At 40.4% G+C, this 72,089-nt stretch overlaps 1 protein-coding gene across 1 annotated transcript; it reads right to left on the reverse strand.

Moving 5' to 3' along the window:
- Positions 1-1,812: 1,812 nt before the first annotated feature.
- LOC126183649 (uncharacterized) lies at positions 1,813-48,836 on the reverse strand. The gene is made up of 2 exons (XM_049925792.1): positions 48,190-48,836; positions 1,813-12,272 (listed from the first exon to the last, which is right to left on the reverse strand). The coding sequence occupies exons 1-2, from the start codon at positions 48,725-48,727 to the stop codon at positions 11,959-11,961; spliced, it is 852 nt and encodes a 283-aa protein (XP_049781749.1). The 5' UTR covers positions 48,728-48,836; the 3' UTR covers positions 1,813-11,958.
- Between the last annotated feature and the right edge of the window lie 23,253 nt (positions 48,837-72,089).

Consider the following 72,089-nt stretch of genomic DNA (forward strand, 5'->3'; position numbering starts at 1 on the left):
AATGTGCATTGACAGTTACACTAATTTACAATAAGGATTTGAGCGCATGTAGGATTTGGGCAGATGGGATCTGTTTTCCCCTCAGACTAGGGCACTATAGGGTATTACATGTCTGGAAACTTTTGGTATTTAATTGCTTTAGGTGTGGCATTCATGCCATTTCATCAGAAGTGGTGTGAAAGACAAAAACAACTGTTATCTGCATAAAATGTTCTTGTTTGCATCGCAATTTGCAGTAAATGCCAATTCTTCCTCAGAAATGTGAAAACATGAAATGTCCTAATAAAAACTTTTTCATGAGAATTTTATCCAAATTAAATATTTTATTATAGTTTAATAATATGCACAATAATGTGTCTGCAAACTAAGAATTACATGAACAAAATGATTAATTGGTTCAGTCAGTGCCCTGGTGCAGCATCTATATTGTGGGTGGGTGGTTGAATGGTCTCTATACGTCCTGTAATACACCACAGGGCTCGGCCACAGGACCTTTCATCTGAGAACAAAGAAACATGTACGTTTGTCTGCTAACGAAGGTTTAAAAATTGGTACAATCACTATGTTTACACGAGACACAACTTCCAGAACACAAAAATCGAATTTCAGAAATCATTTTTCGCTGTTATATTATTTCCATATTAAGGACTGAAGTAGTTTTGCTACACTGCATTTGGAAATCATCTGCTTCAGTTTCTCATTTAATCAGTACAATGGCTTATACTCTTTAATTAATATTAGAGGTAAACAACTGATACTTTCCTTTACTGAAAGAATTCTCCATCAACATTAGCCAAAACTTTTTAACTACAAGTTGTAACCTGATAACCTAAGAATGTTTAAAAATAATTGTACGTTTACCTGGGAGAGAAAATCTATTGCAGATGTTTAAATGCAGCAACTGGAGCCGCACTCCCAGAATGGATACTATTCGGGCCGAGCAACAGAACCTGTCTAAGTATTTTGACCAAGCCGAAAGTCTTCTAACGTGCAAACAGAATTCTTTCTGTTCTAATTCTATGCTCAGTACCTCATCAGCTCCATCTGTAGCTTTGTCAAATATGGATCAAATGGCTATGAATGGCCACAAAAAGTTCTGCCTATTTTGCAGTTACTTGTGTGGGAAGAGAAAAATAATGCCAAGAAATATCTTAAATCAGAAGCATTCTGTTCACCGGCAGGTAAATGCTGTTGATTCTCAGCATACACAATCATTTTTTGGAATCACAAACAGAGCCCAAATTAGAAAACAAGTAAAGGACATTCTGGAAATAAGGTGATGTGTTTGAAAAGCAAACATTCCAAACACTTTTTTAGTTAGTCCCAACACACTAAGCCTATATCTTCAGGCACATACTGTGGCAAACTCTGGATGTGTATGGCTAATCATTAAAATGTATTACCTGCAAATTTTGCCAAGAATAGATGCTACATTGTCAGGTCCCTACTCATTAGCAATTGAATTGGACACACACATGTATACCAAGCAACAGAGACAAACCTTTCAAACTATTACACATGTCTAATAGACATCTATATGTCTGAATATTTGCTAGACTTTGGAAAATTTTATACACTATGACATGGTACTACATCCTGACACTAAAACTGACAGAAATGGGAACATTAATTTTTCTTGGCTATGCTTTCATAAACTGCTAATATCCAATGATTCAGTGTTGCTTCATGAAATTAGTTACCAGTTTTGCAATCTCATAAAAATATCATTCACATGTTCCAGATAAACAGTTTCTCATATTCAAATTAGTACAATAAAACATCAAGACATAAGTTTTTCAGTTTTTCCATATATTTTATTTGTGCATTGTAAAAACAATCTTTCTGTACAAATATTTATGATTGTATACAAACAATATAGGTAATGAGGCTGCAGTAAAACTACACAACAGAAGAAAAAATTGAAAATACAGTGTGACTACTTGAGCAATTTCAATAGCCAGTCACATATAATACTGATGTTACAATAAATGTGTAGTTAACTATTGCAGATATCTGTTGGTAAACACTTTCCATTTGTTTTAGTGACAATTAAGTGACTAACACACAAAGAGATACTAAAAATTATACAAACAAGAAACAATTGATTTGAAAGGACTCACAGCTTCATCTTAACAATTTCATAAACCAGTTCCATTTAAGGCTGATATTCAAATTAAATGCATTAACAGCTAATGCGCCCTCATGTTTTTCCATCTATTTATAATTATAAATGAGGAGATATTTTTAGAAACAAATATATTCTGTTATATATGCACAATTACATAGACTTGTTATCAAAAGTTAATTACAGGCAGCATATTACAACTTATGTATTTGCCTTCTCTCATGAACAGCAATAAATTAAACTTAGAAATTTTTATATCATGTGCATCTCTATCTCATACATGATACCACATCCTACATGATACCAGATACTAAATATTGCTGCCTTGTAACCAGTTGCGGTTACATCTGGGACCAAGCCACTAAAAACTAATGTTTGTGAATGTTTTAGTTTTTCATAGCCACTTTTATCTAAGAAAATGTTCTGGATGGTTGCACCATGCCATTCTGATAACATACTAGCTACTAACACTGATTTACATGCCAAAACACCTACCTGCACGTCTGGCTGAGCAATGATAAATATCTGTGATATGCCCACATAAAATGGAGGATTTTCTGCAGTTTCTCATTGTCCGGGATGGTTTAGGAAGAGTTAAATTTGTGGGCTGTTTTGGGAAGGTATACTGGGGAGGGGCAAGACAATGAACCGATTATCTTGTTGACAACTCTCCTCTGATTTTGTCATAAAAGGCTGAAGAAACCATACAACAGGTTGGGGGGGGGGGGGGGGGGGTGAGGAGAAACTGTCAATGTTAAGTTGAGCTTCGGTTCTCTACCTGCTGTTGGTACACTTCATGTCAACTATCTTAGGTTTGTGACTGCTGCCAACTTACATGATCTAACAGTTGTAGCATTACAGCAGTGCGGTGAACTCTTGTTTCGTGTAAACTGAAAAATAAATAGCATAATGACCTTCTTTGAGTATGAACAACACTGTAACATGCTTTCACATAACCTTGTTACTTCAGTGTGTAATTTATACCATAGCTGATTATCTGCATGCCTAAAGTTGCATCATTTTATAGTAGACAGACAACATTCCCCCTCTTATGTCCCTCCTTAGCATGGTGACAAACTTCTCCTTCCCAATTACCCCGCACTGCACACTCCACTGTGGCTGTAGCTTAACTTGGCACAGACAATATTTATCAACTTCTGTCATTATTTACAGAGTGGAACTATTGTGTCTGCAATCACTTAAACTTGAAATAAAAGAAACATGGCTTAAACAACATTGTAATTATTAAAAACTGGAAAAGCTTTTAGTACTTTAGACTTTACAGTGTCTCAAGAGTTTCATTTGTAGTATGTAACAATGATATACCTAATAAATAAGTCTGGCCTATTTCCAGTGACGTAACAACACCCAGTGGCTGTCTCTTAGGGTCACTGACAAATTATGTTTGCACATGTATGTGTTTATATGAGAGCTAAAGATGAATGGAGCATTGGAAGTTTTGCAATGTATTTTAACACTGATGGCAAGAAGGGAGTTGCAGTACTTGGCGAGGCAGATAGTGTCATTCGCCCAGGTCACCTGAAGTTATGTTTCACATTTAGGTTTTTTTATTTATACTTTGGTGAATGTCGCATGGCACAGTGGTCTGGTGCAAGTCTTTCAATTCAACACAAATTCAGTAACTTGGGGTTCTCGGAACCAACAGCACCTGGTTTTTCCCGAACTGTGACCCATCCAAATACTAGCTGGGCCCAATGTTGCTTAATTTCCGTCATCGGGCAGGAACCGGTGTTATCAACGTGATGAGGGCATTGGCTTGGTAGAGTGATTTGTTGTTAAATAATGCTAACCTTGCACAATAGTAAATGTAGCTTTTGTATCATCCATTTAATATTAAACCCTTGACTGCTGTAGATATGGACTCTGCTTTCCGAAACAAGCGCAGCTTTGTTGTTGCTATACTGCTCGCCTAATGTTGCTACCAGTATTGAGAGACAGTGTTAAGGCTGCTATGAAATAGTTATTATCCAATTTTAAGACAGCTATTCCGTGAAAAATTTGATTTTTGCATATCTTAGTCTGATATCTTTGCTTGATAATGGACTGAATTTCTTTCATTATTTGTCATAGTTACTGTGCTGCAACATATTACGTAAAGCACTGCACAAAATGTAGAAGAGTTTGTGGAGGTAAAAATGCACTGTGTAGGTTTGCATATGGTTGATTTTAGATCATACATTGCTGGGTAGGAAAAGTACCAAAATTTTATTTAATACTGAGAGCGGAATGATAGTCTATTTTTATACCCGGCAGACAGTTGTGCACGACACTGTTGATTCCATTTATGCACACCAGGAATCATGCGGTCAAAACAATCATCATATCTCATAAATAGTTCACGATATCAAAATGATTTTTTTTTGCATGTGACAGCATGCAGAGAGGAACGGATGTTGTTTAACAAACATTATAAATTTTTTTTATTCACCGAGATATAGAAGTAACTCTTCCACTGCAGTGAAAGCGTTAAAGCTAGGGGTTACCATTTAAATAATCAATAAATAGTTTGGTTCTAGTTTTTTTAGATTGCTTTATAACAGAGTTAAAGTTGACAGAACATAAGAAAGTGCTGTCTGGATTTTCTTCACTACTCCCGATTTCAATTGGCGAAATATTCTTGAATAGCCAACAACAAGAAGAGTTCAACACCTTAATTGAATTCTACATTGAAGATATGGAATGTAGAGTAGAAGATATTCTTCCTGAATTATATTTATTGAGAAGGAAATCTGTGAAAGTTCACAGACCTCCATCTACCGCGGAAGCACGGTAACTATGCAACAAAGACATGTACCCAAATAACAACAACCTTTTGAAGAGACCTTAACTTTTCCTGGTGAATTGAATGTTCAAATAACTTATGGGTTTGCTGCCGGGTGACATCATCAACCACTGCTGATATTTCGACAGGAGCACAACCTGCCATTCTCAAGATCGCAGTTGTGCCTTGAGAATGGCAGGTTGTGCTCATGTCGAAATATTGGTGCTGGTCGACGACATCACCCGGCAGCAAACCCCAAGTTATTTGAACCTTCTGAAGATTTTGATCACATGCCTTTTTATTTCAATTTATCACTTAAGATTTTAGGTGATTAATAAAAATGTTTCCTGAATGTTGTTGCACACCTCTCAATCCAGCCCTATCACTCCTAACTTCCACCATAAAATCAAAAGTTTCAATAGATGCAATCTATGTTCCAATTCTAAATGCTGAAACTGTTTATTATACTTCAGGTACTGATATTCGGGATATTGATCTGAGTGAACATCTTGTACTTGAAGAGAACCGAAACCCTAGGGTTGACACAAGAATGCCTTTTAGGCTGCAAACTTGCACTAAGGAATGCCCTAAATCTAATCATCAGGCCAGTGTAGAATAACGACAGGCTGGGAAAATTGGAGCACATTCAGGCACCAGTACAGGAGGGAATCTTGTCATCAAATACTATAAAACCCTCAGTCTCCTCACACTCATTTTTATGACAAGACTATTCTGTCTGCATCATTGATACTGATGGAAGGTCAACTCTACTAGTTACACGATGGCCTGGTGTCTACAGCCACCGTCAGCTCGGAATCCACCGCTACGAATCCACAGTCGTCCGACTGTGGACAAAACTTCAACTCTATGCGCTGCATCCCTGTCAGTCACCACAGTGATTGACTGAAGATGAGGACCGGCCCTGTCTTCCAATCTGCTTGTCTACGAGCTGTTCAGCTTGGGAGCAGGGTGCCTATGCCAACACTCCGGGGCAGTACAAGTGCCACTTTGCTAGCCATATGCTGTGACCGCCTCTCAGGCTGTCTTTCGTGTTGCTGTTTTATCTTTCACCTACACACCATCTCAACGAAAGGGGCATGCACATTTCTTTGGCAGAGCCCAACTGTAGGTTCACTCAAGAAGAGCACTGAGGCTCCAGATGTCCACAGCCATTCCAGGCTGCCGAGACGTGCTGGCTACTGCACCCTCCTGTGCTGACGCTACAGTACTGACCCCAGAAAGTGCAAGGGGCCTCCAACAGATGCTGCACCTCTGTGCGAAGCTGTCTCAGCACAGCCGCTGCTAGGCTTCACTGGGAAGAAGACTGAGTGATTGTACACTCTTGGAAATAAATAACTGTTAATCGAGTGATGCCTCAGTAGTGCCTCAGCTCACCACATGATCCCACCACTGCACCTCCACTCTATTGTTCTACACTCTAGTACGAGGCCACATCTTATTCATCATTGAACATTTATCTGTATAGAAGAATGTATCAGCAAGTGAACATAAAATTTCCTAAGAGAAGAAATGGGCACATTAGAAAAACCCAGACAATTTCATTTCAGATTAAAACAGTGATTTAAATGAAAGGTATAACACAATGAATATTTTTCCAAAGCAAGATTTAATAACCAGGCCCTATCAGCATGAAAAATGAATGTAAAATTCCAATACAACCAACATCTATGTACAAGTAAGATATGAAAGTAAAAGTATAATAGCAAAACTAAGGTTGGTTACCTTGAAAGTGTACAATACACTGACTTGCTTGAACAGTGTCATGCTGAGCACACTTATTTTAGACAGACGATTACAATTCAACCAAATATACTTGACACACTAATGTTCAACGAACTGGCACAGCAGGTAATGTGGGCATCGACTGTGCAGTTGTTTCCTTACACCTATTCAGACAATAGTGGCAGACATACTTTCTCACCTAAAATACTCAATATGCACCAGTTTAAATACAAGAATGCAAAATCATCTATCCATCTTACGAACAGATATCATACACTACATTATTTACCCTCCCAAACTGACTGATGTAAAATTATTCCAAAATTGCAGCAGATCCAAGTTCAGTAACTGCTAAACAAACATACATAAATGAAATACGAGACAAACAGAAATGATCTACATCCGACAAGCTAAGCAGATAAGAAAAGTAATGATAATTAGTTTTAGTTTTCTTAACAAGTTAACATTTCAAAACATAATGTCTTTCAGGGTACATATAATGGAAGTGAGGCATGTGAAACAATGTTTAGTTTGTAATAATATTCAATACCCAGAAAAATCGTTGACAGAACTGAATGTGTGTAACTTCACGGAAGTATTCACTGTTTTACAAGTTAAGACATTTTTTCCAAGTACTTGTACCCTGGTGTATACACATTTTAAGAGTTATAAATGTAACTTTCTCTTCATAAGGCGATATCACATAACATTTAAATTTGAATTATCTATTTCAACAGCATAAATTATTTTGGTACTAAGAAACCTGAGTATAGTTCTTTAGGCAATTATCCAGGTGGCCATTAGACTAGTTATGACATTGCACATTGTGTGATCTATTTCAAATATGTAACGAATTCAAGTTCTCTTTTATCAATCTTATTCAGCATTAAAATACATATCAAATTAGCATTTACAGTTCAGTTTGCTCTTCAAAGGGCCAATATATGAGAGATCAGCTTCAGTATAGCAGCAACTGAATGCTTGCGAGGTAGAAAATACATAGCATTTCTGCAAAGGTAAATTTACTAAAGATAGTCCTTTCTGTCGTGAACCAGTAAAAATACTTGTGGCTAATCTGCAGGGAGATTTTCTACTTGGAAGACTGATCTTGCCAATTCATTACAATAGTACACTTATCACACTTGACAACATAGTACTTTTTACATGAATTTCATGCTGATTCTGTGCCAGTGTGGAGAGTTCAGAGCAAAAAACTGAAGAGTGTGGTTTAACACCTTGTTGGTGAAGAGATAAAGTTGGAGCATGAACTTTGGTTGTACCGGACTGGGAGAGGAAGACTGTCATATCTTTTTCAAAAAAACTATCCTGGTATTCACAATTACTCAATTTAGGGAGAAAATAGAAAGACCAAATCTGGAGGGGAATATAGGGTTTTGAACTCTGCTGCTCGCAAATGTTAGTCCGGTTTTGAACTCTGCTGCTCCAAAATGTTAGTCCAGTGCCTCAAATAGTGCACCATATCACTCCACATGAGCTTACAATCAAGCTGCAAAATCAGATACTGAATTGAATTTTTTTATTAGTCATTATTTTGATATTAGATGACATGGTGTATATTTTTGTCTGCTAAGTTGTGCTCTAGCTGCAATCAAGTATCATCTACTAACTACTTATAGGTGTTGACAACTTCCCACTTTCCTGTTCTTATTGTAATTATATATTTCTATACAGGTATACGTATAGTGTTAGTATAAACTGTAGATTGCAAATCACCTAAGCTCTCAGGAGACACGAAATTTTTTTGAGCAAATGGAACTCTGTGTCTAACAGATTTGAAGAACAACAATAACACTAAAAATGCACAGCAGCTACTACGAAATACTATCCATAGGATAGGTTTCAATTTTCTTAGGCCGATTTGTGTACTTTATCTGAGCAGCAATCATGTTTCAGTTGAACAGTTTGCCTCTCACAATATCTGTTAATGCAACCAAATGCATAATTTAGGGTAATGAATATGTACTTGCAGCCAACACAAAGTAACTGCAGTTGTAATAAAATGTTCACCGGCTGTGGTTATTTTGTAAGGAAAAAAAATTGTCTCAACTTATGTACACACTAGATGGCTGAATCTATTGAATAAGAAAGTATATAAAATTGTAATGTGAATACTTCTGTAGGTGCAAAATATGTAAGTATGGATGGTCCCATCAAATAACTATCATATGTGGATATGCTGAAACTTATACCCCTGAGGTAAAAATATGATGGGTTAATGGTTCTATTCCTCAGTTTAAATGAAAATTGCTTTACACAGCTCCATGAGTCAGAAAATACTCTCTGATATATACACCAAGAACATTTATTTTTACAGCTTCTTTCATATAATTTTTCAACTACTCCTCGCTGAAAACTCATTCCCCCAGCGTGCTGTCAGATACCTCACTGTGCTACAACATTGATCTTCTGCAATACAATTAACATTAGCTGAACAACAAAAGCATGCATTCAAGCCTATGTGAAAAAGTCACGACAACATCAACTGTACATTTTAAAAATTGGAAGACAATTATTCTATGTTATGACATGGATGATTCATCAGTAACAATTTCTTCAGCATCATGTATATAGGATACTAGTGTTACTGTTCAATCATCTACTTCGTTGGACAGCGAAACCTGCACTACAGGTACATATATGAAAACGATGACCACAATTTTTTAGGTTAAGAATACATTCAGATTTCACAGTTGGTACAATGCAAGCAGTCCAGCAACACGTGAAGTTTAGCAAATTTATGATAAATTAATTTGTAATTGATACAGTATTTACATTTTCATCACGTTGAAATTTTTAACACACAATCGATCATTATGTATAAATGAAATATTTGTCTACTAACTTAACTGTGAAATAGCAGCACAAAATTAAAAACAAAAAAGTGAGCAATAAAATAAATTTTGACAGGTTACACAGGCCTACAAATAAAAAAAATTGTATATAAAAGTTGCTTATTCTCAAGGCTTTTACTGAGCTGAATTCTAGTACAATACAAAAAAAGGCATCTCACCCATCATTTGGTTTTTACACTTAACACTCATTACTAGAACATGCATTTTATCAATTTTAATGATATATTTACTTCATATACCATTTCAATTAGAAATAACTGGAAGTTGAAATTTCAGTGGTAGTCGTTACACATGTTAATATATACTGTAACTACTACGAAAAGCTCTTTGGCTCTTCATTCATTTTTTTCTGTGAGAACCTCATGGACCCAAAAAATCTTATTTCTACCTCTATACCTTAATTTTGCGTTTAATGAAACAGTTTGTGAAAGCCATACGCAAACATTGGAAGGCACCTCTTCATCTATCCAAAGCTAAATTGGAAGAATGTGTGTTTGTTGGACCACATATTCAAAAAAAGATGTTGGAGTATCATTCAAGGAGATTTTTACTAAGAGCTTAAGCAACAAACAAGATTCACACTATCTTTCAGTCGTATCCAACAAAAAAGTTAAGCTGTTTGACAAACATCAAGATTCTCTTGTTGAACAGTCATCTATTAATTTGTGTGGTATCAGTGAGCAACAAAGGGAGCACTTTCATTAAAATTTCGAAGTTACAGAATGATGGCATTAGAAACTCAGCAATACCAGTAATGCAAGAGACTACTGATGATCACTTCATTTCACAGAGCTGTACAATGAACAATTCACCAGAGAAAATGCTGTATCAGATGCTTTAAGGAGAAGAGAGAAAGTAAATATAATCCAATGGACACAAAATTTGTATCTAATAAAGATGTGAAAGTAACATTTCCCCACTTAGGCTGTATTTATTTAGACTTCAGTCTTGGTTCATATTTAAAAATTAAGTTACTTCTCATTCCAGTTATATATGTCTTACTAATGTTCTAGTTTATAATGAAATCATATTGTGATAAACAGGAAGTGATTGGAAAAAAGATAAATAAATAAATAAATAAAAGTACTAAGGATAGGGATTAAGTGTCCAACACCCACAAAAAGTAATGAAAGTATTTTTGTTGGCCTGTATTATTGTTACATTGTTCCTCTGCATAATTCTGCTTTAAAATCTGCAAAGAAATGCTGTTTTACAGCACATTCATTAAAGCCTGAAACTTCTTAAAACTTCATAAACAAAAGGAAAAATATATCTTGTTCAAAAACTTGAACATGTAGGCGTTCCTCGATAGTCTTTTTCCTTTGTATAAGAGTTTGCACTTGAAAATTAATTGCATAAATAAATAAATAAATAAATAAATAACTTATTTACATTATTATGTAAATCTGAATCACAGTTCATAACTGTAATAAAATGCATAATAGAATTATGTACCAAAGTCTTCATCATTTGATGATAACAAGACACCTAGAGCTTCATTACATGTGAAGTGAGAACAGGGATATATATAAAAATCACATCTGCAGCACCACAAAGCTGATTCTATGCTGAAGCTCTTTATACTTACAAGTATGACTAGTACAGACAACTTATCAGAAATAAACAGTACATTTAAATAAAATTAGTTGTGACAATCTTATTAAGTAGTTTACAGTACAAGAGCAACACCAGTTTCTTGTGTACATAAGATGAATGCAACAATCCCAGTTACAGCACCATGCAAAGCAACATCTGAATTACATGTACATACACATAAAACTACTGGTTGTCACATTCTTAATGCAATGTGTATATAAAAATACAAATGAAATACCATAGAGAACTACAGTGACAATGTATCTGAGGACTTTTTAAAGATGTTTTTTTCTTTATTGGATACTATTTTTGTTATTCAGTTCCTTCAACAGATGCTCCTCTTGGCAGTTTCAGTGTTAAGCTCCTGGCTGAAACAAATAGTGCACTTCTCCCCTTATTAGTATGAACAACTGCCTCAGAAACAGAGATTTACCTCTGAAAGACAACCAAATATGAGGTGGATAGTAAATGAATGCTGTATAAATGTTTTTCAACAAAACCTGTCTCTTGAAACCCACAGGTAAAATGCTGAAAGTCACATACGCACAGTCAAATTTAATTATTTTCAAATTGCAGATGTAATGTATTTTAAACAAAATCCATGATAATCAAACAAATGTCAAACATCAAACACTCATAAGATTGATAAAATGTACATGAATACATCAGTATCAAGGTGTCCATTTATGAAAAGTACACGTGACTTACTTGATATTTGTCAACTGATAATGCATATGTTTCTTTCCTAGGAAAAACCTGAGTCCTCCACAAGACACTATTTTTTTTTTCAAACTTTGTTTAAAGTCACTCACATGGCATCACTTTTCGACATAAGAAAGTTATTCTCCATACACTTCTGAATGATCTGCTGACACAGGGCCATAGTGCCAGCCACTATATGCTTGTTTATGTCCATCTGTATGGACATGAACATGGATATCGGTTGGGTGATGAGGATACCAAGGAGGTCCCTGACTCTTAAATTTATGGAAGAAGTTTCCAAACCCAAGCAGGAGTAGAATGACACCAATTGTGAGGCCCTTAAGTGCCAGAATTATGAGGCCACCAAGCATTGTTGTCATAACTCCCATCTTGTACATCATGGGCAGTAGAGCCATCATAATCCTACGCCGTGCTCCGAACGTCCGACTTCCTACAACAACAACAAGAAACAAAAACTTATGAAAATACAAGAAGTGAAATGAACTACTTAACTTTTTGCTTAATGCTATGCTGATTTTTGCCCCTCCAGTACACAAAAGATACAGAAATACCATTGTCTACTCAATAACTCAACATGTAAACTACATATTTTCCAGCTAGCATCTTTTTTCCAAATTCTGTAAACAATGTTATTCAAGAGATTTTAACAATAAAAGACAATTTAACTGGTGAACATCACATGGCTTTCAGTGAAGTCAGTTCTTTCTACAGGAACATCCAGTGAATCTGCACAGGTACTACAGACACTATACAAGGTAAATGTAAAAATGTAGGAAAAAATGGAATTTATCACACAAACATTAACAGACATAAATTTTAAACTTAAATTCCCATGCAAAATATGTTAATCTTCTGATATGACACTGAAATCTGAGGATGGGGCATTTTCATTCATCCAACTTAGGGGAAATTATCAACACCTGCAGAAGAAAAAGAAAAGGAAACTGGGAAGGGACGTATTTTATATTTGATGATCGCTGTTTTTATTATTTCAAGTTGACCAGTTTCAGGCAGTGTTGGCAATCCTCAGATCATTTGCCATAGTTATGGAGTACCTAATTTTACTCTACAACTATCAGAAATGATCTCAAGATAGGCATGGGCGGCACTGCCCAAAACCAGTCAGTTTGAAATAATAAAAACAGTGACTAACATGTGGAAAATACATCTATCTTCTATAAAAAAAGAATTTGGGTAACTGCCTGTCCAGTTTTGACAGAAAAAACTAGACAACTACATGAAAATAAAATATATTTATGATGTTTAGCCTTCACAGACGTTTTTGCAGTTTTTCTTGAAATGCCATGCAAAGAATAGATTCCCTCTTGAAACACCATGCAAGAATAGATTCACTTTCAATCACAAAAGTAAGTAATTCTTTGTCTCCTGTGTATATAAAATCAATAATGGACCCGTCTCGGTATGAACATGACAAACAGTATGTGATAGATCTGTTTTTGGTGCAGATCTGAATTATACGTGTTTCTACCGACATCATAGCCTCCAAGTTTATGTTTTTATTTGTATTCTTCTAAGCATAGACTACAACCTTGAACTCAATACTAAGATACAACATCACACTAATCAAAGCAAAGGCGTGTATATGCACCTACAAACTTCATTACTGGAAGTAGATCAAGGGGGAAAAAAAAGGTACTGTGAAACTGTCAGCAGATAGGTAACGTAATGTAGCTCAGTTCAGGACATTTTGTACTTGGAAGTACTCACAAACTGTGATAACATACAGAATAAAATATTACAGACTGATTATTTAAGTGTTGTAATTGTTTTAACAGTTTAACATATAGTCAGGGCCTTAACGAATCTATTTATAGAAAAATGAACACTTTTTGTTTGTACCGTATGCTTTCCTTTACCATTCATCCAATGTGATAAAACTGTTGTTACTTGTTGGGCACACACCATGAAGTTTTCTTAACTAGTACATCTACATTGAAGTGCCAAAGAAACTGGTACAGACATGCGTATTCAAAAACAGAGATATGTAAACAGGCAGAATACGGCACTGCAGTCGGCAATGCCTATATAAGACAACAAGTGTCTGGTGCAGTTGTTAGATCAGTTACTGGTGCTACAAAGGCTGGTTATCAAGATTTAAGCAAGTTTGAACATGTTATAGTTGACACACAAGCGATGGGACACAGCAAATCTGAGTTAGCAATGAAGTGTGGATTTTCCCATACAACCATTTCACTAGTGTACCATGAATGTCAGGAATCCTATAAAACGTGAGATCTCTGACATCACAGTGGCCAGAAAAAGATTCTGCTACAACTGGATGAATGATGGCTGAAGACAATTATTTAACATAACAGAAGTGCAACCTTTCCGCTAACTGCTGTAGATTTCAAAGCTGGGCCATTAAAATGTGTCAGCGTGTGAACCATTTAACAAAACATCATCAATATGCGCTTTCGGAGCCAAAGGCCCACTAATGTACCCTCAATAACTGCACAACACAAAGCTTTATGCCTCAGTTAGCCCCTCAACACCGACATTGGTCTGCTGATGACTGGAAGCATTTTTGCCTGGTCAGACAAGTCTCATACCAAATTTTTATGAGCAGATGGACATGTACAGGTATGGAGGCAATCTCATGAATCCATGGACCTTGCATGTCAGCAGGGGCCTGTTCAAGTTAGTGGAGGCTCTGTAATTGTATGGGGCGTGTGCAGTTGGAGTGATATGGGACCCTTGATAAGTCTAGGTATGAATCTGACAGGTGACACATATCTAAGCATCCTGTCTGATCACCTGAATTCATTCATGTCCATAATGCATTCTGACGGACTTGGGCAATTCCAGCAGGACAATGCGACACCCCATACGTCCAGAATTGCTACAGAGTGGCTCCAAGAACACTCTTCCAAGTTTAAACACTTCCGCGGTTCACCAAACTCCCCACACATGAATATTATTGAGCATACTTGGGATGCCTTGCAACATGTTATTCAGAGGAGATCTCCACTCCCTTGTACTTTAACGGATTTATGGACAGCTCTGCAGAATTCATGGTGTCAGTTTCCCCCAGCACTACTTCAGACATTAGTCGAGTCCATGCCACGTCGTGATTTGGCACTTCCGCATGCTCACGAGGGCTCTACATGAGTAGGCAGGTGTACCCATTTCTTTGGCTCTTCAGTATATTTTGTAACAGGAGGAGCATGAGTCGTTTCAACAAATAAGTGTTTTTTATATAAGGGTGTGTCAATTAATTACATGAGCTGAAAATGGCAATGGTGGTGTCCGACAAAAATCTAATTTAAAATGGAGGAGGGGCAGGGGGGGGGGGGGGGGGGGCGGCAAGGAAAATCTCACGTCAACTTTACATTATAATAATAGATATCATATAGATATCATTATGTGTCACAGCACAAGTATCAGATGTTATTGTCTTCACCACGTCTTGTATCAAAACTTTTACAGTGCCTATCTTAAGCGGTATGCCGATGAGTCAAAACAACCATGCCAGCAAGAAGTTAATCGTTTGTGGAAGGAAGCCAAGCTGAATTCACCGACAAGAATTCCTATAAATCAAGAGACTGAAAAGCTACGTAATCATACGGTTCAAAGAAAGGTACAGAGAAAGTTGTCTTTCATCTGCAAAGTAAGTAAAGGTGCAATGACACTTAATAAAGTATATCTTATACCAATAATAGGTGATTTTTTTTTTTTTTTTTTTTTTTTAGGGATCCGTCAAAATGGTTACTAGTATTACCACGGAAGCTTTTCGTTCAGTTGTCTCAGCCAGTCCGTCTGAATACTACTCAAGATTTGGCATGTTAAAAGAAAAATGTTTTTAATCAAGTGTGAAAAACAACATTCAATACACTTTCTAAATAAAACACATGTTTATTAAAGTGCTTTAATCAATGTTTAAAACAAATAAAAAATTTTATTTTTACGTATTTTTACCCCACCATGGCAAAGCCGACAGAAGGTTTATACTATGAATTTAGGAGTCTTACGTACAAGGTGAAACAAAAAAAGGAATAATTTTTAAAAGCTATAAATTTCAAAATCTTTTACAAAACAACCTTATCCCTTCAAGATACTCTCCGTTACAAGTAATATATTTATCCCACGGGTGCTCCCATTGTTCGAATCCTTTCTTGCTGTCATCTTTAGAAATGCCTGACAGCTGCTATCTCGTTTTTTCTTGACTTCTTCGGTGATCTCAAATTGGTGTCCTTTCATGCCCCTTTTCATACGTGGAAATAAGAAAAAGCCGCACAGTGCCAAGCCAAGGGAGTAAGGTGCGTGGGACGGCAGAACCATAGCATTTTTTAGCTAAAACCGTCCTGTCTAACGGAGATGGCAAAAAAATGTCTTTTCTGACGAATGCTGTTGCGCAAACTTCTTAAAAATCCCAAATAAAAGGTTTGACTGACGGTCTGATCTGGGGAACGACATCCTTGGCATCAAAAACGCAAATCTGAATTTTTTGATGATTGATCTGACTTTATAACTTTTTTGGGTAGGTTGACGGTGACGTCTTCCATTGGCTAGACTGTTGCTTTGTTTCTGGGTCGTAACCATGGCACCATGACTCATCACCAGTAATGACATTTGACAGAAGATTTGGATCAGTTTCATGTTGTCTCAAAGCACACCATGTTTCAACTCCACGTTCCTTTTGATTGTCAGTAAAAACCCGAGGAACGAACTTTGCTGCAACGCTTTTCATTCCCAAATATTCCGTTAAAATTCGCTGAGCCGAGCTACAAGATAACCTACTAATAGCTGAAAGTTTATCTATCGTCTTGTCGACGGTCTGTGAGCACAAGCTCTCGAATGAAATGTCGATTCGGGCAGTTGATGGACGACCAGGACGAGGTTTGCCATCAAAAGACATTTCACCATTTTTAAATCGGCCAAACCACTCTTACACTTGAGTTTTTCCCATGGCGTCATCTTGGTCAGCTGTTTTCGACATTAAATCAGTTTAGCAGCATTTTTACTGAGCAGAAAACAAAATTTCACAGTTGCACATTGTTCACTTAAACCTGCCATAGTAAAAAACTAAATAAGAACAACACAGCATTAGCAACAACAATCACTGTTGATGAACAGAGCAAGTCAGGTCGACAACGCAGGCGGCACTGAACTGGCAATAAGTTCTATGTAAAAGGCCCATCTGTAGTACCACCCTTAATACACACATCAAAAAAAGTTTTGCATCACCTCGGTTCCTCGAGTTCCGAAACCTGTACAGAAAATTGGAATAGAGATCAACATAAACATCATTTCCGCCCTTTTTATTGCTCATGAAAACCACACACTGTATGTTGTACCACCATACAGCAAGACATTCAGAGGTGGTGGTCCAGTTTGCTGTACATACCAGTACCTCTAATACCCAGTAGAACATCCTGTTGCATAGATGTATGCCTGTATTCGTTGTAGCACACTATCCACAGGTTCATCAAGGCACTGTTGGTCCAGATTGCCCCACTTCTCAACGGTGATTCATCGTAGATCCCTCAGAGTGGTTGGTGGGTCACGTCGACCATAAACAGCCCTTTTCAATCTATCCGAGGCATGTTCGATACGGTTCATGTCTGGAGAACATGCTGGTCACTCTAGTCGAGTGATGTTATCCTGAAGGAAGTCGTTCACAAAATGTGCACGATGGGAGCACGAACTGTTGTCCACGAAGACGAATGCCTCGTCAATATGCTGCCGATATGGTTGCACTATCGGTCAGAGGATGGCATTCACGTATCGGACAGATGTTACGGCGCCTTCCATGACCACCAGCGGCGTACGTCGGCCCCACATACTGCCACCCCAAAACAGTAGGGAACCTCCACCTTGCTGCACTCGCTGGACAGTGTGTCTAAGGCATTCAGCCTGACCGGGTTGCCTCCAAACACGTCTCCGATGATTGTCTGGTTGACAGCATATGCTACACTCATCGGTGAAGAGAACGTGTTGCCAATTCTGAGCGGTCCATTCGGCATGTTGTTCGGTCCATCTGTACCGCGCTGCAAGGTGTCGTGGTTGCAAAGATGGATCTCGCTATGGACGTCGGGAGTGAAGTTGCGCATCATGCAGCCTACTGCGCACAGTTTGAGTCTTAACACAACGTCCTGTGGCTGCACGAAAAGCATTATTCAACATGGTGGCGTTGCTGTCAGGGTTCCTCCGAGCCATAATCCGTAGGTAGCGGTCATCCACTGCAGTAGTAGCTCTTGGGCGGCCTGAGCGAGGCATGTCATCGACAGTTCGTGTCTCTCTCTATCTCCATGTCCAAAGAACATCGCTTTTGTTCACTCGGAGACGCCTGGCCACTTCCCTTGTCGAGAGCCCTTCCTGGCACAAAGTAACAATGCGGACGAGATCGAACCGCGGTATTGATTGTCTAGGCATGGTTGAACTACGGACAAGAGCCGTGTACCTCCATCCTGGTGGACGACGAACTGATCGGTTGTCGGACCCCCTCCGTCTAATAGGCGCTGCTCATGCGTGGTTGTTTACATCGTCGGGCGGGTTTAGTGACATCTCTGAACAGTCAAAGGGACTGTGTCTGTGATACAGTATCCACAGTCAATGTCTATTTTCAGGAGTTCTGGGAACCGGGGTGACGCAAAACTCTTTTTGATGTGTCTATATTTGCAAACAAAATGAACTAAACAAGTAAGAATCAATTTACAATTTTTATTATTGTCACTAGCTGAGTACCCGATGTTGCGCGGATATCTGTTTATTCCAGTCTTCTATTAGACCATATCCTCCTCTCCCCTCTCTTTGTCCATTTCCTCCCACACTCTGTCCATCTCCTCCTCTTCCCTTTCCGTCCATTTTCCCCTCCCCTCCCACTGACCATCTTCTCCTTATCCCTCTCTATCTCTGTCTGTCTATTCCTACGTCCTACTCTCATCAGCTTATCACCCTCACCCCAATAGGAGATTGCTGATTCTTACTTCCATAGTACTTCTTTCCAGGTAGTAAGAAGTATGTGTACCAAGTTTGGCTGAAATCGATTGAAGGATTTTAGGAGCTGCTTTTTACCTGCGATTTTGCCCGCATACGCACATGTCACATACATTTTACACATATTTAACATATTTCACACGTTTTGTACACACAGTACATAGTCTCTCCCAAACTTCGCCTTGCAGTTTCGTTTTCAAGCAGCTCAGTGTTTATGACGTCATTTCTCCTGAACTGTGTGTCGCACAATGATATAATTTTGTAGGTACATTCACTCTGCGAAAATGTGTTGCGAATAGTGTTAGTATAGCAAAAATGTAGCGAGCGGTGAACTATTTTCTTTTCATCATTTTGTGGGGATTTTCAGCGAGAAAAAGTTTCATGAAGGTTTGAAATCATGTATGAATTTCGTTGTTACTAAGTGCCTCATTCTTAAATACTGGATGAATAAAATCTGGCTATTCGCGCGTCGTGGGCTATACTTCTTTATGACCCGCCACCCATCTGATACCTAGGTGGTTCTTATCCCCACGGCTAGTCTTTCCAGACAGGAAGGGATGGTGTGTGTGTGTGTGTGTGTGTGTGTGTGTGTGTGTGTGTGTGTGTGTGTGTGTGTGTGTGGTCCTTAGCGTAAGTTAGTTAAAGTTGGATTAAGTAATGTGTAACCCTAGGGACCGAGCCCTCAGTAGTTTCGTCCCATAAGACCTTACCACAAATTTTCAAAATTTCCCACTGGACTAGCAGCATCAAACAAACATGCATCATTGCTTATGCACTTGGAATACCAAGTTTATCCGCCTCATCAAGACTTCGTAATTGCTTTTCAACATAAATTAATTGCTGCCTGGAGTAGCCGAACGGTTCTAGGTGCTAGTCTGGAACCGCGCTGCTGCTACGGTCGCAGGTTCGAATCCTGCCTCGGGCATGGATGTGTGTGATGTTCTTAGGTTAGTTAGGTTTAAGTAGTTCAAAGTTCTAGGGGACTGATGACCACAGATGTTAAGTCCCATAGTGCTCAGAGCCATTTGAACCATTTCATAAATTAATTCCAAGAGTGGTCGCTAGCTGTGAAATTAAACCTACTCTGATGGGACACGCCGATGCTGTTACAGTGGGCCGACGTGCATAGCTACACGCAGAGCCAAGCACCCTTTGTTCACGGTGACATGTTGCGCTGATGATTTCAATAGGTTTTCGTCTTGAGAGGCCTTTAAAGCATCTATGAAGGGCAGTCAAGGCCAAGTAAGACCTAGTCTTATTATTTCATGCTATTCTGGGCCGTATGAAAATCCTTGCTACCATAAAGTGATCGCACACGCTCTAAACCACTTCAGAGAGAACGGCTTTGACACCATTTTCTTAGTGACCAATACCCGGGGAGAAGTGCTTTTAACATAGTAGAAATGCTCCTTTGAGCCGAGAACTAACAGGCCAGATTCTTCCTCACGACTCTTATGGATCGGATATAAATGACAGCGGCGAAACTGTGAATCTCACGTTAGAACTGGAACTTTCAGAGAGCACGGGAGATTCTGATCGAAATATTGAGCTTGGTATTAATCGAAGGGCACAAAGTTGCTGCCGAATACGTAAAGCCGCAGGAAAGCCTATCTATAGTTTCCGACTTGTCCGATGAACACTGGTAAGAAGGCCACATCAGAGAAAGTATTTGTTGCCGGTATTATAAACTGAAGCGCCAAAGGAACTGGTATAGGCATGCGTATTCAAATGCAGAGATACGTAAACATGCAGAACACGGCGCTGCGGTCGACAATGCCTATACAGGGTGTTACAAAAAGGTAAGGCCAAACTTTCAGGAAACATTCCTCACACACACAAATACAGAAAAGATGTTATGTGGACATGTGTCCGGAAACTCTTAATTTCCATGTTAGAGCTCATTTTAGTTTCGTCCACCTACACTCAATGGAGCACGTTATCATGATTTCATACGGGATACTCTACCTGTGCTGCTAGAACATGTGCCTTTACAAGTACGACACAACATGTGGTTCATGCGCGATGGAGCTCCTGCACATTTCAAAGTGTTCGTACGCTTCTCAACAACAGATTCGGTGACCGGTGGATTGGTAGAGGTGGACCAATTTCCATGGCCTCCATGCTCTCCTGACCTCAACCCTCTTGACTTTCATTTATGGGGGCATTTGAAAGCTCTTGTCTACGCAACCCTGGTATCAAATGTAGAGACTCTTCGTGCTAGTATTGCGGACGGCTGTGATACAATACCCCATTCTCCAGGGCTGCATCAGCAATTCCATGCGACGAGGGTGGATGCATGTATCCTCGCTAACGGAGGACATTTTGAACATTTCTTGTAACAAAGTGTTTGAAGTCACGCTGGTACGTTCTGTTGCTTTGTGTTTCCATTCCATGATTAATGTGATTTGAAGAGAAGTAATAAAATGAGCTCTAACATGGAAAGTAAGCGTTTCCGGATACATGCCCACATAACATATTTTCTTTCTTTGTGTGTAAGGAATGTTTCCTGAAAGTTTGACCGTACCTTTTTGCAACACCCTGTATAAGACAACAAGTGCCTGGTGCAGTTAATAGATCGGTTACTGCTGCTACAATGGCATGTTGTCAAGATTTAAGTGATTTTGAACGTGCGTGGTGTTATAGTCGGCACACGAGCGATGTGACATAGCATCTCCGAGGTAGCGATGAAGTGGGGATTTTCCCCGTAAAACCATTTTACGAGTGTACCGTGAAAATTAGGAATCCGGTAAAACTTCAAATCTCTGGCACCGCTGCGGCCGGAAAAATATCCTGAAAGAGAGGAACCATGGGATGACTGAGGAGAATCGTTCAACGTGACAAAAGTGCAACGGTTCCACAAACTGCTGCAGATTTCAATGCTGGGCCATCAACAAGTGACAGCGTGTGAACCATTCAATGAAACATCATTGATATGGGGTTTCGGGGCCGAAGATCTACTCGTGTACCCTTGATGACCGCACGACACAAAGCTTTTCGCCTCGCCTGGGCCAGTCAGCATCGACATTAGACTGTTGAGGACTGGAAACATGTTATCTTGTCGGACGAGTCGTTTCAAATAGTATCGAGCGGATGGACGTGTACATGTATGGAGACAACCTGTATGTCAGCAGGGGACTGTTCAAGCTGGTGGACGTGTGTAGGGCGTGTGCAGTTGGAGTGAATTGGGACCTCTGATACGTCTAGATACGACTCCGACAGGTGACACGTACGTAAGCATCTTGTCTGATCACCCGCATCCATTCATGTCCATTGTGCATTCTGATGGTGACACCCCACACGGCCAGATTTGCTATATAGTGGCTCCAGGAACATTCTTCTGAGTTTAAACACATCTGCTGGCCACCAAACTCCCCAGAGATGAACATTATTGAGCATATCTGGGATGCCTTGCAATGTGCTGTTCAGAAGAGACCTCCACCCCCTCGTACTCTTCCATATTTATGGGCAGCCCTGCAGGATTTATTGCGTCAGTTCCCTTCAGTACTACTCCAAACATTAGTCGAGTCCATGCCACGTCGTGTTGCGGCCCATCTTCGTGCTCGCGGGGGCTCTACATGATATTATGCAAGTATGCCAATTTCTTTGGCTCTTCAGTGTACTTTGCTTCGTGTGTGAAGCTGCAGAAACATAGGCTGGCGCTGCATGCAACCCAGCGAGCACTTGTGGTCAGGGTTCGACCAACACATCTGGTCACCAGTCAGGCTGAGGAGCCGCTGTGTGCAATGGACGATAGGGTACAGTCGCTGCACGAGACGGATGTAAATACGCCTAATGACTGTACTCCTGTACTACCAAAATGCATGAAGTCATATGTCCAATCATTACAATAGAGGAATGAATTAATGTCCATGGAGTGAGTGAATTGGGGAAGGTGGTTTCGAAGCTTATTTTGTGTTTGTTTATTTGTGAAAATTATTTGCAAAAACCACGATGTGTTAACGGTCAGTTGGCAGCTTTCAAAGCAATTAATCTAATCAAACTCGTTATAGTGCACCTCAATGAGTTATCATTTTCACCTCCAATTCACGGGGAGGGGGGGGGGGGGAGGGAATGTAGTGCATAGATGACAGGCTTTAGGTATGGTGTGAAGCAAAAACTTGGTCAGATCAAATTTAATTATTTATATTAAACATTCAAGGGGAAAACTCACGCGGGCAGAGGGAATCAACAAACTCGCGTAATTAATGGACGTCCCCTACTTTAGCGGTAATTCGTTTTGTATGCCCACATTAGACATAATTAAATTAAATCAAATAAAAGCAGCGATCTTTCACTTTGTTGTTACATACCAAGTGGTGTCGATTGTGAAACTCGAACAGCCGACCGACATTAAATACTACATGGGGCGTTCAATATGTAATGTAAAAGATTTTCTTCTGAAAGCAGGTTGCTTTTATTCAGGATCCCAATATACCATATTATTCCCCACTCTTCCGGCTGCAAAACACAATTCTTCAGCGTAATCTCCGTTCAGTGCGACGGACTTATTAGTCTATGTCGGAGCCGACGTCTTGCTCCATAAATAACCTCCCAGTCATCCACGTACTGCTTCCCGCAGAGTGCATCCCTCATTGAACCCAAACACATGGTACTCACAAGATGCGAGATCAGGACTGTAGGGTGGATGAGAAAGCAGAGGCCAATGAAGTTTTGCGAGATCCTCGCGGGTGCACACACTTGAGTGAGGCCTTGCGTTGTCACGGAGAAGTTCGTTTGCATTTTTGTGGCGAGGAACATGCTGAAGTCGTTTCTTCAATTTACCTAGGGTAGCACAATATAATTCCGAGTTCATCGTTGCACCAAGAGGGAGAACATCAAACAGAGTAACCCCTTCAGAGGCTCAGGAGACCATCGCCATGTTTTTTACTGGGTGCCGATGCGGCTTTGAATTTTTTCTTCGGAGGAGAGGTGGTGTTGCGTCACTCCACGAATTACAATTTTGTTTCCGGTTCGAACGTGATGAACCAATATTTCATCGCCTGTGACGATATTCGACAAAAAATTGTCACGGTCAGCGTTGTAATGTGCAAGAAGTTCTGCACAGATAGTCGTCCGTTGCTCTTTATAGTCTTCTGTTAGGCGGCGAGGAACCCAGCGGGCCCACACCTTTGAGTACCCCAACTGGTGGATGAGTGTGTCAGCACTGCCAGCACAGACGTCCAAGTTGTGCAGTGAGGTGTTTGTTTGTGATTTGTCAATCACCTCTAATGAGAGCGACCGCTCGTTCCAACATTGCAGGAGTCACAGCTGTGTGCGGCCGCACGGCATGCGGGAGATAGGACTGGTTTGTGCGACCCTGTTGCGATGACGACATGCACCTCGCCCAACGACTCCCCATTCTTTTGTTCATTGCCAGGTCGCCGAAGACAATCTGCAAGTGCCTATGAACGGCTGCGTTACTCTGGGGGGGGGGGGATGGGGAGAGTGACGGGGCTGGGATAAGGAAGAGGTAGGAGGACGAAATGAAGTAACAGAGGCAAAAGTTGAAGATAGTGACGCTGGATGAAGTATCTCATACTTTTGGTGAGCCTCAGCATAACACAGGCGATCTAGGGACTTGTATTCTTCAGTCTTCTTTTCTCTCTTGTAAGCCGGGCAATCTGGCGAACGAGGGGAGTGGCGGTCAGTCCAATTGGCACACAGTGGTGGAACAAAGGGGCTTCCTTCATGGAGTGGATGTCTGCAGTCACCACACAGAGGGTTCGCCATACAACGGGAAGACATATGCCCAAAACACAAGCACCAAAGGCACAGCTTAACTGGAGGGATGTATGGCTTCACGTCGCATCTGTAGCACAGAACCTTGACTTTCTGTGAGGGTACCCCTCTCTAAAGCCAGAATGAAGGCGCCAGTATCAGTATAGCTGTCCTTGCGCCCCTTCTGCACACACCAAACAAAATGAATGCCACGCCACTCCAGATTATCCCGGAGTTCCTCATCAGTTTGCAGGATGAAGTCCCTATAAAAAAATCATTCCCTGTACCATATTCAAAGATTGGTGAGGAGTAATAGATCCCAGGACATTTCCAAGAAGATCACAGGTACGAGGAGCTGTGGACTGGGTGTAAGAAGAAGCTTTGATCAAAAGGGAGCCCAACTGCATCTTACTAAAAGACTCCACTTCACGAAACATGTCCTCGATATTTTCCACGAAAAACAATGGCTTTGTGGTGGTGAATGTGTCCCCATCTGTCCTAGTACAGAAGAGGTAATGGGGAAAGATTTTCATCCCAAGATGGTGAGCCTGGCCCTCCTCCCACGGTGTAGCCAGGGAAAGGGAGGTTGTCGGGTCATACGAAGCAGCATTCAATGATCCTTCACCATTCGAAGAGACGGCCATTTGAGAACGGCCAAACTTTTGCAGCTTGATATCCTTCACGTGCCAAGCATCTGCCCTGATACCACCCACTCCGGCCAGGGGCTCTCCCCACGGGTGCCTCCCAGCCACAGCAAGGGTCAACTGGCACGGCAGCCATTGCTAGGAGTTCCGATTCTCCAAGAAGATACGCAACCACTCCTTAGCATACATGGGGAGGGACAGCTCAGGTATCAGTAGTGTGATCCCTGTATTGTCAGAAGGCTCAGCCTTATGGGTACATAACGGCTCTAACACACGGACTGGCTACATGTGCTGGTGACCTAGCAGCATGGAAGGGGGCTACAGTGGGGAAGGAAGAGGAGAAGGAAAGGGGGAGAGGAATCCACACTGTAGATGCTAGGGAGGGAGTTCTTCCCCAAATGGCTCACACTAAAAACAGGAAATATTGAAGTGGAGGTCAAACCTCAAGCAGGGACCTAAACACCAAAGAAGGATGAAAGAACAGGCAAAAGGAACAAAATTGCAACCAATACAGGAAACCAGATGGATAGCCAAGTCAACATAAATGATAATACCGAGAGAGTGGAAGGAGGGGACAACAGGGAAGGAGCGAGGACAGGAAGGGACAGCAGGATAAAGGAAATGCAGCCAGGGAAGGAAGAATTGGCTGCAATAGCTTGGGGCCCTGTGTGCACCACGCACTAATGTACAAAAGAACCGTCAGCCCCCTGGAGGGGGGGTGGAAGAAGAACCTCAGGCGGATGAGGCCATTGTGATAATTTCTTTTTGTGGCATGTTATCCGGAAAGACAGCACGAATTCTCCAGATGGACCAAATGAACTGTCTTCCACTGACCAGCTCATTCACAGCCTGCTTCATAGTTTCTAAGACAACATCAGACTACAGAAATACAGGGTCTATCACACATACCATGCTAATGTAGCTAGACATACACACGCCAGATACAGTGCACTGTTTTAAGATCTCTGCCAATAACACCAATGGCACAACAGATTGCAGCACCCTAAAACGTCAGCAGTCATGGAACATTGTCTATCGGAATTATGCAAGTGGATTTTACCCATACTAAGGTTCTGACACACGCATCTAACTTCTGAGACTGCATCATTGATGAATCTATCAACATTCTAATAACAGAACTGTTGGGACCTTCCAGTCAGCCTGGTTAAGAAGCGGAAGAGATATCCCACAATGAACTGAATTTTAGGGCAGGCAAAGGAACAGCAGAGGTGCTGTATCTGGATACAAACTGAGGACCTAGCAACTTATCAGTGGGAGGAGATGCTGGGTACAGATGGCAGACAGAGAGGCTGTCGCACAGAGGGTGAAAGAGAGGAAAGTGCCATGCCAGTCCTTAAGCAGTCAGTTCATCAGCACACCTAATAATGGTAACATGGTCGCTTCCTAAAATATTGTGCCTATTGGACACTGATATCCAGCTGTTCACTGATAAACTGCTTTGTGATTAAGTATGCCAGTAGAAACTGAAGAATTCCATCAGTATCAAATATGCTACAACTCTACTGCTCACCACAGTGTTGCAGATGTTCACTTACACCCCGACTGTGACCTGCAAGTAGTAGTATTCCGATCCTTCTTAACTGATGATATTTGTTCCAATAGCAACTTTTTTTTTTAATACTTCCAAATGTAGTCCCCTCTGAATCTGACAATGATCCAACTCTGCAAAATAGATTTTGGCGAAGAAATCTCTGACTCAAACGTATGTCAACTTGAGCCAAAATACTGTACAGAGATCTTGTTACCCATGTCACCACCTGTCTTTCAGTCGAATAATTATTCTTCTTTCCATGATATAAATCTCATCAAATAGTGATCTCTTCAGTGATACGGCAATGCACAGGGAGATTATAATTAAAGTTGAACTATCAAAACTCTGTAGAAATAACACCACTGATCAGAATTACGTCAAATTGCAAAAAAATATTATCGGAGAATGGGGAAAACGTATGGCAAAAGAAAAAAAATATACTATGAAAATTGATCAATATATGGCGCTGTATGTGTCAGACTACGTAAATGTAAACATGTGTCATGCGCACGCCCCACTGAAGTTGGTGGAAACATGCCGGGTACACAGCTTTTCGTCCTTTCGCATCTGCGACGTTCGCCACGACTATCCCAATGCATGATTGCACTCTGCTTGTAAAGCTGTATTACAAGAATGATTACTGTGCACACATCGCTCTGCAGAATTTACGGGTGCTGAAGGGTTTGAAAAAAAGGCGTTGGTCCCATGACTGGCGTGGGTCCGGAGAAAATGATTCGGGAGTTCAAAAAGACGGATTCTTTTGGTATGCAACCTTGTAGAGTGAGAAACGAGTTGATTCGACGTCAGTGGAAGCAGTGGCCACAGCAGAGCAGGAGGAGACGAGTGGTGGTGTGCAAACGTGTAGTGCACGGAGAATTGCCTGAACACTGGACATACCCATGAGCATGTTGCGTAAAATCCTATGAAATATCCTTCTTTGCTATTCATTCATATTTACGCATGTGCACGTGTTGCTTCCTGTTGACCTGCCAGCAAGAGAGACCTTTGCTTTAGAATTTCTTGCTCGCATGGAAGTGGACAGTGACTGGCCGTAGAAGATTGTGGACAGACGAAGCACACTTCCATCTGACAAGGTATGTCAATACACAGAATTGTCGAATATAGGCAACGGAAAATCCACACGTAAATCAACCAGTACCACTTCATCCTGAAAAGGTCACTGTGTGATGAGGGTTTACAGCATCATTTATCATAGGGCCATATTTTTTCGAAGAGGCAGGTACAGGTATTGGTAAGCGCTATGAGTGTCTTTTGCGCAACCACGTCACTCCAGCTCTCCAACAGCGGGTGTGTGTGGATGGGATCATTTTAATGCAATACAGCACACCTCCGCACACTGCAAATCCAGGTAAGCAGGTGCTGAAGTGCCATTCGGAAATGCTAGAATTAGCAGCTACCATTTCTCTACAGCCTGGCCGTCCCAATCACCTGATATTAATCCGTCTGACTTCTGGCTGTGGGGCTATCTGAAAGATGTGTTCAGTGTTCCAATTGCAAACTTAGCTGCAATGACGGCACGCATTGCGCAACACATTCTGAACGTGACGCCAACTTGTTGCAGGAAATTGTCGACAGCATATTGAATATGTTTTGCGCCAGTCACACGGAAATTAATAATCCAATTTGATTTAGATTGATGCTTTTTATGCGGTTTTTGGCCTCAGGACAACTAAAAACAGATTTTTCCTATCCGATGTGATATGACCTTGCAGTGATGGATGGGCTTATGTAACTAACAGTGTCACACCTGTACGCCCATGCATACTGAGTAGTATAGCTTGTTTAACGCCAACGCCAAACATACGCCTTAGGCATTGTTGTATGACTCACTTGTCATTTGTAGTTAACCACTACTGAATTATGATGCTTACAGCGCCATCTATTGCTACGTTTTATAACTATTTATTTTTCTTCTGCCATACGTTTTCCCCCTTTTCCGATAATATTCCGTTGCAATTTGACGTCATTCTGACCAGTGGTGTTATTTCTACAATGGTTTGAAAGTTTACTTATAATCATCGTGTATTTTATGTCTTAAATCAGAGCCATTGTGGAGTTAGAAGTATGAAAAAAGTTGCCTTACTGTCCTGTCTACTGACCTACCTGTGACTCAATTTCCCAACAACTGCTTTGCTTCAGCATACTCCTGTGCCTCCAACCAAGTGGCACTGGCAAAAGTTTTTCCAACTTGGCCACTACCTACTGAACTGTGGGAATGCAGTTATTTGGACCCCCTAATCGAATTACTCGTGGCTTCTAATTATTTAGAGATATTCTCATTGTTTCCCATATGGACACTACATCATCAGGTACAACAGTTACAGCTATTTACCAAGTTTTCTCTCACACAGGCCTTCCAAACTAAATGTTTGGAATAACACCCTGCAGTGCTGCTCATATGCCTTTTGTGACAGTAAGGGATCATCCACCTTCCCACAGCACCATTTCACCCAGAGTCTAATGAAGTTGACTGTATGGTGTGCAACTTGAAAACTAGTATGCAGATTTTACACTCTCATACCACTTTTTCTGATGAGGCCATCAGCATCTTTTTAATTCTTACAAAGCCACACCTTATGGGAATGTGATCTGGTTGAACAGTTACATGACTGCAAATCCCACATGCTACAGCACTTATTGCCTACCTCATCCATGACTCACCACAAAGCACTAGGTGCTCTGGTCTGACTGCACCATCATGGCTGGAATGTAGGATGGTTGCCACCTAATGCCCAGGCAGCCCAAGGACACTACTGTATGTTCTTTCTGATGGAAGTCGAAACTACAACTTCCTATAAAACCATTTCCAGCTAGTGCTTTAGAATGCTCCCTGTTTTTGTAAGATTTCATTGGTGCATTACACCCCTAGACATTTTGCACATAAAACATGTACTAGTGTAGCTAGCATATAATCTTCAGCAGTAATCAAATTTGCTAAATCCGAAGTGGCATTTGCCACAAATATCGAAGAACTGTGCACAAGAGAATTATAATACACAGAACCTATGCTTGTATAAATGCTATGTACTGTTTAAATACACAAATAAATGCTTCATTTGTTTTTATATTATGATAAGTTATTTATGTTTCATATCTGTTATTATTACAAGTTTCACTCCATTTCCATATCCCTCTCTTCTAGTTGGCGTGTTACTAGTATATGTTACTCTAGTCAAAATGTGTGTGAAATCTTATGGGACTTAGCTGCTAAGGTCATCAGTCCCTTTACTCTAGTCAGACATGGCTTTAAATTTAGTATTTAACTAGACATGACTGATTCCCAATATATAATAGAAAGCAGCAAGTTGGGAATAAATATAAGCAAAAACATACACTCCTGGAAATTGAAATAAGAACACCGTGAATTCATTGTCCCAGGAAGGGGAAACTTTATTGACACATTCCTGGGGTCAGATACATCACATGATCACACTGACAGAACCACAGGCACATAGACACAGGCAACAGGGCATGCGCAATGTCGGCACTAGTATAGTGTATATCCACCTTTCGCAGCAATGCAGGCTGCTATTCTCCCATGGAGACGATCGTAGAGATGCTGGATGTAGTCCTGTGGAACGGCTTGCCATGCCATTTCCACCTGGCGCCTCAGTTGGACCAGCGTTCGTGCTGGACGTGCAGACCGCGTGAGACGACGCTTCATCCAGTCCCAAACATGCTCAATGGGGGACAGATCCGGAGATCTTGCTGGCCAGGGTAGTTGACTTACACCTTCTAGAGCACGTTGGGTGGCACGGGATACATGCGGACGTGCATTGTCCTGTTGGAACAGCAAGTTCCCTTGCCGGTCTAGGAATGGTAGAACGATGGTTCGATGACGGTTTGGATGTACCGTGCACTATTCAGTGTCCCCTCGACGATCACCAGTGGTGTACGGCCAGTGTAGGAGATCGCTCCCCACACCATGATGCCGGGTGTTGGCCCTGTGTGCCTCGGTCGTATGCAGTCCTGATTGTGGCGCTCACCTGCACGGCGCCAAACACGCATACGACCATCATTGGCACCAAGGCAGAAGTGACTCTCATCGCTGAAGACGACACGTCTCCATTCGTCCCTCCATTCACGCCTGTCGCGACACCACTGGAGGCGGGCTGCACGATGTTGGGGCGTGAGCGGAAGACGGCCTAACGGTGTGTGGGACCGTAGCCCAGCTTCATGGAGATGGTTGCGAATGGTCCTCGCCGATACCCCAGGAGCAACAGTGTCCCTAATTTGCTGGGAAGTGGCGGTGCAGTCCCCTACGGCACTGCGTAGGATCCTACGGTCTTGGCGTGCATCCGTGCGTCGCTGTGGTCCGGTCCCAGGTCGACGGGCACGTGCACCTTCCGCCGACCACTGGCGACAACATCGATGTACTGTGGAGACCTCACGCCCCACATGTTGAGCAATTCGGCGGTACGTCCACCCGGCCTCCCGCATGCCCACTATACGCCCTCGCTCAAAGTCCGTCAACTGCACATACGGTTCACGCCCACACTGTCGCGGCATGCTACCAGTGTTAAAGACTGCGATGGAGCTCCGTATGCCACAGCAAACTGGCTGACATTGACGGCGGCGGTGCACAAATGCTGCGCAGCTAGCGCCATTCGACGGCCAACACCGCGGTTCCTGGTGTGTCTGCTGTGTCGTGCGTGTGATCAATGGTTGTACAGCCCTCTCGCAGTGTCCGGAGCAAGTATGGTGGGTCTGACACACAGGTGTCAATGTGTTCTTTTTTCCATTTCCAGGAGTGTATGTTAAGTATCACAGTGTGAGTGTTATGAAAGTAACAGAATAACAGTTTTAGTTACAAACACAGTACTGAACACTAGACTGATGCTTACAAATTGTTTGGAGATGTTCTTTCAACAGTGGTACATGAAAATGTGGATAAATCCATTTTTTCCTCCCATGAATCATGGGCAGGAGGAGTGGCTTGCATGCTGCAACAATACAGATGGTTTTACTGAGGTACAGTTTCAATGAACATGTTCCTGTGGAGACCATATGCACGTATAATGCACGATTCCTAAAGATGGGCAGCAGCTTTTTCAGTAATTATAAGCTACATATACAAATTGAGAACAAATTTTGTTGAGCAATTGAATATCCCTATCATTGACCAATTATTTGTGCTACTGAGGTAGTTGCAAAGCCAGATATTGTTCGTTTTATGAACTGATCCAACTTTTACAAAGCACAACAAAAAAACATTGCTCAAAATTAGAAGAAGAATTTTTATACCTCTATCTTGTCTCAGACAATTACAATCAGCTTCACTAATTTAGTGAAAGAAGGCATCCAGCTTGATGCTATAAAATTATATTCATTCCAATGACTGATAAAGACTCAAATGACATTTTTTAAGAGTGTCTGTAACAACATCACTTTCCAGAGGAAAAAAAAGGGTGAAAAACTCTCATCCGCTGTTTAATCTTCCACAAGAGAGAAGTGGTGACTAATTGTGATACAGCTGGAAATAAAATTTAACAGCTGCAAGCAGAGCTACACAGAAGACAGCTCACTAGTTGAAGAAACATGCAGAAGCAAATGACTGTCTTACAGTCCATTTAGCATGACTGGATTTGCAACTGCTGCATTTTAAATGAAGAATTACAAATCACTGGTCTTAAGTGAACTGCAAGTACAGTAGCCAAAAATTTTAAAGCCTGTAATCAAAAGTGAATCCTGCACCTAACCCAACTCTAAAACTGGGAACCTATTCTTACCAAAATCTCTAAATTCCCCTGTCAGACACAAATAGCTTTTGACGAGTGTCAGTTCTATACAGTACACACTGTTGAAAATAATGGGCCTGAAGCATGCCTTCAAAGTGTACTGGTTCGGCTCTCCTAAAAAGTTTCGTATTGTATAAGCCCCTATGAACTAGTCACTGTCTACTAGTGGTTGAAATTTCACTAGAAAGTGCTATTGACCAACTTCAACAGATTTGTCAGTCAACCAAGCAATTGCCACATGATAGTGCACTGCTTATATCCCCATTATGGTTTATGGAAACCATTTGAAAGCATGTTATGTGTTTTGAGCACCACTAGATTAACCAATTTAACACACAACATCATAAAGTCAAATTGTACACTTGTAGACACCATACACAGTGCAGTAGTACACTAACTGCTTTGCCTACGACTGATTTAAATGCAATGATTGGCAACATGCACCTTTCAGTATAGTGACTGCCATTAGTGGACAATGACTATTTTTAAACAGGTGCAATATGGATTCTGCTCATAGAGATCTGTCTGATCAGGTGTCCAAAATCCAGCTGAGTTTTTCACGGATGGATTTATAAGAGATCAGCACACAAGTGTGGTATTTACTGATGTAACAGCAGAATAAGACGTCAGCAATGAAAGTACTATGCTTACTGATAAGACACACTAATGCACAACACTCCTGGTTTTGTGTTTCGCCACAGAAAAATATACAACGCCCATGTGGAGAAATTCTTATCATGCTCAGTGGATTGAAACTGCATGGAATGAGACCAACTGCAGTCTGGGTAATGTACCATCTTTTGAGTTTAGCAATCAGCTGTAAGATTAGCAGTGGCAGAAGTCAAAAAGAAGAAGAAGAAGAAGAAGAAGAAGGAGGAGGAGAATGATACCAGAGATCTCTTCTTTGACTGGAAATGGAAATAAAGTCCCATGCTTCTTGACAGAAGGTAGGGGAATGATGTGGGAGACCCGCACCACCATACTAGGCAAGGTCCTAATGGAGGTGGTTTGCCGTTGCTTTCCTCCGAGTGTAATGGGGATCAATGATAATGATGAAGACGAATCAAAAAACACCCAGTCATCTCTGGGCTGGTGAAAATCCCCGACGCCGCCAGGAATCGAACCCGAGACCCCGTGCTCGGGAAGAGAGAATGCTACCGCAAGACCGTGAGCTGCAGATATTCTATGCTCAGATTAAGAAGTATTCCCCTGGAGTCAATGAAGAATATTAAAGTGCCTTCAACCTACAACAGAATACTATTCTAAAGAAGTATAATGTCAAGTAGGAACTTACAGCTGGCCAAGCAAGCCCTACAGCTCATGACAGATATTTAACATAGGTAAAGAGTAACAGTGGAAAGAGAACATCCATCACTGGAGAGGTTAATAAATTAACACTATAAATTGTAACACACACAACACTGTCTGTAGGATGATGCATGAACTGTGTGTCATAAATGATACAGTTGTTGTTGGGCAATCAACATCTTTGTTATCAGCAGCTTTACAATTACCACACAAGATTAATAGAATAAAAATGCAAAAAAATGCAGACATGATAAAATGCTAAGCAGGATCATATTTGCTATCTTGAACTCTTCCTCACATCAGCACAGAGTCACACTTAAATGTACAAAAGTGAAAACTGATACAAGATGGACTATCAAAACATATTACAGTGCCTGTGTTATTCTGAATTACAATGCAAAATTCCCTTGGACATGCATACATGAACAAAGGAACTTTGCATCATAATTTAGAATAACACAGGCACTGCAATATCGCATTTATTCACCAACACCGGGCAAGTAACAAGTAAAATGTCTCACCTGAAAGGGAATATACATAATGGATGCACGAGTATAGGTTGTAGATGCATGGTTGATGACATGTGGAAGTTTGGGTCTGACCGTCAGTCATGCACAGATAGCCAAATGGTAAGGAAACCGCTCATAAGTGTGAAATCCGTGTTCAAGTCCCGGTCTGGCACAAATTTTTCTTGACGTCATTACATTCTACAGCATATGGTGGTCCATATTCACAATTGCAAATACATTTAATGTATTAAAATATTGGTACCAGACCATAAAAGCCACAGAGAAGCAAGACAAGAACAGATCGTTGGCATAATTAATAACTGGATGAGCCAACTATCCCTGACACACATACTAAAATCGCCTGCTTAACGGCTTAGGCAGCAGGTCAGACAAAACACATTATTGTAGACCATATGCCACATTCATCTCGCCATCACTTAAAAGTGTGTGTAGTCCCGCTAATAAACTGGCTTCCACCCTCTTATCATTACGTAAACTACACTCAATTAAAATGTAACAAAATGTAATCAGCTTGCCAGATGCATAACAAACAGGTGGTTCTTTATGCCCGAGAAGGAAACCATGTGTCAGGAGGCTGTGTCCTATTCAAGAATGTTGTAAGCAATGAATGGTACTGTGAAAGCTCATGAAGAACTTATTGCAACAGCATAACTTTGAGCCCTACAGTTAATTTGATTTATCCTTTGTTAGCGATTTTGTCCTTACGCATAGCTGCAATGTATTAGGCTGTGTTATAATATCCTGGAAACAATAACATAAAACTGATCATTAACATCTAATGTAATTCCCACATTCAACAAATGAGTTCCTGTATCTGTTTTCCATTGTTGCTCTGTCACATTTGGTACTTCAATCAATTTAAATCCTAACTGCTATATCCCAAAATTTAAAAAAATGCACTCTTTTTAATTTAATTTTCTCACTTATGATGTTTTTACTGTGTAATTTCTAAATCTTTTATTGCTTTGTTCAGGTGTCACTGTATTCAGTATTAATTTCCAAGAACATAAAAATCAAACCTGCACAGCACTGTTACAATCAGACACAGACACTTCCCTTCCTACTACTATTTTCTCTTTGCTATTATAATTGCACAGTATTTTAGATCAGGGGGATTGTGATGTAGCAAATGGACACAAGATTCTGTACATAAATTTCATAATGCAGAGGGGCATCACTCAAACAGACTACAGAATTGTTGAAATAATATTAATGCTAATATGTTCTTTCACTGTGCCTGTAAAACGTTATCAGTACAAATGATGCATTATGCCTACAGTATTCCGTCTAATTTGGAATGGCACAAAATTTTGTTTTGTCTCTCTGTGAAAAACAGTATATGGCCATTTATGTTTCACACAACCTGTTTCTGGACAGACTGCATCTGAAGCATTTATAAACCAGCCAAAAAGAAAGTTGGTGATGACCAGAGCAAACATAAGAAACAGGACTACAGTGTGATAGCAATTCAAACCCTGTTCCAAAATGTTGCTGGTGGTGACACACTGATCACTAATGCAGCCCAAGGTCTTATCTTGGAAGGAAAAAATCTGATTGTCAGTTGGTGAAGCCAACAAATGTGAATCTGAAATGAAGATTGTTGCAACAAAGTTATCTGTGGCATAGCCATGTGCCTACATAAACACCACATTTAACTCACTTTTCATTATAAAAACTAAAACTGCAAGGTAAATTCAGAAAATCTGTATGAAATAATACATTGCAACAACTAATTTGGTGTGTATCAACACACACATCACACATGAACTATGAAAAATGCAATGGGAGGAGGGTGGGATGGGCTGGCACTACATACAGTAACTCTTACCAGGATTGGTTTGACCTTTACAACTGTTGTTGTTGTTGTGGTCTTCAGTCCTGTGACTGGTTTGATGCAGCTCTCCATGCTACTCTATCCTGTGCAAGCTTCTTCATCTCCCAGTACCTACTGCAACCTACATCCTTTTGAATCTGCTTAGTGTATTCATCTCTTGGTCTCCCCCTACGATTTTTACCCTCCACGCTGCCCTCCAATACTAAATTGGTGATCCCTTGATGCCTCAGAACATGTCCTACCAACCGATCCCTTCTTCTGGTCAAGTTGCGCCACAAACTTCTCTTCTCCCCAATCCTACTCAATACTTCCTCGTTAGTTATGTGATCTACTCATCTAATCTTCAGCATTCTTCTGTAGCACCATATTTCAAAAGCTTCTATTCTCTTCTTGTCCAAACTATTTACCGTCCATGTTTCACTTCCATACATGGCTACACTCCATACAAATACTTTCAGAAATGACTTCCTGACACTTAAATCTATACTTGATGTTAACAAATTTCTCTTCTTCAGAAACGCTTTCCTTGCCATTGCCAGTCTACATTTTATATCCTCTCTACTTCGACCATCATCAGTTATTTTGCTCCCCAAATAGCAAAACTCCTTTACTACTTTAAGTGTCTCATTTCCTAATCTAATTCCCTCAGCATCACCCGACTTAATTAGACTACATTCCATTATCCTCGTTTTGCTTTTGTTGATGTTCATCTTATATCCTCCCTTCAAGACACCATCCATTCCGTTCAACTGCTCTTCCAAGTCCTTTGCTGTCTCTGACAGAATTACAATGTCATCGGCGAACCTCAAAGTTTTTATTTCTTCTCCATGGATTTTAATACCTACTCCAAATTTTTCTTTTGTTTCCTTTACTGCTTGCTCAATATACAGATTGAATAACATCGGGGAGAGGCTACACCCTGTCTTACTCCCTTCCCAACCACTGCTTCCCTTTCATGTCCCTCAACTCTTATAACTGCCATCTGCTTTCTGTACAAATTGTAAATAGCCTTTCGCTCTACAACTAAGGCTGCCATAACGTATGCACTTTGGCCTCTAATACATATTCAGATGTACAAGGAAGCTTTAAAACTACAAAGAAAATTTTTTCCCCTCAAATTACACACAATGAAGCACAGTAATATAATTTTTTGCTTAAAAAGCAGAAATTAATTAACTATATTGTTATGAAAAATTATTTGCTTTAGATTATAGTTGCAATTCTTTATTTTGCCTACAGGCTATATGACAGACCTGTTTCGGAAGGGAGCACGATGACTGCAAGCCAGAGGATGGCCTGTACTTAGTAGCTAATGAAACCTGTAGCCAATAGGGAGGAGAGGGGAAACTGACAACCAAATAATTTCTTCCGATTGTGTTGTTAGTCACTGATCCAACCAACACTATGTAGGAATATAAATATCATTCTTTTTTAACTACCAGAGTAAAAGGCTGTACTGTTTGTTATTTATGATGGTTCACTGATTAACCACACCATGGATTTAAACAATATCCCCTCCTCCTTGAGTAGGCCTATACACTACTATCCAAATTAAATGTCACCTTCTCAAAGGTGGGAGCAGAAAGTAGTATTAGATGGCAGAGAGAATCTTTGTAATGGTCTGGTTTCATCAGAATGGAAAAGCTCCAATGTGGAGTGCCACAAGGATCTATTCTTCATCCTTTATTGGTCTTGGTATTTTTAAATGACCTGCAGCAATATACAAAGCCATAGCCAGATTTTACAACACAAACATTTTGACTGATGGTTGCACGTGTGACAATCTTCAAGAAATTATTAACATTATTCTTACTGATTTAGTAAATGGTTTAGTGTCAATGGACTTTTGTTAAACTATAATAAAACTAACTAACTGCAACTGCCAGAACTCAGGAAGAGATAACAGTTAAGTGTGCCACACAGACAATAGAAGGAGTTGAAACAATGAAGTTCTCGAGTGTTACGACAGACTGCACAGTAAACTGGTCTCGTCATACAATAAACCTTCCCAAGAAACTCAGGTCATTAACTTTTGCCATACGTATTATCTCAGAGTGGGAACTTCAACACTGTGAAGGCTGCATACTATGGATACTTCCATTCTATAATGACATATGAAATTATCTTTTGTTAAAACCAATTGCAAGGAAAGAAAATATTTTTGAACCAGAAACATGTTATAAGGACAATGAGTTGTGTACACTGTTCATCTAGTTGTAGAAACCTTTTCTGGAAATGAAAAATTCTTACTACTACTTCTCAGTACATGTTTTCACTTACGTGTTTTGTCAGTAAAAATTCTGAGTTGTATAAAAGTAGTAGTACCTATCATGGATACAATACAAGGTGAAAGCACGATTTACACAATGACTGCAAAAATCTGACAAGGGTGTGCTGTACATTGGCCCAAGAGTTTTGAATGCTCTCCCACTAGATAATAAACATATGCTTGATAACTGGTCCAAGTTTAGGGAGCCAATAAGGCAATTTCTTTTGGAAAGGTCATTTTACAGTTTGTATGAGATACTTAAGACACAATGAAAAGACCCTTCTTTAATATAAAACATATGTATGATTTAAGATTGAATTGTCAACCTTGCTGTTGTTAGGGAGGCTTGCATGCCTCAATGATACAGTAAGCCGTACTGTAGATACAACCACAACGGATGGGTACCTATTGAAAGGCCACACAAATGTGTGCTTCCTGAAGAACAGCAGCAGCCTTTTCAGCAGTTGTGGGGGGCAACAGTCATTTTTTTTTTATTGATTGAATTGGCCTTTTAACATAAAACAAAATGGCCTTTCTTTGGTGGTACTGCGAACGGCTGAAAGCAATGGGAAACTACTGCCATAATTTTTCCCGAGGGCATCTAGCTCTACTGTATGGTTAAATACTGACAGTATCCCCTCGGGTGAAATATTTCAGGGATAGAATAGTCCCCCATTTGGATCTCTGGATGGTGACTACTCAGGAGGATGTTATCATCAGGAGAAACAGAACTGGCATTCTACAGATCGGAGTGTGGAGTTTTAGATCCCTTCAACAGGCAGGTAGGTAAGAAGATTTAAAAAGGAAAATGGATAGGTTAAAGTTAGATATAGTGGGAATTAGTGAAGTTCAGTGGCAGGAGGAACAGGACTTCTGTTCAGGTAAATATAGAGTTATAAATACAAAATCAAATACCAGTAATGCGTAGTAGATTTAACAATGAACAAAGAAGGAATGCGGGTAAGCCACTATAAACAGCACAGTGAATGCACTGCTGTAACCAAGATAGACACGGAATCCACACCCACCACAGAAGTCCCAGTTTATGTGCCAACTAGCTCCAAAGATGAAGATACTGAAGAAGTGTATGATGAGATAAAGGAATTATTCATACAGTTAATGGAGATGAAAATTTAATAATGAAGGGGGACTGGAATTCAATAATAGGGAAAGGAAGAGAATACGGATGAGGTGGAAAGGAATGAAAGAGGAAGCCACCTGGTATAGCTAACAGTTGGTTTAAGAATCATGAAAGACGGTTGTACACATGGAAGAAACCTTGAGACAGACTGATTTATATAATGGTGTGACAGGTATTTCATAAACAGATTTTAACTTTTAAGACATTTGCAGTGGCAGATGTTGATTCAGAACACAATTTATTTGTTATTAACTCTAGATTAAAACTAAAGAAATTGCATAATGGTAGGAAATTAAGGATGGGGCCTGGATAAGTTTAAAGGACCAGAGGTTGTTCAGAGTTTGAGAGGGAGCATTAGGCAATGACTGTCAAGAACAGAGGAAAGAAATACAGTAGAACAGGAACAGGTAGCTTCGAGAGGTGAACCAGAGAAGGCAGCAGAGGATCAAATTGGTAAAAAGACATGGCCTAGTAGAAATACTTAGCTAACACAGATTTTTAATTCATTGGTGAAAGAAGAAAACATAAAAATGTAGTAAACGAAGCACGTAAAAGGGAATACAAAAGTCTAGAAAATGAGATTGACACTAAGTGCAAAATGGTTAAGCTAGAATGGCTAGAGGGCAATTAAGTATAAGAAGCACGTTTCACTTTGTAAAAGATAGGTACTGCCTACAGCAAAATTAAAGAGGACTTTGGAGGAAAGAGAAGCAGTGGTATGAATATCAAGACTTGGAAAATCAGTCTTAAGCACTGATGGGAATCCTGAAAAGTGGAAGGTGGAAGGAGTCCATACAAGGGAGATTTACTTAAGGGCAACATTATAGAAATGAAAGAGATCATACATGAAGATGAGGTGGGAGATATGATACTTTGAGAATAATTTGACAGGGCATCGAAAGACCTACGTCAAAACAAGACCCAAGGATTTGAAGACATTCCATCAGAAACACTGATAGCCTTGGGAGAACCCGCCACAGTAAAGACCTTCCATATGGTGTGCAAGGTTTATGAGACACGTGAAATACCACTGGACTTCAAAAAGAATAAAAGAATTCTAATTCCAAAGCAGGTGCTGACATTTGTGAATATTACCAAACTATCAGTTTAATAAGTCACACTTGCAAAATACTAAGAATCATTTACAGAAGAAGAAGAAGAAGAAGAAGAAGAAGAAGAAGAATTTTGACAATGGTGACTGGAATACTCTCTTTGAAATCCTGATGGTAGCATGGGTAAATAACTGGGAGGAAGATGCTATTTACAACTTGTGCAGAAATTAGATGGCAATTATAAGAGTCGAGGGGCATGAAAGGGAAGCAGTGGTTGAGAAGGAAGGGAGTGACACAGTGTTGTAGCCTATCCCCGACTTTATTCAATCTGAATATTGAGCAAGCAGTAAATGAAACCCAAGAAAAATCTGGAGCAGGAATTAAAGTCGTGGGAGAAGTAGTAAAAACTTTCAGTTTTGCCAATGATGTTGCAATTCTGTCACAGATAGCAAAGGACTCAGAAGAGCAGTTGAACAGAATGGTCAGTGTCTTGAAAGGAGGATATAAGATTATCTCCAACAAAAGCAAAACAAGAATAATGGAATGAAGCCTAATTAAATCAGGGGGTGCTGAAGGAATTAGATTAGGAAATGAGATACACAGTGGTAGATGAGTTTTGCTATTTGGGCAGCAAAATAATTGATGATGGACAAAGTAGAGAGGATATAAAATGCAGACTGCCAGTAACAGGAAAAGCATTTCTCAAGAAGAGAAATTTGTTAACACTGAATATAGATTTCAGTGTCTGGAAGTCTTTTCTGAAATCATTTGAATGGAATGTAGCCATATACGGAAATGAAACATGGATGATAAACAGTTTAGACAAGAGTAGAACAGAAACTTTTGAAATGTGGTGCTACAGAAGAATTGTGGAGATTGGATGAGTAGATCATGTAACCCATGAGGAGATACTGAATAGAACTGGGGAGCAAAGGAATTTGGGGCACAGCCTGCCTATATGAAATGATCAGTCGATAGTACAAATTCTGAGACATCAAGGGCTAACCAATTTAGTACTAAGAGAGAAATCTGGGGTAAAAATCAGAGGGAGACCAAGAGATGAATACAGTAAGCAGATTCAAAAGGATGTATGTTGCAGTAGTTATTCAGGTATGAAGATGCTTGCACAGAGTAGAGTAGCATGGCAAGCTGCATCAAATCAGTCTTCAGACTGAAAATAACAACAACAGCAACAACAACAACAACAAAATTCAACAATTAAGTAGATACTAATTTTTTTATTTTTAACTTTCTATGTTGAACTTATGAATGATGTAATTGTTACCTGGTATTGCTATTGTCTCTTTTTTTTTAAACTTTTCTACCTATGTACTAATTTGTTCAGAAAGATTGCACAAATTGTCACATTTACAAAAAACTGACAATCCCTTGAGAGCTTATCACAGAGAGATGTGTAGATGTGCAGACAATGAAGAAATATGAGGGTCTAAAAAGTGAACTATGGGATATACTTCTGTTGGTTGTACACAAAAGACTTAAGTTTACTGGGTACGTATCCTGCATAAATTGGTGGGATAATCCATATCACTTCAGGCGGGGGGGAGGGGGGGGGGGGGGGAAGGTACCTTCATAGTCTCAGATGTTATTCAATTTAGCACATGTTAAAATTCAGTAGTAAGTAAGAAACATGTAATTTTTGTTTTCTCAAAAAAAATTTCTTGCCCTGAGATACAGGCCTCCAAAGATGACACTGCGAACAACATTCTGAAGATGCAAATTTTGCGAAAAATTTTAAAATGCTGTATCTCTGTAACAGTTCAAGATATTTTGTTAGTGTTTTTTTTTTTTTATTTAAAAGATAAATGCTTTATTACAATGGTATCTTCCGTTTGGACATATCTGTCAAAGTTCATTTACTGTCACCTTTTGAATTTTTCTTAAAAATTATAGAAAATTTTTTTTCAAAAAATGCCAATCCAGAAAAGTTAGATTTTTCCTCATGATTAGTACCGTGTAGTACTATACTCTCTGTAAAGGAGAGCTTACATTTACAAGTTGGACAGGTTTTATTTTAAAAAATAATTTTTTTTTAACTTCCAAGGGTAATGTATGTCTTCATTGAAGTAGTTTCTTAATAATTTATTTGTTGCAATGTTTATTTTTATTGTATTTATTGCAGTTATTTCTTTTCACTTTCATTGTTGCAGATATTTCTTACACTTTGTTGTAGTTTCTTGTCAGTTTCTTTGTCATGGTTGTTCATTGCAGGTTTCTGTATTGTAGTTTTCAGTGCTTTTTTTTTTTTTTTTTTTTTTTTTTTTTTTTTTAATTTGCCAGTTGACACATTTGCAATGTGTTTTGTGAAAAGGACTGTTTGAAATGTCTTCTGACTGGGGCCACAGGAGAATGAATTGTGCTGACTATTTGCATATCCATAAATGAGTGATTAAAAAAACAGGCTTTGTTCAGGTTGGGAATAAGTGTTCTAATTTGAAGACTCTGTTTCAAAGTGTAGATGTTTCCAGTGATGACTTTTTGAGTTCTAAATGTTTTGACAGATCAACAACAATGATAGTATCTAAATAAGGTGAAGCCTCCCATGGTGCAGATGATGCAGCTTTTGCATCAATAGAGGAAGAATTAAATACCCTGAATGTGTCAACTATAGAGGTTGGTGTTAGTCCTGTTAAGAAACTGTGGTCAGTGAAATCGAGTCATAAGCTCTATGCCTCAAGAAAGCGCAGAGAAATTACTGAAGCTATGGATGAATACACTACAGCAAAACTGACCACACTTTTCAAAGTATAAATCCCATCTTCAGGAGAAAATTGACCAAAGCACTCTTGCAAGGAATTTTTCACAAATACTAATTCAGCTGTTGAATATTGTGCATCCTACAGTGAAAAGGTGCAAGTTTTAACTATTATTCCATAGACATTTTCAAAGAAAACAATTTTGAACCACGTTCCATCAGTATCAAAGTACATGGTAGACAAATCAAGAAATGAGATGTCTGTAAAAGGAGTCTCTGGAAGATCAGATCAATATTATGGCCATCCTGTAGAAGCAGCTCAAGTTCAAATAGTGCAGTCACTTTATATCGAAGATAAATGGATCTGTTCCCGCCAAAGTACCAACAAAAAAGACACTACACGTGTAACAGTTGAAGGTCAAAAAGTTGTGAAAGTGAAGAGGTACATGACTTACAGTATCAAAGAAACTTTTGCAATTTATAGGAGCAACTTCACATATTCGAAGATTAAAATTTTATGCATTACAACCTAAGTGGGTAGTTCCACACCCACCTAGGTACGTCTGTTTATGGGTGTACTGCATGAATTTTGAACGTTGTGTGGTAATTTTAAACAACTTACTGGAGCATGTGACATATGACACCTTGGTCGGGCGTGTGAAGTCATTAGTGGTCTGTGACGTAAAGGAGAGACTTGTTTATTTCAAGAATGTGATGACTACCCTGGAAAGGGAGGACTGTCTTTACAGACACTTGGCCTGGAACAGATACCAGATAACTTGGCAGAAATTACATATGTGACATGGGAGGAAAATACGCTAATTATGAAAATTATTGCCTGTGAGTTTCACTGATAAACTTGGTAAATGGTCAGTGAAAGCAGTAACACATCAGCACCTGAAGAAATTGCAGCAAAAACACATTGCAGAAGTGGAAGGGTGTGTACACGCTGAAGAACTATGTTTAGTGCTTCTCTGCGATTTTGCTGAGAACTGGTCAGTAATTCTCCCACAAGAAGTACAAGGGTATCATTGGAGTAATTACCAGGTTTCAATTTTTACAGGAGTGACAGATTTTCAAAACAAGACCACAATTGTTGCAGTTATAAGTGACAACACAGGACATGACTCAGCACATGCTTTGCTAGCAATAGACAAAATTCTTCAACTGCAAACGGGGGCAGAGAAGATAATTATTTGTGGTGGTGTCCCTGTCACTTTAAAAATCGCTACCAGCTGTTGGAATTGAGTAAGTCACTTGTGCCAACTGACTGGGTATACAGTGCTACTGGTCACGAGAAGGGGCCTTGGGTTGGTGTAGGAGGCCTGCTGAAGCACCATGCTAACAAAACAATCTTTCCAGACAAAATACAGCTGTGATTCAGAATGCTGAGGATTTTACAAGAGTCGTGAAATCTCACACATCCACAGCCCTCATTCTTTTGTCCAAAGAGAAAATAGAAGAATTCTGCAAGCAGAAAAAAGAATGGTCCAAACAAACTACTCCTGTGAAAGAAATTCAGAAGACACATTTTTGGACTAAGTGATGGGCAAACTCATATTGCATGCACTTTAAAGAACAAGAAAGAAGAAATTTCGTTCATTCGGTGAACACCTCAGATACAGCAGGATAACATTCAGATTCACAACCTGAGTGAGAAGGGGGATGTTTGTGCCATGTGTGTACGACTGACTGGTGGATTGCAGAGATTGGAGACACCAGTTACGAGTTAATCGAGTCTGTAGTGAAATTTATGCTACCACATGGTTGGTTGGCTGGTTTGGGGGATGAAAGGGACCAGACTGCTATGGTCATCGGTCCCTATGCTACCACATGGACCAGCTGATTGATATAGGTTTCCAGCTGAAGGACTGCAACAACACCATCAGTGCTCACCTCCTTTTCACAATGTTTTGAAGATTGTAAAGTGCTCCAGTTCCTATTGGTTCAACAGGAAGACATCACTCTATATCAAAGGAAGACACTGAAGCAATGGAACACATTTTTAGTTCATTGACTGGCTAGTTTCAATACAAAACAGAGTGCACAGAAGTTTTATAAATTGAAACCTTTAAGTCTTTGGACGTTTCACATACATTTTGGAACCATTTAAAATGCTTGAAAAATGTATCTCTTAGCCATCTTTCAAAACTAAAATTATGCGTAGGTTTTGATCTTTATTAGCCTGTTATGTGATAGTAAAACAGGTTTTATGTATGGCAAAAATTTCAATTGTTTATGAAACCTCCTCAACCTAAAAGTGGAAGCTCTCCTTTTCAGGAAATGTAGAACTATGCGATACCAATCGACAGGTGGTGGGGAGAATTATGGATTTGCATTTTTGAAAAAAATTTTTTTTGCATAAAGTATAAAAAAGTTCAGAATGGTATAGTAAAAGAACTATGACAGGTAAGTCCAATGGAGGATTTCTTTGTAATTATAAAGCAACTATCTTTCAAATAAAAGAAGCAACCAAAATATCTAGAACTGTTCTAGAGGTACAGCATTTTAAAATTTTTTCCAAAATTCGCATCTTCAAAATGATATGCACAGTGTCATCTTTGGAGGGCTGTATCTCTGAGCAGATGATGTTTTTTTTTTTTTTTTTTTTTTTTTTTTTTTTGAGAAAAAAAATACATGTTCCTTACTTAGTCCTTCATTTTAACATATGCTAGATTTAATAACATTCGAGACTATGAAGGTAAGATTTTTTTCTAGCCTGCCTGAACTGATGGACTATGCCTGCTTTACATTGTTGTGTTTCCAGTCATTAACAACTCATTTAAAGAAACTGAGCTGAAAGAACTCCGACACTGTAGAGCTTCTTAAGGAATACCGACAGTAATAAAAAAAAATAGTATAAAAGTAAAATGTGTTGCAGTATGTGTCAAACATATGAGACCTTTTGTTTCTATTTCTGGTGAAGGTTTTGAAGAGCTAGGTCAAGAATGACTAGCTGCATAATATGGAGAAGTAAGCATTTCAGATGACATGCTACATCCTTCTACTGTAAACAGACTTGTGAAATAACAGGCCAGTGCAATATGAAACAGTCATAGGTATAAGTAAATACTTTAAAAGAAATTCTGATGTATTAGATAGCATGTCTCCCAAAATAATTGACTAAAGTTCCAAATACCTAGCAAGGCCTGTCAAATTCCTTATACATTAATTAAACCTGTATGGTATAAGAGGCAGAGCAAACAGTATCATAGAGACATTTATTAAAAATAGGCAAACATGTGTAGAAATAAAATATAAAGTGAGCACAGGCAGGTAAATTTGTTTTCAGCATTCAAAAAGGTAAAACATGAGACACTGCAAGGTTTGGTATTGGGACCACTACTATTTATTCTATATGTAAATGACATGCCAGAAGCTGTAAATGAAACAGTGATCACATATGCTGATGACACACCTCTACTAGTCACCAGTAAATCTGGAAAGGCTCTTAATGAGGGCATATTTAAAGATGGATAGAGCATACAAATATTTTGAGGGATGAAGCCTTTTTCAAATGGAAGTGAAACAACTTTCATTAGAATACAAGCAAATAAGGAAGTCAAAATAGATCTTGATATCAAGCTTGGGGACCAAGTATTCCAGAAGTTTCTAGGATTGATGATGGCGAGTTTCCTTACATGAGAAACACTTCTAGATAAATTATGCTCAAAAATTAACACAAATATATTTCTCCAACTGTTGATCAGGACACTTCATTAAAATTGTATTGTAGTCTAATTTATCTGCACATATCTTATTGTACACCTGTGTGGGGCAGTGCAGCTAATGTACACACAGGGAGAGTACTGCAAAAGAAAGTGATTAGATACATTGCAAAGCTGTCACCAAAGCAGTCCTGCAGAAATAAATTCAACGAATTACAAATACTGACACTGCTATTATGTTCTTAAAAATAAACTGCACAGCTATGATTAACAAATATACATAATTATAGCACTCAATGTAAAGAAAACTGCTGCATGTACATAGACACACTTAAGCTGCGTGACAAGAAACCTAAAATAGATGGATGTATATTTTATAACAAACTTCCAAGCAGTATGAAGAACTTAAAAACAGTGTCTGCTTTCAAACAAAAACTAAGATGTCATCTGGTCTCAGCCTGTTAATACAGTGTAAATGAGTTCTTAGATTCTATTATACAGAATTCTTAAACAAGAAATTCTTCTGCAAAGTCAATGTAAAGACAGTGTGCTGGACACCGTATCTATGCAAAATTGTACATATATTTTCTTAAATCTGTCTGGTATTACTATGCTTAGGGATGTATGTAATATTTGTTACATGGTGCAAACTCTACATCTCTCTTCCAAATGCCTGGGGAACTACGTTTTATTTTCTTTTTTTTTAATTTTTTTAAAATTATTTTTAATGTTCCTACGAAATACTTTTTAATACATCCAAGTATGCCTTGATGTATTCAGTATCAGTACCGAAGGAAGGAAGGAAGGAAGAATGAAGGATGGATGGATAAATAAGTAAATATAAATAAAACCTCTATAATAATAAACAGGACAAAGACGACCATAAGATATACTCACTTTGTCCAATCATGTTTATCAACAAAAATAAGGCAGCTCTCTGCCACCATATGGAAACTTTGCAATTTATTAACCATTTTTGAAAAACATTTGCCAGTGAAATTAGAGAAAGGTCACTGTGATCACTGACAACACACGGCACATAGAATACTAAAAAAAGTTGCAAACGTTTATAGAAATAATCCTACACGAAGAAAACCAAAATAATATGTGAATTTGTGTCAACACCTTTTGGACTAAAAAGGCTATCGATCAAGTCCTGATTTCCACAAAAATAAAGCTCTTTGTGTGGCAATAAAATTTACCTTGTTTGCTTTCTTGAAGTTCCACTGCAGCGTCCCAAGCACCATCATGTTCCAGGTTTCGGTAAACCCTAAGACTCACTCCAGGTAGTACGTTCCACGTTAAAAAATGTGTTCTAAAAAGTTTTAGTGTACTGTTTATAAGTGCCGCCGTCAGCTGTCCGTAGCCTTTACCTGCACTTGCTATTAACTTTTTCTGTTCGTCGTAAACAGACATAATTTCATTCTCCATTTTGTTTCTGTGTACCGGTATACGATTTAAAGAAATACTTTCTGTCAAATGAAAATTATTTGTCTTCATTATATCGCTTATGTTATTTAACATTCTATATGTAAAGCAAACCCAGTAGTCCTCACACTCTTCCAGCAAATTACCCACATTTCGTGAAATTCCATTGCTTCTATTAACTTTCAATATTGAATTTTGATCGCGCGTAACAATACCCTCATCAGTGATCATAATGTCTGATTTATAGCAACATACTAAACAACACAATTTTAGAAATATCAGAAAACGAAAAATCCTGTCACGCACCAGCATTCTGTTAATTTACAGCAACAACTCACGAGAGACAAACTTTCGATTAAGTCTGCTACAATTTCATTCCGAGGTACACCACCACTTCACACCAGACTGACATCCAGTGCGCTTCCTACTCACAACACATACGCTTTTAAGTGTTTGACAATTATTCGATTTCGCTTGACTACTAAAGTCGCATGCAAGACTAATTCAGTGTTACTTACGGGACAGTCAAATAATAGTCGTCCTTATGTGTATATAACCAAGTAATCTTTATTAAACACTGTATGCAAATATATTAGCATCAAATGGCATACAAAATAAATAATTTTGAGTCTGCTTGTATCACTTACGGAACGGAGTATCTGTGACTCTAGATGCTTTGCTGCGCAGAAGGCCGCCCGGGGAATTTAAAGTAGTTACGGGTCAATGCAACACAACACACAGCGTTCTTTTAGTTGATATTGCCGCAGTGTGTACTTATAACTTTCGGACATTATATACTTTTTTAATTTACTTGGCTGTTAACAATGTCTGCTTTGTTTTATGTCCTTCTACTATCTTTCCGGATATTTCTCCATTACGTTTCCATTTGCGTGCTGAAAGCCAACGTACGATCTGTAATTATGGGTACATATTTTACTAGTAGTTCCGTCTTCTATTTATGGGATGATGCTCGGGAAAAGCGTTTGTTATTCAGAAGCAAGACACTACTACCCATAAATTTCAGAGTTGACTTACACGTTTAAATTTTAGACACACAGGCGGCTAGTTACAGTTAAGCCTGCTATCATTTAAACTGCTGGCCCCGGGCAAAGACTTCCGAAACTCCGACATTTCGGTCAAATCGGGTTATTATACCGGAAACATACAGTCTGTCGACGACAAGGTTTTTCTTTTTAATACAAAATGAAAAAAAACTAAATACGAGCCAGTCTTAATTCAGAGAATTTACCCAAGATTTTATTAAAATCTATTTCCAATCAACCTAATATCTCCATATAAAAAGGTCAGAGTTTACCCCAGGCAATCGTATAAAAACCTGCAACATGACCCCAGATGTCCTCAAAACTAGGACAAATCCAGTGAAATCCGGACGTATGGAAACCTTAGTTACAGTAGTAACCAAATTATGCAACACGGGTTCAAATGGCTCTGAGCACTATGGGACTTAACATCTGAGGTCGTCAGTCCCCTAGAACTTAGAACTACTTAAACCTAACTAACCTAAGTACATCACACACATCCATGCCCGAGGCAGGATTCGAACCTGCGACCGTAGCGGTCGCGCAGTTCCAGACTGAAGCGCCTAGAACCGCTCGGCCACCAACGGCCTGCTGCAACACGGGAAGAAGACATCTAAAATTATCTTAATATGAAAATTAAAAAGCTAATAAATTGATCTTTTCGCCGGCCGGAGTGGCCGAGCGGTTCTGGGCGCTACAGTCTGGAACCGCGCGACCGCTACGGTCGCAGGTTCGAATCCTGCCTCGGGCATGGATGTGTGTGATGTGTTTAGGTTAGTTAAGTTTAAGTAGTTCTAAGTTCTAGGGGACTTATGACCACAGCAGTTGAGTCCCATAGTGCTCAGAGCCATTTGAACCATTTTTTGAAATTGATCTTTTATGTGAGAACTAGTAGAATTAGATGGACGTATATAGCATATCTGCCGATGGTGTAAGTTGGCGCTCTCCAAGGTCAATTGTATTCTGAATTAATGGCAATAACCAAGGACTCGGTTAATGTATTTAGAAAGAAAATTTTATGCTCGTCTCGAGAAAGAAATTACGGAAGCGTGTGACTGGAAACCAGATGACGTGTTAAATGAACGAGTTTCTAGCACTGACCATTCCCTTTTCCATTTCTAGTCAACTGATTATCTCAGCGTGTATTTTGTCACTTCCCAGTTAAAATGAACAATCAAGGTAGGCAAGGATATGGCCGAGATATAAAAAAGAAATGTCGTGTGGCACCACGGCCCGGTGCAAGTCTCTCAATTGGACGCCACTTTAGCAACTTGCGTGTCCTTACAACCAATAGCACCCGGTTTTCCTCGGTCGGTCGTCCATCCAAATATTAGCTGGGCCCAACGCTGCTTAATTTCGATATTGCAGTACCTGTGTTGTTCTGAAACACGATGCAATGACCCTTCTAACGTGCATATATGTCCGAAGGAACATGCACTGAGGTGACTACAGTCGCTAGGAAATACATGAAATGGATTCGCAATTGCGAATATGGACAACCATCAGCAGTATAATGGAATGACGACAGTGAAAATATGTGCTGGGACTCGAACCAGGATCTCCCACTTATCGCCAGCGGTCGCCTTACCCTTAGGCTATCCGTGCACGACTCACGGCCAGACCCAAAAATATATACATTAACCCATAACTCGCGAGGTGATTTTTCTGTAACGTATACCACGAGTTGGAATATCTGGGCCCCCATGCTTAAACCGAGATTTAAGGTAAAAATCATTTGAAATTTTTAATTTATGCTATATAACATTAATTTTTACAGTTATTTAAGTGTTGTTTAAATGCTTCTAGTTATTTTATTGCACTAAACAAAGCCTGCAGCATTTTCTATTTATCACACAAAAGCATATAATTTTGTGTAGTTCAAAATGGTTCTGAGCACTATCCGACTTAACTTCTGAGGTCATCAGTCGCCTAGAACTTAGAACTAATTAAACCTAACTAACCTAAGGACATCACACACATCCATGCCCGAGACAGGATTCGAACCTGCGACTGTAGCGGTGACGCGGTTCCAGACTGAAGCGCCTTTAACCGCACGGCCACACCGGCCGGCTTTTGTGTAGTTCTTTTAAATAGTACACATAAAAATAGACTGTTAGAGTACTGAATTTTAAATTCTGAAATATTATACAATCTCTGTAGCAAATAAATTCCCAAATAAAACTAAATTCCAGGGTTTAAATTTGTGCATAGAAATTCCACCCGATAATTACAAAAAGAAAGTCTGTAAAATTGACATTCATTGTTGGGACCTAAATTTTTTATGATCACTCAGAACACATTCGATTTTAACAGATAATTTAAGTACTTCATTGAAGAAACAGACAGATCCTCTTTATAACTTTCCTGAAGTTCTTCCTCTGAATGATACTCTTGTTCGATAACAGAACTGTGATCACTGGCTAATGTAAATGATCGCCTTTTTTGTTTATTTCTTGGTCTGTATTACTGACACCTTCCTCCATAGTCAGACTAACAATTTCATCAAACTCGGGAAAGTTAAAAATGACACATTCGTGCCAACACATTGTGAGCTATACGGTACCGTACTGAATACAACAGGTAGGTAGTTCACGAGGCGCCGTCTAGGAGACTCCCAACACGGATCAGTAACACGTGTCAACAATAAACACAGAAGGCGATAACGCAACTGACAACAAAACATCGTAGGCTTGGCAATTTAAGGAGGGTAGGGGGAATGTAGAAGCATTCCACCACAACTGGCCTTGGAGAGCGAGTTCGAAAAATTTTGCGCTCTCTGAGAGATCACACCTCGTGAGTTAAGGGTTAAATGTACTCGCAGTTGCGAATATGGAGGACCATCAGGTGTAGAATGGAATGACGACAATGAAAATTTGTGGCGGACCGGGACTCGAACCCAGATTTCCTGCTGATCACGAGCGGCTTCCTTACCATTTGGCTATCCACGCACGACTCACGTCTCTACCCAGAGTTCCAAATGTCGTCAACGATGCGTCTACAACATGCACTCGTACATCCACTATGTATATTTCCGTATGGGGAGACATTTTAATTGAAAGTCGCTTGCCCGGTGTCGGAGGATAAATATGACATGGCAGTGCCTGTGATGTTCCAAAGTACCATGCAACTCCCTTCGGACGTGTCTACATCTACATGGATACTTTGCAAATAACATTTAAGTGCCTGCCAAAGGGTTCATCGAACCAGCTTCACAATTCTCTATTATTACAATCTCGTATAGCTCGCGGAAAGAATGAACACCTATATCTTTCAGTGCGAGCTCTGACTTCCGTTATTTTATCGTGGTGGTCGTTCCTACCTATGTAGGTCGGCGTCAACAAAATATTTTCGCGTTCGGAGGAGAAAGTTGGTGACTGGAATTAAGTGAGAAGATTCAGTCGTAACGAAAAACGCCTTTCTTTTAATGATGCCCAGCCCAAATCCTGTATCATTTCCGTGACACTCACTCCCATATTTCGCGATAATACAAAACGTGCTGCCCTTCTTTGAACTTTTTCGATGTACTCCATCAGTCCTCTCTGGCAAGGATCCCACACCGCGCAGCAGTAATCTAAAAGAGGACGAACAAGCGTAGTGTAGGCAGTCTCCTTAGTAGGTCTGTTACATTTCCGAAGTGTCCTGCCAATAAAACGCAGTCTTTGGTTAGAGTTCCCCACACATTTTCTATGTGTTCCTTCCAATTGAAGTTGTTCGTAATTGTAATACCTAGGTATTTACACTACTGGTCATTAAAATTGCTACACCAAGAATAAATGCAGATGATAAATGGGTATTCATTGGACAAATATATTATACTAGAACTGACATGTGATTACATTTTCACGCAATTTGGGTGCATAGATCCCGAGAAATCAGTACCCAGAACAACCACCTCTGGTTGTAATAACGGCCTTGATACGCCTGGGCATTGAGTCAAACAGCGCTTGGATGGTGTGTACAGGGACAGCTGCCCATGCAGCTTCAACACGATACCACAGTTCATCAAGAGTAGTGACTGGCGTATTGTGACGAGCCAGTTGCTCAGCCACCATTGACCAGACGTTTTCAATTGGTGACAGATCTGGAGAATGTGCTGGCTAGGGCAGCAGTCGAACATTTTCTGTATCCAGAAAGGCACTTACAGGAACTGCAACATGCGGTCGTGCATTATCCTGCTGAAATGTACGGTTTCGCAGGTCGAATGAAGGGTAGAGCCATGGGACGTAACAAATCTGAAATGTAACGACCACTGTTCAAAGTGCCGTCAATGCGAACAAGAGATGACCGAGACGTGTAATCAATGGCACCCCATACCATCACGCCGGGTGATACGCCAGTCTGGCGATGACGTATACACGCTTCCAATGTGCGTTCACCGCGATGTCGCCAAACACGGATGCGACCATCATGATGCTGTAAAAAGAACCTGGATTCATCCGAAAAAATGACGTTTTGCCATTCGTGCAGCCAGGTTCGTCGTTGAGTACACCATCGCAGGCGCTCCTGTCTGTGATGCAGCGTCAAAGGTAACCACAGCCATGGTCTCCGAGTTGATAGTCCATGCTGCTGCAAACGTCTTCGAACTGTTCGTGCAGATGGTAGTTGTCTTGCAAACGTCCCCATCTGTTGACTCAGGGATCGAGACATGGCTGCACGATCCGTTACAGCCATGCGCATAAGATGCCTGTCATCTCGACTGTTAGTGATACGAGGCCGTTGGGTTCCAGCACGGCGTTCCGTATTACCCTCCTGAGCCCACCGATTCCATATTCTGCTAAGTCATTGGATCTCGACCAACGCGAGCTGCAGTGCCGCGACACGATAAACCGCAATCGCGATAGGCTACAATCAGACCTTTACCAAAGTCGGAACGTGATGGTACGCATTTCTCCTACTTACACGAGGCATCACAGCAACGTTTCACCAGGCAACGCCGGTCAACTGCTGTTTGTGTATGAGAAATCGGTTGGAAACTTTCCTCGTGTCAGCACGTTGTAGGTGTCACCACCGGCGCCAACCTTGTGTGAATACTCTGAAAAGCTAATCATTTGCATATCACAGCATTGTAGATTTGTGTTTGACGACACATGCAAGTTTGGGTCCGGCCGTGTGGCGTGGTCGGATCGCCTAATTGTGAGGCGACCGCTCGCGATAAGCAGCCAATCCGGATTCGAGTCCCGATCCAGTACTGACTGTCATTGTCGTCATTCCGTTATACAGCTGATGATTGTCCACCATTCGTAAATGCGAATACATTTCATGTATTGCTTAACTTCGGTAGTCGGGTGGGAACCGGTGTTAACTTGGCAAGGCCAACGGAAATGGCAAGTGTTACACCATGAAGCAGCAGTTCTACAGTTATAAAACTTTGTGTAGATTTTCGTCACATAGCAATGGGTATTAATGGTTAATTCGTTGTTCATGAAGACGGGTACGAAAGTATAAGTCTTTCAATCGCATTTCAGACATGTCCTATGGGTGACAAATCATTGGCCCAGGCAGTGCAGACGTGGCAACTATTTATTTACAGCTCGTACAAAATAGATACGTGTTTCAAAGCTTTACTGATCTTAAAAGTAGTCACTAGCATTGTGTATAAGCTGCGGTCAGCGATGTGGAAGTCGCAGGATACTCTTAGCAGTACCAGTTGTGTTGACAGTTCGAGTGGCGCGGTCTATTGCACGACGAATTTGTAGCAGTTCTGAAGCGAATGCCGTGAAGTGTTTCCTTCAGTTTAGAAATCGAGCTGAACTCACGAAGGCTTAAGTCAGGGGAGTGCAGTAGGTGGTATAGCACGTAGCAGCCCCATCAGTCAAACAAATCAGTAACAGCTTACACTGTACGTGCTTGAGCATTGTCCTGTAAAATGACGCCGGCCGGTGTGGCCGAGCGGTTCTAGGCTCTTCATTCTGGAACCGCGCGACCGCTACGGTCGCAGGTTCGAATCCTGCCTCGGGCATGGATGTGTGTGATGTCCATAGGTTAGTTAGGTTTAAGTAGTTCTAAGTTCTAGGGGTCTGATGACCACAGATGTTAAGTCCCATAGTGCTCAGAGCCATTTGAACCATTTTTTGTAAAATGACGATCAGGTCTTGCAGAAAGTGTCATCATTTTTGTCTGTAAGCTGGTCGTAGGTTGTGTTCCAAAAATGAACAGCATAGAGACAGAAGTGATAACACTTTCTGCAGGACCTGACCATCACTTTGCAGGACAATACTCAAGCACGTAGCTGTTACTGATTTGTTTGACTAATAGGGCTGGTAAGTGCTATACCACCTACTACACTCCCCTGACTTAAGCCCTCGTAAGTTCAACTCGATTTCTAAACTGAAGGAAACACTTCACGCCATTTGCTTCAGAACTGCTACAAATTCGTCGGGCAATAGACCACGCCGCTCGAACTGTCAACACAACTGACAGTGGTAAGGGTATCCTACGACTTCCACAACGCTGGCAACGGGTTATACACAATGCTGGTGACTACTTTGAAGGTCAGTAAAACTTTGAAACACGTGTCTATTTTGTACGAGCTGTAAATAAATAGTTGCCACTGTTAAAGTTCCAACCCTCGCAAAAATTCATCATTAAATGGCCTGTTTGATTTTGTGTTGAAATTCAATCGTGCATCGTTTTAGACATGTGTTACCCCAAGACAAACCAATATTTACGATCTGAAGTGACTGAAAAATATAATGAAAAACTGAGTATGTGCTTTAAACCTCGAGCTACAGTGTAACTTAAGTGTGATGACCACCCGGGATAAGTCCATCTACTGGTGTAATACAATTTTATGATACATGGAGGATAGCAGTTTTTAAACATTCTTAATTCTGACATTACTAGAAGAGCTGCTGTTTAAATTTGTGGTGGATACGTTCTAGACAAAATCCTCAGAGATTGGGAAGTCACTGTAGTCATTCCCACAACTAAAAAAGGGGTTATTCGTGAATGCAACAACTACTGAGGTACTTCGCTACTCTCGGTAACTGGTATTTTCCACTCAGGGATCTTAGAAGTTAGACTGAGAAATACGGTAGAAGACAAATATAAGATGAACTGCGTGGCGTTCATCCAAACAGGGGTACCCAATATCACACCCTCATGCTTAGGATGGCTAATTAAAACATTTCGACATTCCATGTTACCTCTTTAGACCTGAATCAGGTATTCAAGCTAGATTGTGGAAGTCCATAGAGGAAATTGGAGTTAGCCAGGCTTTAAGATACGTCAGGAGCCTGTACGCGAAATGCAGGAATTACGTGAGAAAAGTGAATCAGATATCTGTTGAGTTCATTAAAGGGCAACAAGTCCGGCTGCAGAAGAAAGGGCTTGAGAAAAATGTCGTAAACACAAAAAACCATGGTATTAAACAAGCTGAAGGAAAACCTTTGTAAATTTCAGTGCTTCAGTTCTATTAGCAGTACAGATGGGAAGATGGAAAAAAGATTGAAGAAAATAGCGAGAACAAATAAATAGTTTCTTTTATTCAGTTAGACAAGGATTAATATCGAAAGAGACAAAGTTAGCTGCAGATTTCTGATAGGGAGTAAGTGAGCATGAAGTGAGATTGAAGCAGTAGCAATGAGACACCTCTGGAAAACAGAAAGCGAGACTAGCAGTACGCAAAATTCAAGGTATGACCAACTTCTTTAACAGGGGTGTGTTGTAAAAAAAAACGTCGGCTGCACAGTAATGCTGTTTTTCTTTTTGTTTACACGAAAGAATTTGAGAACCTTATTGTTAAGCTGCACTGCATTTTACTTTTTCGCAGTTCACAAATCATGCTACGTATCTATGCTGTACAATATACAATAAGCTGAGTTTCCCCGGAGTATCGAGGTCAATGCAAGCCGAAAATATTTCTTCACTTCTAATTATTACGACAACTGCTGGTGAATTGAAACCGTGTAGTGTCCAACAGAACGCAAGTCCAAGCACTACCGTGCTAACACCTGAGAAAGAGATTGGTTCAAATGGCTCTGAGCACTATGGGACTCAACTGCTGTGGTCATAAGTCCCCTAGAACTTAGAACTACTTAAACCTAACTAACCTAAGGACATCACAAACATCCATGCCCGAGGCAGGATTCGAACCTGCGACCGTAGCGATCGTGCGGTTCCAGACTGTAGCGCCTTTAACCGCTCGGTCACGCCGGCCGGCCTGAGAAAGAGAGAGACAGAGATAATATGTTATGCACCGGTGTCCTTGCAAGTGAAGCGCTCTCTCACGTCAAACTTATCTCGCTATCTGTAACTTATCTCGCTAGCTGTAATTTTTTGAGCAAAATTGGTCGCACACGGTGACTTTTCTTACATTTATTCATATTGCAACGTACACTAATACACATCTTTAGTCACTGGCCTTTGAATTTCAGTGTGTAGTCTTTCATAAAATATGTGATATACACTCCTGGAAATTGAAATAAGAACACCGTGAATTCATTGTCCCAGGAAGGGGAAACTTTATTGACACATTCCTGGGGTCAGATACATCACATGATCACACTGACAGAACCACAGGCACATAGACACAGGCAACAGAGCATGCACAATGTCGGCACTAGTACAGTGTATACCCACCTTTCGCAGCAATGCAGGCTGCTATTCTCCCATGGAGACGATCGTAGAGATGCTGGATGTAGTCCTGTGGAACGGCTTGCCATGCCATTTCCACCTGGCGCCTCAGTTGGACCAGCGTTCGTGCTGGACGTGCAGACCGCGTGAGACGACGCTTCATCCAGTCCCAAACATGCTCAATGGGGGACAGATCCGGAGATCTTGCTGGCCAGGGTAGTTGACTTACACCTTCTAGAGCACGTTGGGTGGCACGGGATACATGCGGACGTGCATTGTCCTGTTGGAACAGCAAGTTCCCTTGCCGGTCTAGGAATGGTAGAACGATGGGTTCGATGACTGTTTGGATGTACCGTGCACTATTCAGTGTCCCCTCGACGATCACCAGTGGTGTACGGCCAGTGTAGGAGATCGCTCCCCACACCATGATGCCGGGTGTTGGCCCTGTGTGCCTCGGTCGTATGCAGTCCTGATTGTGGCGCTCACCTGCACGGCGCCAAACACGCATACGACCATCATTGGCACCAAGGCAGAAGCGACTCTCATCGCTGAAGACGACACGTCTCCATTCGTCCCTCCATTCACGCCTGTCGCGACACCACTGGAGGCGGGCTGCACGATGTTGGGGCGTGAGCGGAAGACGGCCTAACGGTGTGCGGGACCGTAGCCCAGCTTCATGGAGACGGTTGCGAATGGTCCTCGCCGATACCCCAGGAGCAACAGTGTCCCTAATTTGCTGGGAAGTGGCGGTGCGGTCCCCTACGGCACTGCGTAGGATCCTACGGTCTTGGCGTGCATCCGTGCGTCGCTGCGGTCCGGTCCCAGGTCGACGGGCACGTGCACCTTCCGCCGACCACTGGCGACAACATCGATGTACTGTGGAGACCTCACGCCCCACGTGTTGAGCAATTCGGCGGTACGTCCACCCGGCCTCCCGCATGCCCACTATACGCCCTCGCTCAAAGTCCGTCAACTGCACATACGGTTCACATCCACGCTGTCGCGGCATGCTACCAGTGTTAAAGACTGCGATGGAGCTCCGTATGCCACGGCAAACTGGCTGACACTGACGGCGGCGGTGCACAAATTCTGCGCAGCTAGCGCCATTCGACGGCCAACACCGCGGTTCCTGGTGTGTCCGCTGTGCCGTGTGTGTGATCATTGCTTGTACAGCCCTCTCGCAGTGTCCGGAGCAAGTATGGTGGGTCTGACACACCGGTGTCAATGTGTTCTTTTTTCCATTTCCAGGAGTGTAGTTTGGACTTTTCATAACTATGTTTTGTTGTTTGTTGGTTGGTTGGTTGGTTTGGGGAAGGAGACCAGACAGTGTGGTCATCGGTCTCATCGGATTAGGGAAGGATGGGGAAGGAAGTCGGCCGTGCCCTTTCAGAGGAACCATCCCGGCATTTGCCTGGAGTGATTTAGGGAAATCACGGAAAACCTAAATCAGGATGGCCGGACGCGGGATTGAACCGTCGTCCTTCCGAGTTTTGTTGTTTACTTATAACTATTTAATCTAAAATCTTTTTGAAATCGAACACGATAAATAATTTTTTAAAACTTCCGTGCCAACGAGAAAGTCCATTTCAGTACGAATAAAGTTTTCGAAGTGTCTCTTTGTAGGCCCCTATTCTTCATCGTGTCGCAGAAATGTCAGCCTGATAGCGCACTCACCATATCATCCCTACAATAATTATTGTGAGCAATTTGTTTCCGTTCATTTTGGTGGATATTCGAATCCCTCTTCCCTGGGCATCGTGTCCAGATATTCTTAACTTGAACATCAATGAATTTTTAACATTTTACAGGCGCGTATCGTGATCTACTCTACCGATAATCTTCTCTTTCTTATAGTATATAAATTAAAAGCAAAGTGTCACACATACTAAGATACTTTCCGGTATTAATTTCTTCGCTTTCATTGCAAGGGAAAATGCGCACTGCATGGAACTAAAACGAGACTGTAACTAGTCACGTGATTAACTTATCTTCCCATGTGGGCAGATCTATAGTTTTCTTTCTGGAATAATACATTCTTATCGACTACTCATTGAAAGAACTTAAAAACATAGCAGTACCAATACACTGAATCAATGATCTCATGGTACAATCACAGCAGCCTGAAAGCGATGAGCTCAGTTAATAAAAAACTGTAATTTAAATGCCAGTATGCAGGGCATGAAGTAGTTTTGATTTGAAATTAATGACAATGTACGGGGGTGGTTTCCAAAGTTCTCGAAATCACCACGAGAGGTCGGCGCTAGCGGAACGAATTGTTCACGTGATATTCATTGGACTGTTGCCTGTAAACACGTGCCACGTCAGTGCTCTTGGAAGAGAGCTGTAGCGGTGATGTGATTCTGTTGTTGTTCTCGCGTAGTGATTTGCGAAGAAGGAAAAAATCGAGATTCGAGCAGTGATTAAGTACTTCGTAAAGAAAGGTATGAAAGCAAAGGACATTTATGCCGATTTCCAGAATACACTTGGGAACTCTGCTCCTGCATATTAAAGTGGACAAATGAATTTAAATTTGGTCGGGAGAGCTTAGACGATGATCCGCGCAGTGGTCGGCAAAGATGTGCCGCTACTCCAGAAATCACTGCAAAAGTGCACAAAATAGTCATGGAGGATCGCCGATTGGAAGTGCGTAAAGTTGCTCACGCTTGCCAGATGTCATCTTAAAGGGTATACCACATTTTAACTGAAGAATTAGAAATGAAAAAATTATCTCCAAGATGGCTGCCGCGACTCTTGACGCGCGCCCACACACATGTGCCGTCGCCATGGCAAGATTACTCCAATTAAGGTATGAATTGTTGCCACACCCGCCTTATTCTCGTGACATGGCTCCATTAGACTTCCATCTCTTCCAAAAACTGAAAATTTTTCTTGGTGGACGAAGATTCACTTCAAACGAAGAATTGATAGCTGTAGTTGACAACTATTTTGCAGGCCTGGAGGAAACTCATTTTCGAGATGGGGCCAAGGCACTGGAACATTGTTGGACCAAGTACATTAATTGACAAGGAGACTACATTGAAAAATAAAAAAGTTTCAGTGATGTAAGTACTTTTTTGTCTATTCAGTTCCAAGAACTTTTCAAACCACCCTTGTATATTCTTGAGTGAAACAACAGCCAATTTCTTATCCAGCATCAAATATGACAACAAGTGGATTTCATGCTTTTCCAAGCTTAAATCTTCATCAAAGTTGGTTAGATTGTCTATTAGTGCCATTGTTACCGTTTGTTTAATCACAAAGTACCAGAATGATCTTGCTGCGGCCAATATTTGTTGGTTGTCACAATTCAAAGAGCAGCCGCGAGAAATAAAGTTCTGTGATAGCAAATTTATTCGGCTGAAGAAGGTGCGTGTGATGTTACATCCATTGTACTTCAACAATGCGTGGTGTTTGTCCCAAATATGATGTACCACAAGAAATTTTATAATTTTACTTATAATTTTCCAAACACGTCTTTGCTAGTCATTAGAGCCCAGCTCATAGCGGGCCTCATCACTGAAGACTTTTCTTCTCCATTCAATGAAAGTCCAGACCAAAGACGTGTCTGGAAACGCCCCGAACAGCGATGGGATACCAGCCTGACTGTCGCTCGCCATACAGCCCAATGACCAGGAGTGGTGATGTGGGGTGCCATTTCCTTTCATAGCAACAGCTCTTTGGTTATTATATGAGGCCCCCTTAGGGTACAGTGGAACGTCAACGATATTCTACGACCCGTTTCGTCGTCCTTCGTGGCAAGGCATCCTGGGCTTACATTTCAGCAAGATAATGCCCACTCGCACACGACGAGAGTTTCTCCTGCTTGTCTTCGTCCTCGCCAAACCGTACCTTGGCCATCAAGGTCGCCAGATCTCTTCCCAACTGCGAACGTTTGGAACATTATGGACGGGACATTCCAATCAGTTCTGGATTTCGACGATCTAACGCACTAGTTGGACAGAATCAAGCACGATATCCCTCAGGAGGACATCCAACAATTTTACCAATCAATACCAAGCTGAATAACTTCTTGCATATGGGCCAGAGATGGACCAACGTCTTACAGACCTGCTCAAATAGTGAAGATTTTCCTCTTGAATGAATCATCACATTTTTCTGAAACTGTAAATAAAAATGTTCAAATATGTATGAATGCCTAAGGGACCAAACTGCTGAGGTCATCGGTCCCTAGACTTACACACTACTTAAGCTATTTTATACTAAGAACAACACACACACCCATGCCCGAGGGAGGACTCGAACCTCCGGTGGGAGTGGCGGCGCAATCCGTGACATGACGCCTCTAATCACGCGGCCACTCCGCGCGGCAAACTGTAATCATTTGTTTGTCTGTAACATGTATATCACATTTACCGATTCTCATCCCATTCGATTAATTCCTTGATGATACGTCTTTTCTGACTTATAGTGCATATAAGAAGTATATGATGATGATGATGATGAAGTCCCATACTCCGAGGAGCGTAGGGAACGATGCTGGAGACCCGCACAGCCGACTAGGCAAAGTCCTAGCGGAGTTGGTTTGCCATTGCCTTCCTCCGACCGTAATGGGGATGAATGATGATGACGAAGACAATACAAGAACAGCCAGTCATCCCTGACCCCGCCGGGAATCGAACCCGGGACCCCTCGAGCGGGAAACGAGAACGCTACCACAAGACCACGAACTGCGGACAAGAAGTATATATAACAACATATATAAAATTATGCACGGAAAAGTAAGGGTAAAATCTATCAACTCTAACTCGTTTAAAATAAAAAGAAGCGTACACTGGCGGTGGCAAGGCGGGGGGGTCTATGGGGGCTATAGCCCCCCCCCCCCATGGAGTGTCATAGTACACTGGATAAAATGACTTCAGAAATCAACGAATATATTACTCCAACATATTCAATAATTTTTTTAATATAATTATGAATCAGTATAGGTTGCAATGTATTCCAAACACATTTTAACGAAAGAATAAGAGCAGCAAATAGCTTACTACCTAAACCAATAAATGTCATTTAACTTAAAATAGGCGTCTATTATTTATTAATACACATTTTTTACCCTGAACTCCAAAACAGTTACCAAAAACCACTTTAAGCAACACCAAATTTTACCAATTTGTCGGCAGAAGACCCCAACTCTCCTTTTGTTAAGCCATATTCCATTCCCCCAAACCCCCTCCCCCCCTCCCATTAGCCCCCACCCCTCTTGACCGACTTCTAGAATCGCCCTTGGAAGCGTAGAAAAAGGCTGTTGTTTATCTCGTCATTATTCAAAATATATCTACAAGTCGCCTTGCAGAACCGGAAAAATAAATGCAGTACAATGGGAAATCAATTAGAAGACCGCAGTGGTTATAAGTAACAAAGATGGAATGCCTGAAGATAACGCGAGAAACAGTCTCAGCTCAGGCACGAGAGCAATATCGAAATTGAACTCCATTTCGAGGACCACAAAAATGGGATTAAAACCGAAACTTTATACATATAAAGCCATTGATGAGCTAATTACCATCTATGATTCGAAGTGTTGGACGATTACTGAAAAGAACCAGAAGAAGAGAAAAGCTGTAGAAATGGACTTTCTGAGACGAGCATCAGTGATATCTCATTGGGAACATAGAACAAGTGAGGGCGTACAGGAAATAGCACACAAGACGGATGGAATAGAACGCAGACAACATTTTCGGTTTGGACACTTATTGAAAATGAGGCAAGGAGGAATATCTAAAAATACATTTGAATATAGACCGACAAACAATGGCGCAGAGGAAGACTGTGACTTAAATGGGCTCAAAGGATAGAAAGCAACATGATGAACAGATATTTTACCGTTGAAGACACACAAAATAGTTTAATATGGAGATGCTTAATTTTGAAGTGTGGTTTACTCATATTTTTCGAAAATCTGTTCTTATGGAATACGGCTTTTAGATGTGCTATTCGTGTAGGAGGCTGTCAGCCTAACGCAGTAATAAGCCCCGTGAACTTACGGTAAATCCGGTACAGATGATGCACATTTTATATCTTTTGTCATATTGCGGTAGAATTGCTTTAAATATTGTTGAAAACTGGAAGAGCGTAAGTTTAAAATTAGATCACATATGAGCAAAACGTCGGTAAGTGTAAATAAAAGTGAGAAAAGAAGGTTCAAATGGTTCAAATGGCTATGAGCACTATGCGACTTAACTTCTGAGGTCATCAGTCGCCTAGAACTTAGAACTAATTAAACCTAACTAACCTAGGGACATCACACACATCCATGCCCGAGGCAGGATTCGAACCTGCGACCATAGCGGTCGCTCGGTTCCGGACTGTAGCGCCTAGAACCGCACGGCCACTCCGGCCGGCTGAGAAAAGAAGGGCTAAAGGAATCAGCAGAGATGCATGAGCGGCGTCTCTTCCTGGAATCCGGTATAGATCCCAACTTTTCTCGAAAGAGATGTCGCATGTAAAATAATTAATAACAAAATCAAATTTCAGCTGATTTCTTCACTTCAATATAACTGAGCATCATATCATAGAGCAAGACAATTATATGCATATGATTGGGTACTAACACGAACTGATACATAATTTACAACATTAATTTACGTAATATTTTAATTTCGATTTACAGCGTACTAGGTACAAATATATATAGATTGTTTCTTAGTGATTTGTTCTCTAGCATCTTTCTACATCTACATCTACATCTACATCTACATCTACATCCATACTCCGCAAGCCACGTGACGGTGTGTGGCGGAGGGTACCTTGAGTACCTCTTTCGGTTCTCCCTTCTATTCCAGTCTCGTATTGTTCGTGGAAAGAAGGATTGTCGGTATGCCTCTGTGTGGGCTCTAATCTCTCTGATTTTATCCTCATGGTCTCTTCGCGAGATGTACGTAGGGGGAGCAATATACTGCTTGACTCTTCGGTGAAGGTATGTTCTCGAAACTTTGACAAAAGCCCGTACCGAGCTACTGAGCGTCTCTCCTGCAGAGTCTTCCAATGGAGTTTATCTATCATCTCCGTAACGCTTTCGCGATTACTGAATGATCCTGTAACGAAGCGCGCTGCTCTCCGTTGGATCTTCTCTATATCTTCTATCAACCCTATCTGGTACGGATCCCACACTGCTGAGCAGTATTCAAGCAGTGGGCGAACAAGCGTACTGTAACCTACTTCCTTTGTTTTCGGATTGCATTTCCTTAGGATTCTTCCAATGAATCTCAGTCTGGCATCTGCTTTACCGACGCTCAACATTATATGATCATTCCATTTTAAATCACTCCTAATGCGTACTCCCAGATAATTTATGGTATTAACTGCTTCCAGTTGCTGACCTGCTATTTTGTAGCTAAATGATAAAGGATCTATCTTTCTGTGTATTCGCAGCACATTACACTTGTCTACATTGAGATTCAGTTGCCATTCCCTGCACCATGCGTCAATTCGTTGCAGATCTTCCTGCATTTCAGTACAATTTTCCATTGTTACAACCTCTCGATACACCACAGCATCATCTGCAAAAAGCCTCAGTGAACTTCCGATGTCATCCACCAGGTCATTTATGTATATTGTGAATAGCAACGGTCCTATGACACTCCCCTGCGGCACACCTGAAATCACTCTTACTTCGGAGGACTTCTCTCCATTGAGAATGACATGCTGCGTCCTGTTATCTAGGAACTCCTCAATCCAATCACACAATTGGTCTGATAGTCCATATGCTCTTACTTTGTTCATTAAACGACTGTGGGGAACTGTATCGAACGCCTTGCGGAAGTCAAGAAACACGGCATCTACCTGTGAACCCGTGTCTATGGCCCTCTGAGTCTCGTGGACGAATAGCGCGAGCTGGGTTTCACATGACCGTCTTTTTCGAAACCCATGTTGATTCCTACAGAGTAGATTTCTAGTCTCCAGAAAAGTCATTATACTCGAACACAATACGTGTTCCAAAATTCTACAACTGATAGACGTTAGAGATATAGGTCTATAGTTCTGTACATCTGTTCGACGTCCCTTCTTGAAAACGGGGATGACCTGTGCCCTTTTCCAATCCTTTGGAACGCTACGCTCTTCTAGAGACCTACGGTACACCGCTGCAAGAAGGGGGGCAAGTTCCTTCGCGTACTCTGTGTAAAATTGAACTGGTATCCCATCATGTCCAGAGGCCTTTCCTGCCACAATCTACACAAATGTCCACATATGCAGAGCATGTCTCGTGGAGCCACAGGCTGCAACTCACACGATTGGTCCAGTTACCTTGTTTTGTTGTTAGGAAATAATTTTCCCAACATTCACAGCAGCGCTTGCTTTTTGAATTTTTTGGGTCCTTTCTAATTTCTGCAATGGTCCTCTTACCTCGTCGCGTCCTGCCTCGTGCAGAGACGGATGATATGGTTTTCATCTATTCCTTCTGCTTTCTTTCCTTAATTTCGTTCTACCTTTGTTTTTCACGCTTCTCTTCAATATTTGTAGCGCCCGTCAGTATATGCTTTGGGTTGAGCTTTCGTCTAATTGACGTTGAATTGGGCAGTTTTGTTATCGGACTTATTTTCTGAAGAAGTTTGGTTGGTGTCATTTTAGCAGGTGGCGTACTGGATGTGGAAGGTTGTGGAGAGTTTTGGGAAGAATCAGCTAGAGTGAGCGAGGGGTTCATAGAACTAGAAGTTTGTTGTGCCGATGATGATGGCGATGATTCATTTGTGAAATGAGAAGAAATGTTTAGGTTAAAGGGACAGATGAACGTGGCTTCAAATCCACTAAGCGCTACTCCTACAGACGCGGGTTTACTCAAAGCTGCGACGATTATGTCCATCTAAAACGAGAAGGGCCTTTCAGGATGGCTTGTGCCTCGGGAACGACCTGTAGAACAAATCTGTACTATTTAAAAACTATGTAGGAAAGTTAATCCAACAGCAATAGAGAGTTTTCTAAACCTCGTTAAGGAACAAGAGTGGCAGGATGTGTATAGCGCCTCATAACACAAATGACAAATATAATGCTTTCCTTAACACATTTCTTATGCTCTTTGAGAGATGCTATCCATTAGAACGTTCTAAACGGGGTACTAGCAGTAAAAGACAGCCTGGGTGGCTGAATAGTGGCGTAAGGAGATCTTGTAGAACAAAGTGGGAATTACATCAAAATGTTGGAAGTGGTCACAATCAAGCTGCAGTAGCCCATTACAAACAGTACTGTAAGGTGCTTAAAAATGTTATTAGGAAGACAAAGATAATGTGGTACGCAAATAGAACAGCTAATTCACAGGATAAAATTAAAACCATATGGTCAGTTGTGAAGGAAGTGTCTGGTCAGCAGCAAAAGGTCGACGATATAAGGTCAGTTCGTAGTAACAATATTTCTATTACTGTTAAATCAAATATATGTACAGTATTTAACAATCATTTTCTGAGCATTGCTGGTGAATTAAATAAAAATTTAGTTTCTACAAGGAATCATATAACACTCTTGGCAAATGCCTTTGCGAGATTTGTGTCTGAAATACTCTTCTGTGATACAGACAAGGGGGAGATTGAGTCAATAATTAAATCACTGAAGACTAAGGGCTCTCATGGATACGATGGAGTGCCTAGTAAAATATTAAAGAACTATACTGTACATGTTAGCCCTGTATTTAGCCATATTTGTAATTTTTCCTTTAGGAATGGTAAGTTTCCTGAACGATTAAAGTACTGAGTAATAAAACCGCTTTATAAAAATGGAGAAAGGGATAATGTAGACAATTTTAGACCTATAGCTATGCCATCAGTGTTTGCTAAAGTTATTGAAAAGGATGTGTATGTAAGGATAATTGATCATTTTATATCATAAGATTTGATATCAAATGTACAGTTCAGCTTTAGTAGTCGTTTAACAACTGAAAATGCTATATTCTATTTTCTCTGTGAGGTACTGGGTTGCTTAAACATAAGGTTTCGAACGCTAGGCATATTTTTTGATTTAACTAAGACGTTTGATTGTGTTGATCGCAAAATATTGCTCCAGAAGTTGAACCATTACAGAATACAGGGAGCAGCTCGCAATTGGTTCACATCTTACTTTAGCAGCAGACAGCAAAGGTCGTTATTCACAGTTTTGAGAATGGCTGCGATGTGGGGTCTGAGTGGGGTACGGTCAAATGGGGAGTGCCCCAGGGATTAGTGTTGGGGCCACTCCTTTTCCTTATTTATATAAATGATACGCCGTCTAGTATTACAGGTAACTCTAAAATATTTCTGTTTGCTGATGACACTAGCTTGCTAGTAAAGGATGTCGTGTGCAACATTGGTTCGGTTTCAAATAGTGCAGTTCATAAGTTCTTGGCTTGTAGAAAATAAACTAACGCTAAATCACAGTAAAACTCAGTTTTTACAGTTTCTAACACATAATTCAACAAAATCAACAAAACCTGACGTTTTAATTTCACAGAATGGGCAAATGATTAGTGAAACTGAACAGTTCAAATTTCTAGGTGTTCAGATAGATAGTAAATTGTCGTGGAAACCCCACATTCAGAATCTTGTACAATGACTTAATGCTGCCATTTTTACTATTCGAATGGTATGTGAAGTAAGTGATCTTTCGACACGAAAATTAGTCTACTTTGCTTATTTTCATTCGCTTATGTCGTATGGTATTATATTTTGGGATAACTCTTCCTATTCTAAAAGGATATTTTTGGCTCAGAAACGGGCGGTTCGGACAATAAGTGGTGTAAGTTGACGAACCTCTTGTTAACCCCTTTTCAGTAGTCTGGGTATTTTGACATTGGCCTCTCAATATAAATACATTCTTCACTGTCGTTCCTTGTTAACAATATCAGCTTATTCCAAGAATAAGCAGCTTTTACTCAGTTAATACTCGGCAGAAATCCAACCTGCATCGGCCTTTCCTTAGCTCTTATGCAGAAAGGTGTGCAGTATACTGCTGCATCCATTTTCAATAAGTTACCACAAGAATTCAAAAATCTTAACAGTAATCCACGCGCTTTCAAATCGAAGCTGAAGAGTTTTCTTATGGGTCACTCCTTCTATTCCTTGAAATTGTTGTTCTTGTTGTATTGTTGATTGTGTTTACTTAAACTTATGGCTTGACTTTTTTCGGATTCATAAACATTTTATTGTTATCTGTTATTATCTTATGTTGTAATGACACATTCCATGACCTTGGAGCTTTGCTCCTCAATTTGGTCCAATGGAACTTGACGTATAAATAAAATAAAATAATGTACGACGACTTTTGGTTCATGTAAACATCGGAACCTGTAGACAAGCCTTCGGCAAACTCCACTTTCTTATTTACCCACTTAAATATTAGAAAACAGGAGGCATAAATTGGCGTGGCGCGCACTACAATAAGGCAGAACAGTTATATTTTAGCCTTTCTCTTTTGAAGTTAGTACATAAACGGATTTGTTACCTTTCTCCGTTATCACAGAACCAGATAGGTTGTTTGCCTCCATTCCGGACTCATCCGTGTTAAAAAATCTTTCTGGTTTACCAAACGAATCGTTTCCCTTCAGTACTTCTGCCAGTACTTCTAAATAATTACCAACAATTTCCTTACTCATTCCCGCCCCTCTTGCTACGAAAATACCGCCAGACTGGCATACAGTTACTTCTGGATCTCAACGTAGGAAAGAATTTAACCAGTCGTAAACTGAAGTGTCAGATTCATTGTCGACTTTATTTGGCAGTCCCATTTCCCTTACCATTCTGTATGCAACTCATATCACCGTCAACCTGCCAGCTGCAAGCCCAGCTGCTGCAAGAACCTTAATGTGGGCAACCAATTTTTTCTCATTTCGTGGTCAAAATAAAGGAAAAGGAAATAAATAAATTTCTCGAAGTAAATTAGTTATAGCAGATAGTATTTATTTAAATATCATTAATATTTATTTTGTTCAAATATAATTTAAAAGTATTACTAATTATTAATTTTATTCTGGTGATTGTTCAAATAGCTATGCCTGCTGCACCCATTGTACCTTCTCCAGATTGCTGGGCACCATTCTTCGTTTCAAGGTTCATGCATGAATACCATAGTGCCTTTCTGCCTCCCTGAATGGTATTTCCTTTGCTTCCAGCCTTTTACACCTTCTCTTAAATTTTCCTATATCCACTGAGTGCCCTTCCTTTTGATTGAGAAGGAATGTCATAAATATTTGTGCATTTCTGTAAATAATAGAACTGTATACAGTCACAGTGATGTTAACACTGTAAGAAATATTAACAGTGATGTTAACAGTGTAAGAAATAAAATAACGTATCTATTTACAAAATCTTGAGGTAACATCGGTATCCTTTGAATAGTGTAAAATTTTTTCGGATCACTTATACAATGGGGTAGCAATAGGCATCACTACCAGATTGCTGTGTGACTACTCTCCCTTATGTCAGGTAGAGATGCCGCACTCTCTTATTGTACTTCAAGGCTAATATGGCCTAAAATAGGTTTGCTCTCTACTAAAGTCACGCTTATGACTTCTTCTATACTAAGAATGGCTGATTTAAGCATTTGAAACCAACTTAGTACACAATATGAAGGGTCCAGGAAAAGAATGAGCGAAGTCCATTTTTTCATCTTTTTGAGTTTTCAACAGTATGTGAAAGTATGGAACTGACCCAATATTTCCTACTGTAGCAAGTAGGCAGAAACAAGCTCAGTCATACCGTAAATGAGGTTGTAAAAATGCAGTACGGGGAAAGAAAGAGTTCAGTCAATATGAAACAGGGAAATAAAAGGCTTATTAGTCCATTAAGTTCTAGTCTTTAAATAATGATATAGGTTGCAGCCATGAAAACAGTTGCTGTCAAACATTGTTGTAATTATGTGCATTGTTGGTACATTAAGCTGTTATGTGCAGGTCTTTGTGCAGTGTACCAAAGAGTCTACAACTTTGCGAAAATACGTATATGCATTCAAATGGTTCAAATGGCTCTAAGCACTATGGGACTTAACATCTGAGGTCATCAGTCCCCTAGATTTAGAACTACCTAAACCTAACTAACCTAAGGACATCACACACATCCATGCCCGAGGCAAGATTCGAACGTGCGACCGTAACAGCAACGTGGTTCCGGACTGAAGCGCCTAGAACCACGTATATGGAACGTGAGCCATTAAGTAATGCCTGTGTATGTAAGGAGGTCAGTAACTAATGAAGAAAAGAAAAAAAAGCATGGCCGCTTATCTGAGGTAAACAAAAAGATTAATTTAGTGTCTGATGAGATGGGTAAAAACTGCCATTGTAGGCTATAGTGCTTTGACAACGTGCTTGAAGAGACACGACAAAGTATTGTAAAAGAGTTCAACTTGGTGGAATCTAAAGATTTGCTGATTGCTTATCTATGTGATCTCGTTACTGTGCTTCTAGCACTGCGTAGAAGGCTTTGGAAAGACGAATGTGAAGCAATATTTAACAATGCAACCTAGAAGTACAGAGTTCAAGGACAAACAGGGGATGGCGTGTAAGAAGTTGTAGTTTGTCGTAAGGAATTTATGGCAATGCAAGGCATATCAAAAAGTAAGATTCTCAATTTAGTGTCTAGTCTTCTTTCACTGAAAAAGTTACCCTTACTCAACTTCTTAACACGTAGCATCTAAAATTTGAATAAATATGTTATAAAATTGTTATATACTTACAGAATATTACTCAAAGTTTGTAATTATGTAAAATAAGTGTATATCGTTACATAACTGTAAGATCAAGAAAATATTTAAAAAGAAACATTAATGTCCTGTAAAAGTTATAAAACTGGACGTAGCTCATTCTTATCCTGGACCCACTTTTATATGAACGAAAGGAAAAACTTTGCCAGGAAGAACATATGGAAAAACTTTATCAGAAAAAAACATGCACTTATCTCTGTATATTGACTACAATTTGTGTTATATCCAAGCAAGTTACACAACACCCGGACTCAGTCGTTATTACAACATGCACACTAGCATCTGTTGGTCACGGTTGGAACCTCTACTTACAGCTTGCGCTGCGTCTCTACCGGTGCGGCATCTGCACCGGATTTACCATATGTTTAGGAACGATCTTGGCAGCT

Source organism: Schistocerca cancellata, chromosome 4, assembly GCF_023864275.1.
Source record: "Schistocerca cancellata isolate TAMUIC-IGC-003103 chromosome 4, iqSchCanc2.1, whole genome shotgun sequence".
Lineage (NCBI taxonomy): Eukaryota > Metazoa > Arthropoda > Insecta > Orthoptera > Acrididae > Schistocerca > Schistocerca cancellata.

Bases quoted from the DNA above. Each gene is read 5' to 3' on its own strand.
- LOC126183649 (XM_049925792.1), bottom strand. From the start codon at position 48,727: ATGCTGGTGCGTGACAGGATTTTTCGTTTTCTGATATTTCTAAAATTG. The intron at 12,273-48,189 runs GTAAATTTTATT...TTGTTGTTGTAG, and splicing joins ACTTCAAGAAAGCAAACAAG to GAAGTCGGACGTTCGGAGCA.